This window comes from Homalodisca vitripennis, chromosome 2, assembly GCF_021130785.1.
Source record: "Homalodisca vitripennis isolate AUS2020 chromosome 2, UT_GWSS_2.1, whole genome shotgun sequence".
Lineage (NCBI taxonomy): Eukaryota > Metazoa > Arthropoda > Insecta > Hemiptera > Cicadellidae > Homalodisca > Homalodisca vitripennis.
Genome location: NC_060208.1, coordinates 25654107 through 25726195, shown reverse-complemented (window position 1 = coordinate 25726195; position 72089 = coordinate 25654107).

The following is a 72089-nucleotide window of genomic DNA, read 5'->3' as shown; positions in this document are numbered from 1 at the left end:
TACTTATACAATTACACTTGGCTCATGGCTCTTAGACTATAATAACTAATAGATAATTAGGTAGTTAAAGTATATTTATAGCGTACTACGCTGTATAATCAGCTTTTATTAAATTTAACGGTTTTATATGCACATATTTGAATTTTCTACCTAGTCGGAGGTCAACCAATGGAAATATGGAAACGCCAAGTACACATTCAGAGGGTTGAGGGTGGTGGATCAAAAAGTTATTGAATTGTATTTTTGTTTTTAATAAGTGCTGATTAAGCTAATAGAGTGGATTTAATTACAAATTCTGTGCGAGGTTTACGTGAGTATTGTGTAGCATTGTTTATTTCGTACAAATGTTTCCATCAATCTTTTCTAAACTAATGATACTATTATTAATTAGCGAATAGTTAATTTAATTAGTATTCTGTTCTGAAGGATCACTGTTGGAGTGAATGAGGCTCTCATAATGTAAATGAAATGGTTTTTAAGCCTAAATGCAAGGGAGTAATCAAGTTCCTCCGACCGCTTGAATTGGAAGAGGCCGGAAAAGGCCTAGCCTTCCTTTTCCTAAATTGCTCGACTGTACCCTTTATCTTTCCTTGGTGGATTTAATCACGGCGTTTACCACGATCTCAGCAATCCTGAATATCCTGTTTTTCCAGAAACAGTATAAACGGTCTTTTAGAACTAAGGCCACCGAGAGGTTTCTTGATTTCTTGTTTAAGTGGAAAACAACAGCAACTTTATGTATAGTTAGGTTATAATAGTTATTTTTAGCATACTAAATTGGCCATACCTACATTCGAATTCTATTTTATGGTTTGATACTACTGAAGGATTGTTCCAGCAAAGCAATGCAGAAACAGTAGGATTAACCTAAAAAGACTTTATAAAACTTTTCAGTAGTCAATTGTTACAATTGGGCAAGATAAAAGTAAACACGAATCTGTGACCAAACCGTATAGCCAACACAAATAGTGGTCATATATGATTAAACTGAGCTGCAGGTTCCTTACACATTCCAAAAATTTATATAACTCAAAACTTTCAACTTAAAAAAATAACTTTGATATATCTTAATGTTCGGGTTGATTTTGTTTCATCACTGAATATTCTAATGGCAGTTAAAAACCATCCAGAGATGTTTCCTTCTCGGTGAGAAAGTAAGTGATAAACGGTCTAAAACTTCATTTCAATCACACATAAAAATAACATGCCCAATTATGAGGAAACGAACTAACGATTATAAGTGAGGAATAAGTGCCAAAGTGTACGTCATAACATCGATTTAAATATATTACTACATTTATCGAAATTTATACTGTAACTCATTCATATTTTGCATTCGAAAATGAGTTTGTTTGTATGTTACGCTTTCACGAGTAGACTATTAAGTTAATCATCAAGACATTATTCCTGGACATTCTAAGCATGGTCTCATTCTAAGTTGCCTATTCGTATTTTGAAAATTCCTCCAGGCTATGCCATACTGATCTCTAAAATTGCAGATAATCTCATCTTAGTCTCCAAAAGTTGATTGACAGCAAACCAAATCTATTGATTAAAAGAGCTTGTTAATTATGATCATATATGATCAGAAATCAATGATAAAGTTAGTATGTAACTTTTAGACATAAATTTTAACACTGTTATATAACCAATCTTAGTTACATTTTGGCAGATGAAGTTTTCTCAGACCTGTGTATGTATATGTGTATTTTATTGATCCAAGAAACGAGGCACAAAACATAGTAAGGCCGGATTAAATTACAATGGCCATAAATATATACCACTTTTATATATTTTCTAACTGAACATTGACGTAGAACATATACCTGACTCTTCAGAAGTACTCATACACGTGCAAAACCCACCAAATTGCGTGCGAAGGTACGGGTAACAGCTAGTAAAATTAAAACTATTCACATTGTGTGCTTACGTTGCGACATCAATTACATTCTGATGTTATGCGTGACAATAAATTATATACCTATTTAAATACAAGAACAAAAACAACAGTTAAGAACACGACTAGAGACAAAGACAAGGTAAATTATATTATCTCGCATCTCTAGTAACAGTCTCTGACCTAAGGGTTGATTATATTACTTGCGTGATGACAATATTGAGTTAGACTGAGTTTTTTCATCACCTAATGGAACATAAATAGACCCCGCCATATCAAAGTGATAAATATAGTAGAGGTTGCTTGTACGGCCTCTGCTATCAAAGCACCATTCAGATCCAGTTAATACCACACCCTCTACTTATACTCGTACTTTGGTAACGATTGAATAGTTTGAACTGCATGCGTCTATGTGTAGTTTATATTTCTATACATATAGCCTCACATATATTAACTATTCATAAAGGGTTAGTGTACTTGTAAGATGTATATTGCTTAAGACAAGACTATGAAAAAGTACCCGTTAACTTAACATGAACTTAATTGGTCACATTGCTTGTTTCATATTATTTTAATATTTAATTAAAAAATATAGAATAATAAACCCTTAAACACTTTTTGATATATTTTTTTTATTTTATACAATGTACATTTCAAATTCAAAGAATTCATCATCAGGCAACTTACAAGTTCCTTAGAATTTGAAATGTACTTGTACAAAATAAACAATATATCAAAAAGTGTGTGTGTATATATATATATATATATATATATATATATATATATATATATATAAATATATAAACAGATTTATTATTCTATACTTGTATCAAACACTTTTCGAGGCTACATCTCTAATATTTAATTATTTTAAGTACAGAAAAATGCTCATCGCTTTATGTACCAATAGCATTGAAACGTATTTTTTCGAAAGCTGGACTATTATCCCAAGAATGTTTTATTATATATTTGTTTTGGTATGTAGTGTGTTGTATTGCTTTATTAAGATCTGCCTCTTGTAGATCCTCATATTAAACCTAATTTTGTAAATTATTATTAAAATATTGTAGACCATTTAGGATGTTATATGTCCAATATTTCGAAGTGAAATTCAGTTGCTTGTTGCCGTAAATCTAAATTGATAGAGATTTATAACTCTTAAGTAAATAACAAGTTGCAAGGTTGCAAGGCTTTTATGTTTTATAATGTTCAGTTTAATAAGATACCATCTTATTATAGATCTTATTGATAGATGTTAACGTTTTTGAGAGACAGTGTAACAGAAAAAACACGTGTTCATGCGAAACTACAGTGTTTCAGAATATAATAATGTCAGAGTAGTTAAAGTTTTTGTAAAATACATATTGATCACACACAATGTAACATAAATTAAAAACAGTGTTTAGAGACGTAGATAAATTTAAACGATATTTCACTGTGACAAATGCTAAATTATGCAATAATGTGCCAGTTAAAATTTTAATATGTTATTTAATTTTGTTTTGTTTCTAACTGAAATGTTTACAATAATTGAGGCAATTACAATACCATTTGTTCTAAAAAGTTTTGATTTCTTATATGATTGAAGATTATGGTCAAAAAATTTTTTAAGTTATAAATTATACTATTAAATAAAGTAAATTAGTGAACGAGGTGTTTATAAAGAGAAATAATAAATAATTAATACATTTAAAATACTGCCTACTACTGGTGTATTTGATAGGTACTTAACGAGTTCGTAGAAATTGTCTTTTTTTAAGTGTTAGTAATATAATAGTCGTTTATATATTAATTTTGTTAACTCTTTTACAGTCTTATTTAAAAATTTACAATATATCATTAAAAAATTGTACAACTTTAATAATTGGTACAACTCTAATAAAACATATTTACATAGTTGTACATCATGCTTTCTGTATGATCAAATGTAGAGAAAAAAAAGGTTTAAAACACCAAAATAATTTCAGAAACTATTTATATACTATGATTCATTTACTGTAACGTTTAAAAATGTTTAAAAGTAAAATATTAACAACCCTGTAATAAATATTTTTCCGAGAACAAGCTTTGTATAAAAATACCTTCAACCTATTATTGTCCAAGGTACAGTAGATTTTATATCAAGTGATTGTGATTTTGTAGTGAGTACATTGTCATATTTTCTTTTTCCGTAACATTCATCATAAATTTGGATTTTTGGTCTCTTTAAAACTCTAAAATATACTTTAGTTGAAATAGTTTTTTCCCAGTTTTCTTATTTTTATTAAACATGGAAGTAGGGCCCCACAACACAACTATGTTAAGCAATAGAGAAATTAAACAATTCAGGGTGGTCTTTGTAACCTGGTGGAAATTATATCGTATATATTAAATATTTCAGTACATTGCACACAACATGTGATTTTTTCTGAACCGGGCCTACACACATTACTGCCAGACGCACAGGCAGCTGACGTGACATTATGGCAACACCTATAAGATTACAAGTCGGGTCGCGTGCTCTGATACCATCAGGTACTACCCTAACTGTGGGGATAAACATTACACTTGGGCCTGCTCAGTCGCAGACGCGACAGTGGTCTCTCATTTTGAGACTTTTATTGGGGTCCAAGGGTTTCATAGTAATAACTTAGTAAAACGAGAAGCTGTAAACTTTTGTTATATACGTAACTTTTGTATAGTGACTAACGACGATGTAAAATCAGCATAGATAAAATAATTTCAATATCTACGGGTAGTGGCAAAATGTATATAGTGATAATAAAAATAGTTCTCTTTAAGTTCAATAAATTAAATTTATATGTGGAAAATAACTCATTCTCTGGTGGAGTTCTTCCTCAGATGTGAAAAAAAGTATTAGCCATCCTCCTTAAAAAGTTAGCCATCCGTAATTGCGTTAATAGGTTAAAACCATTCTCCATATTATTCGGTATATTCAAAGTTTTAGAAAAATAACAGCTCTTCAGCTAGTGGAATACATGAGTGATGAAAATATCCTGCCTAAACCCATTATAATTTAAAACAATAAGAGTACAAACAAAAAGTTATGTTGTAGTGCTAGACTATTAGTAGGGTTTCAACTCTATAAACTATTGTGTACTGCATGTAAACTGATGGAAGCTTTGAAATAATAGTAGAAATTTTAAATTTAATTGCATATAGTTTACACCTATATAGTAGTTGGGGAACTAAACGAGGTAGAAATATGCATTTAACTGTTGTAGTTCAAACTTAATAATTCCGTACATGTAAAAACAATAAAAATTACCACTAATCTCCCTTATATACATTATATGAATGTATTTAAAATTGTGTGATACATACGTATAGAGTAAATGTAAAAAATCCATAACTATGCAAAAATGTGAGTTTATTTATTTTACCATTATAAAGCTAGCAAGGCATTTCAATATGAAATTAACACTTTGCATATTTAGTTTAATGTTTTGTCCGTTGCTTTGAGGTAGGATATAATTAAAAAGAAACATGTTTAATTCATCTTGATCCAATTTCTTGTTTTCTAACCTTAAGTAATTTGGTTAATATCCCTTGTTTAAAGGCTTAAGGACAATCAGTGCCATACCTATCAGTTCGATATAAGATTTTAAAACATTTCCATATTACACCTAAATATATTTTATGTATTCAACTGATAACGATATAATATGTACTATTTATGGTTAAAAGACCTGATTCCAAATTTATATTGTTCATTACTGTAGTAATAGGTAATATTCTAGTTTACACTTCTTTCAGGTTTTTAGATGTTTAGATATATATATATATACATACATATATATATATATATATATATATATATATATATACATATATATATATATATATATATAAAAAAAACTACCGTACTATGTATATATATTCTATGTATAGTATATAATATAGGAATAATTCTGATTATATTCACCAATGAGGCTCAAGTAGACATTCAATAATTGTTTAACATTTATTGCAATAATTTATGCAATATTCATAAAATGTTTTTTCGTTTAAGGGTATTTTAAAGATCTAATCACAGTGACAGAATAATTTAGTTATTATAACACTTGTGTCCCAAAAACTTAATATCTGGTAATCAACGGAATAACCAATATTGGAAAGCGGTAAAAAACTGTACAGTTGAAAAGCAAAGCTTGTTTGTTCTTTGTGAGCGTGGAGGATCTATATTGAGTAAGCTTTGACATTTTGTTTTATTAGATGTAAAAACGTATTTTATACTTTATTAAATTTATTTTGTGGAATTACGTTAGCTTTGTTTTGAGCGTCTCTGACTGATGTAAAAACCGAAATCGAGAAATAAACACGTTACTATTTTAGATTCCATTAAAGATTGCTTATTTCCAGAACGGTTTGACTGAGTAATTTTAGTTTGCACGTGAAATTTAAGTAATAAATAAAACTAAAGACTGTAAAAGCGTAATTAGCCATTGAAATGATGTGAATCGGTAAAGATTTCGGCTAGACGGCTGGGTTTGACAGCCCTTGACATTGCGATTACCAAACAATCATCTCCTCCTTTATCTTCGAAGCAAGTCATATCTCTCTCACTACTATCTCTAACCCTTCCCCTCCTCACTCCTTTTCTCCCTCATATCACTACCCCTTTCTCTTTACCTCTCTAAAAATGAAATTTAAGTTTCAAACTTAATTTTATAGGGTATTAAAGTAGAGATATTAAAAGTGTAACATGTGTTTTTTAATTTTAAAATGGCCGCCTATAGAATGTGATATGTTCGTTATTGCGTTCGTTTCCGTAATTAATTTAGTTGTGAAGTAAAAAAAGTTTTACAATTTATATTTCATTAAAATGTTGGTTATTTTCTACAAATAAATTTTTCCCTCGCTGTCCATTCTCAATTTTCTGAACAAATATAAATTATGACATCTCAAAATTTTAAAATTCAATCAAAAAGTATATTACAGATAAATCTTTTTCGTTTTTACAAACCAATAAAACTGTACCATACAATATTTTTCTAGCTCTAATATTATTCAGAGTAGAATAAGAATTAGATTTTCAATACAAACATTTTGGAATTATAATTTTTATAAACGCATAAAGCGAATATACTATAGTAAAATAAGCCAAAAGTTTTGAAATCGACACATAATATTATGAAATTATTACAAGGTCAATCATATTATTTTAATAAACATTGGTTTGCTTAAGCATACTGTTATTATTAGACGGACTATTAACCTAATTAGTGATCTGTGTTAGGGAATAGCAATGATCTATATTAAATCAACTATTTATAAAACTGCAGCGATGAAGTTTATTCACCATTAATGAAAAAATGATGGATTAACTAACCGCAGCAGTTACAAGAACAGTTGGTAAATTAAAAAAGATTATTAAATTGCTATTTTTAGTCAGTAGTATAAATACAAATTAAGTCATTTTGTATTAACCGCAGCAGTTATAAGAACAGTTGGCTTAAATGAAATAGAATATTAATATTCATTAAGCAGAATATTACTGTTTATAAATCAGTGGTAAAAAACGAATTAGTTAACTTTATGTTTATTCATAAGAGTAAATCCTTAAAAACAAATTTATATTACGGTTATACATTTAACAGTATAAAATGTGACAATGACGTACTACAAAATTAGAAGAACAAGCTGCACAGCACACCATAATTTGCATAAACTAAACAGTTTGATAAAGTTTACCGTGGACACAACTCGATTGAATATTCACGGCAGTTGACCGAGAGAGCCCTGTTGTTGCGTTGTACTGCAAATTTCATGCGTTTAGTTGTAATAGTAAAGTGAAATACGTTTGAAATATATGTACTCCATCAATATTGAATTAATCAAGATTTTTGCGGGATTGCTCATATTATTAGAAATGGTTTTTTAATTATATACGTACGGGTTTCTAATTTAGTTCTTGGTATGGATGAAACGTAAAATATTTATCTCACCAAGAGTTCAAATACCTTTTATTATATCTTCACCTTGTCATCACTAGTTAATTTAAATATTATTAGAATTTGTAGAAGAAAACTACGCTATATCCTTGAAGTTTTGCAAGAAACCTCAGCCACATGCGACAAGCGGTTGAAAGTACTACTACCTTGTAATAATCGAGAAAGTAGTACAAAATTAGTAAGATATATTCAAGTGTAAACAAGAATCAGATTAAAATAAACCTTAACACCCTTAAAAATGTTCAATAAAAAAATTAATACTACATTAGTAAACGGTAATATATTACTACCAAAAAATCTATTTTAGAGTTTTTACTACGCTGAAACATTGACAAGACGCAAAGCCGTTGCCATATATTCAAGGACTATAACTATGAAAAGTTAGTATACTTGAATTTATCCTGTGGAGAGTCTCTATTATCGAAATGAGTAGTTTTAAAAAGCCAATGTCAAGGGGTTAATATTGTAAATAGGGTAGATTTATAAACGAGGATAACGTCTACATCGAGAATATTACGTAATAGGATGTAACCGATCTTTTTGAGTACACTAGCTGCGTTTTATTACTGTGTCTGATAGCGTTATAAAACCATTAGTTATACATTTACTGCCGTTCTGATGCTAACAACTAGACTCGCCGGTCTTGAAAAGATGCATTTGTGATTTTATCTTTGTATAATCGGAACAGAAATCTTCACAGAATCGTATAATGTGGGAAATATTGTTTAATGCCAAAAAACTTACCATAGGTGAAAAAATTGATCACACAGTTAAAAAGCAATTAGTTGATGTAATAAGTAACGCCTGTTTTAATGACATGATAATCATCTTCAAACATCTGTAGGAATATTAGAAGACAAAACTACACCCAAAAATGAAGTGCTCGAAATACATTTATTAAAATTCAGTTAAGAATATCCTAAAACAAGGTAGGATTACGTCAGACCAGAAGTCTCGAAAAAAGTGACGTGCAATATTTTTTTTAGCGTATTTCTAAAGTCCAATGTCACAGACCGTGCGGCCATCGGCTTATCTTAGTGCCGCGAGAGTTGCCAATGTGTCAACATACATACAATGTTATTATACTTCATAACAATTTTGTAACTCTTTTAAGTAGTGTGTGCATTGTCCAGAGTTTATTATCTAAAGAAAACTGAGTCCTTGTAGCATTTAATCTAGTTGTACACCGGAAGATATACCATTTAACGATATTTATTTCTAAATAGATGTTAAATGCTGCTGAAAGAAAACCGATTTCTAATAATTGGAACATTATTCACACATCATGAGTTCTTTCATGTACAATTTGTTCGATTAATGTTTCTGTTGTCTATTCTGCCGTAGTAACATGAGTTAAGTAATTGGGTTGGATGTAAGAGTACGAGAAAGGTCGAGGAGCTGCAGCGGAGAGTAATTGGGGTTGGTTATCCTTGACACTAACAAGGTTTGGCCTCAGCCAGTATCAACATTGCAGCATTGACGCTTGTAATCAGGGATTTCCTTGTTCATTACCAATTGCCAATCGTTAAATACATAGGTATAACATCTTATTTTAATGCACTTATGTAACTTAATCCATAATCAAATAAAACCGTGTAAATAGTTACATAAAAATCCAATGAACGTTGAACGAGGAGGGGTGTTTACATAAAGCTGGATGTTTAAATTCTTATAACTGCATTTGTTTTAGGTTTTAAGGTAGACAAGCAGTAGTTTTGGTGATATCAGAATAATGTCCTGCCCTAACACATACAATGTTGGGAGTGCTGATGGCTGAGGGAAAAAGATTTCAGATTTTTCATCTGAGTTATATTACAGATAGCGGACGTTCAAATTCTGTCTGTGACCGACGCACTTTTTATCAGTACCATTGACCTCGCACTGTATCAAATCTCCCCACTCACACCGGCCATGGGGTCATGACGGGTAGACTGAGGCTTAAAAGGGGATCGGCCTCTTTTAAACAAACGTATAGTTTACACAAGCAATAATCGTGTTTACACAAATACCAAATGAGATATTTGGTATTTTCAACGTCTTAGATTTTAACCTTCAGCCCTTATAAAACGCCAGGTTTGAAATACATTTCTAGTACTTTTAGGCACAGACAACTGTGTCTGTGTTCGCTTACTTTCTGAAATTTACGTTGCACCACTAAAATCGTAACGGAATTATACATTAAAAAAAAAAATACTATCCCTTTCAACTTGCAATATAATGTTATACATATAATATATGTAAAAACTCTATATAATTGATTTCAGGGCTTTAGTACACTAGGCCTCCAGTAAATTGGGATTTAATTTAAGAACATAAAACTCAAAATTATCCGCTTTGTACATTTTGAAAAATTTACTTTGGAACCCAAATAATTAAAACCGTAAATATTTAATGATCACTTACCAAAATGTGTATTAACGAATATGAATTATAATTTACCCATCTTAAGGGACGCCGTGTTGAGTGGTTTATTGTGAAAGTCGTAGAACAATGTACCAGCAGCCCAGGACAAGAGCTAAGTCGGTTTACAGACAGCTCAAGAAGCTCTGGTCCAGGAGACCTTAAGTAGACTTTAATAGGGCTTGTTAAAACATGCCCTCTTCTCGTAAACCGTCCACAGAGATCGGATTGTAGATCGTTATCTCGAGATTCTTCGCCATTGCTGAAAGGGATCATTTTCTGAATTGATTCAAATTTTCTGCTATGTAGAGAACAGCCACACGATTGAAAAACATACACCATTATGGAACTCAATATAGTTTATATAGAAAAGAAGGTAAGTCCAAAAGTTGGAAACCTTTATTCAGAACAAACGAGGCTATGTTTACGAAACGAATAAATGAATTGAATTGAATTGAAATCTACGGAGGCCAAAATCGAAAAAAAGATACATAAACGACAACCGAATCAACAAGACAATTAATCTAATGGTTTAAAAGTCATACAAAAGGCACGATCAAGTATGCCGGTCGGATTTATTTAGAAACTGACCCATATATTAGTAGATCAATTACTGAAAGAAAGTGCTACGAGTTGGGAAATAATGTAAATAAAATGTAAATATTTACTTCCAGCAGACAATATTTCATATATATATATATAAATAAAATATATTGAAATTAAATTAAGGCTATTGCCATTTATACAATTTAACGTAAATAAAAGTCATTTGACAGGTATTTGGTCTTCCGATCATATGTTAGTTTGCTTAATTTAAACGCATATGTGACAGATACGGCCAAATACAAAATAATTGAATCAGGAAAGTAAGCGCTCTGTGGTGTAATGGTAGCACATTCACCCGGCAAGTGAGAGATCCGGGTTCGACTCCCGGCGGAGCAAGTACTTTTTATGATTCAATGTTTATTGGAATTAAAATAAGGCTATTGCCATTTACACAATTTAACGTAAATAAAAGTCATATGACATGTATTTGGTCTTCAGATCATATGTTAGTTTGCTTAATTAAACGCATATGTGACAGATACGGCCAAATACAAAATAATTGAATCAGGAAAAGTAAGCGCTCTGTGGTGTAATGGTAGCACATTCACCCGGCAAGTGAGAGATCCGGGTTCGACTCCCGGCGGAGCAAGTACTTTTTCAACAAGTATGTGATTCAATGTTTTATTGCAATTAAAATAAGGCTATTGCTATTTATACAATTTAACATATATTATATATATATATATTTACATATATATAATTATATATATTTAATTTTATATATATATATATATATATATATATATAGTATAATCATATATAATCATATTTTATACATATCACAATCGCAATAGACGTCCAATGTCTTAAAATGTACCCTTGAATAAATTATTAAGCGATAAACACAAGAGAATACACAATTAGAATTGGCAGAACATTGGTACTCGCCACAACACTGAAGAGACGGTTTGCCAATAATTCTTAACGGGTAATTGGTTTCGCTTTGTTGTACATTGTTGATTATCACAGCTTTGTTGTTGCTACAATACATCGTAGCCTAACGGTAAATTGTTTCTGCTACAATGGTCAATTTACATTATTTATGATTACAATGGATACTGAATGGTGCAAGTTGTGTAATTATGTTTCTCACGCAGGAATGTAATTTTATATGGAATGTTATTTAACTACTGTACATTCTCTTTCTTCCATGACTAAATCAAGCTGCATATAAGTGACTTGCAATTTTTGTGCAAATTTAAATTACGACATGATTGAAATAATTATTCAATCTTATGTATTTCTTAAATAATTAAAAATTGTTAAAATTAAAATTAAAAGTTGTGTATATTTTGTTCGATTATTGAGTTAAACCTTATAAAAAAAAAAAAAAAAAAAAAAAAACAATCCTGTTACTACAAGATTGTGAAACTGCTGCAAAATAGCAGTGGTTTTATTTTATAACGCATAAATACAGTCAGAACAATAAGAAAGTTGATAGAGAATGGTTTATCTAGATATTACCTTCAGGAAACGTTCAGATCTTAAGATCATTGTCTTTAAGCTGTCCACGGTCTTCACGATATATCGAGAAGGAAATGGCATATAGACTTGGTATGAAGCTTTATTTCTATATAGGGAACATTGATATCGACGATTTCGTACACGCCACTCTGTGAAGTTAGGATTATCTCTCTACGATTTCGTCATGACATATTCCAGATAAAGATATAATATTACGCTTGGTAGGGATGACCGAGAAAAGAATTTATCCATATCATTAATTTATATAGGTTATTAAAAACAAACAGTTATGTATTTTTAAACAATAGTTAGTTGTAGGTTTGATAAAAATAAACTTAACGTTAAAGATAGTTTGTTTGTCGTCCTGCCCGAAAAATGGAGAGTAAACATTTCTTAATGCTACTTGAAACTCACTCATAATATCATTCTCACACGTAGAACTACAGGAATAGTTACATCTTTTATTAGTTATTTACATTAAAATAAAAACTACTAATGAAATAGCCAGAAAACAAATTTCACAGATTCAAGTATAAAATAATGACTCCTGATTTTCTTATAGACACAAATATTTTATTACAAAAATAGAACAAAATATGTGCTAATAAAATAAGTAACTGAAAACAATAATACAAACAAAAAAAACCTAGATCACTTTTGAAAACTTTTAAAAAGCTTGCATGCAATTTTATCGACTAATTGTGTGTATAGAAATGTTTTGGAGTTACCGACATATGCTTCATAATGTATTACTACTACACGTACATAAAATAAATATTTTCTGCCCCTTGCGTGATCGGATTCAATAAATATTAAGTAATTTACATATTAAAATATTTAGTATATAATACTATAATAAAACTACCTTATATAGTCCACGTTATTAAAAAAAAACAAGAGTTACATAAATTTCCTCAGATAATATTTGTTCTAGCTTGAAACTGACAATCAGAAATCCAAGGCCTTTATATGGTATTTTTCCCAGATATTAATTATCTATGTGTTTAAAATAAACACGTCCTTTGCTTTGACAATTCCACTTGGCTCCCAGACAATAATCATTAATATACGATATAAGGTATTTAAAGAATATTTATAGCTTATTCGGATGTATGAACAGCTTTAATACATTTAATGGTTCTATTTAGACAGCTTTGTATTGTCTATCTTGTCAAAGGTCAACCAATGGAATCATGGAAAAGCCAAATAAACACATAGGGGGTGGAGTGTGGCTGGTAACAAAGTGTTTGAATTGTGGTTTCTGTAAAAACACTGATTAAGCTGATAGAGGGGATTTTATTACACCAATTATTATGTTCGAGGTTTACTTGATTCCCGTGCAGCATTAGTTTATTCCGTACAAATGTTTCCATCAATCTTTTCTAAACTAATGATACTATTATTAATTAGCGAATAGTTAATTTAATTAGTATTCTGTTTTGAAGGATCACTGTTGGAGTGGATGAGGCTTTCATAATGTTAAAGGTTTTTAAGTCTAAATATAATGGAGTAATCAAGTTCCTCCGACCGCTTGAATTGGAAGAGGCCGGAAAAGGCCTAGCCTTCCTTTTCCTAAATTGATCGACTGTACCCTTTATCTTTCCTTGGTGGATTTAATCACAGCGTTTACCACAATCTGAGCCATACTGAATATCCTGTCATTCCATAAACAGCATAAGCGTTCTTTTTACGTGCACTGACAGGTTTCTTGATTTCTTGTTTTAAGTGAAAAACAACAGTTATGTATAGTTAGGTTATAATAGTTATTTTTAGTATATTAACTAGGCCACACCTAAATTCAAACCCTATTTTATAGTCTGATACTATGGAAGGATTGCAGAAACAGCAGGATTAACCTAAAAATACTCAGTAGTCAACTGTTACAATTGCGCGAGATAAACGTAAACATGAATCTGTGACCAAACCGTATAGCCAACACAAATAGTGGTCATATATCATTTGACTTTGACTATTGAAGGATTTTTTCAGCAAAGCAATGCAGAAACAGTAGGATTAACCTAGAAATAATTAAAAAAAAAAATTTTAGTAGTCAACTGTTACAACTAGGCAAGATAAAAGTAAACACGAATCTGTGACCGAACCGTATAGCCAACACAAATAGTGGTCATATATGATTAAACTGAGCTGTAGGTTCCTTACACATTCCAATAATTTACATATCTCGAAACTTTCAACTTAAAAAAATAACTCTGATACATCTTAATGTTCCGGTTGAATTTGTTCACCCACTGAATATTCTAATGGCAGGTAAAAACCATCCAGAGATGATTCCATCTCGGTGAAAAATTAAGTTGTAAACGGTCTAAACTTCAGTTCAAATACAAACACAAAAATAAAATGCCCAAGTACGGTTATAAGTGAGGAATATGTTCCAAAGTGTACGTCATAACATCGATCTACATATTTTACTACATTTATCAGAATTTATACTGTACCTCACTAATATTTTGTATTCGAAAATGAGTTTGTTTGTTTGTTAGGCTTTCACGAGTAGACTAGTAAACTATTCATCAAGATTATATTTTTGGATATTCTAAACATAGTCTCTGGGTATTTTTCCTATTAGTATTTTGAAAATCCCTCCAGGCTAAGCACCCACTGGTCTATAAAGTTGCGGTCAATCTCATCTTAGTCTCCAAAGTTGAATGACAGCAAACAAAACCTACTGATTAAAAGAGCTTGTTAATTATGATAAGATGTTCTGTGCAAAATTTATTTTATATCAGTACAACCATGTTTAATTATTATTACGAATATGTTACCTTTATACTATTGAAAGCATAGAGTACGCTTGATAGGGACAATACTTCTTATGTGAACCTTTTATGCAATCGAATTTGAGCACAGAGTAAGAAAGTATTTAGATAAGAAAAAAATTTTTCGTTTTAGCAAATATTTAGTATGCAGTGTCTGATCATTACTACAATGCAGAAATCAAAGAAGAAGTTAGTATCTAGCTTTAAGCATAAATGCTAATATTATTATATAATCCATCTTAGTTATATTTGGACGGATATAGTTGTCTTAGACCTGTGCATGTATATACGTATTTCTTGATCCAAAAACGAGACAAAAAACATACCAAGGCCGGCGAAAAATGCAGGGGCCATAAATATACACTTTTTACACATTGGCGTAGAAAATATACATTACTCACCAGAAGTACGAATACACGTGCAAAACCCACCAAATTGCGTACGAAAGTACAGGCTAGTAAGATTGAAACTATTCACATTGTGTGCTTAAGTTGCGACATAAATTACATTCTGATGTTATGCGTGACAATAAATTATATACCTATTTACATACAAGAACAAAAACAACAGTTAAGAACACGACTAGAGACAAAGACAAGGTAAATTATATTATCTCGCATCTCTAGTAACAGTCTCTGACCTAAGGGTTGATTATATTACTTGCGTGCTGACAATATTGAGTTAGGCTGAGTTTTTCATCACCTAATGGAACATAAATAGACCCCGCCATATCAAAGTGATAAATATAGTAGAGGTTGCTTGTACGGCCTCTGCTATCAAAGCACCATTAAGATCTAGTTGATACCAAACACCCTATAGGTATACTTTGGTAACGATTGTATAGTTTGTAGTGCATGCGTCAATGTTTAGTTTTGTATTTATATACAAATATATTAATATTTATGAACGATTCATACAGGGTTAATTTATGTAATTAAGGGTTATTTTCTGTAACTTGTAAGACATTGCTTTAAGACGACGCTATACAAAAGTATTCGTCAGCTTAACACGAACTTCATGAGTCTCACGGTTTGAATCATATTAATTTTATATTTAATTATTTTAACTAAAGAAAAATGCTTATCGCTCTAAGCACCGATAGCATTAAAAAGTATCTTTTTCCGAGAGCTACAATATTATCCCAAGAATTTTTTATTATATATTTGTTTATTTCTTACATTAAAATATGCCTCTTGCAGACCTTCATAGTAAAACTAATTAATTGATTAAATAATAATTAAAACATTACTAGATGATTTTAGATGTTATCTGTCCAACGTTTTGAATCGGAATAATTGAAAATCAGTTAGTTGGTACCGTAAATCAAAATTGATTGGAGTTTATAATCCATAAGTAAATAACAAGTAATGGCGTTACAAGGCTTTCATGTTTGAATGCTCAGTTTAACAAGATGATATCTGTTAACAGCTTTGAGAAACATAAAATGTAACAGAAAAACAAGAGTACATACGAAACTACAGTGATTTAGATCACAAAAATGCCAGAGTAATTGAAGTTTGTGTAAAATACCACACAATGGTACATAAAGGTAAATCAGTGTTTAGAGAATTAGGTAAATTTAAACGCTATTCCACTGTGAGAAATGGTTTAACTACGCAATATGGTGCCATTTAAAATTTATTTAAATTTTTAACCTCTGCTGTTTCTAACTACTATAGAGAACATCTGAAATTATTAAAATTATTTAGCCAATTACAATACCTTTTTTTCTAATAAGTTTTGAATTCTCATGTGGTTGCAGATTATGGTGGAACAAATATTGTAAAGATATAAATCATACTGTTCAAAACAAAAGTACTATTCACTATTTATAAAGATAAATAATGAATAAATAATAAATTTAAAAACGTCTAGAACAGATGTATTTGCTAGGTAGTAACGAGTTCTTAGACAATATCTTTTGTATGTGTCATCTATATGATGGTCGTTTATATATCAATTTTGTATAGTCTTTTCCATTCTTATTTAAACATTTCAAATATATCATTAAACAATTTTATAACTATAATAATTGGTTCACTCTAATAAAACATATTTCATAGTTGTACATCATGTTTTCTGTATGATAAAATGCAGATAAAAATTTTTCAAAAACACCAAAATAATTTCAGAAACTATTATATACTACGATACCCTGTTACCTTTTAAAATGTTAAAAAAATAAAATATTAACCAGCTTAGCTTGGTATTAAATAATTTTTTCCGAGAACTAACATTGCATAAAAGATCTTCAACCTATTATTGACGAAGGTACAGTTGATTTTGTATCAAGTGATTGTGATTTTGTGGTAAGTATACTGTCAATATTTTGTATTTGCCTTCATATTTATCATAAATTTGGATTTTTGTTCTCTTAACAAATCTGAAATATACTGTGGTTTGAATACTTCCCCTTTCCAATTACGAAAAACTATTTATTTGTATTAAACATGGAAGTAAGGCCCCACAACACAACTATCTTAAGCAACAGAGAAATAAATAACACAATTCCAGGTGGTCTTTGTTACCTGGTGGTGGAAATTTTATCATATACATTCAGTGATATTGAACACAATAGGTGATCTTTCTGAACCGGGCCTACACATTACTGCCAGACGCACGAGCAGCTGACGTGACATTATGGCAACACCTATAAGTTTACAAGTCGGGTCGCGTGCTCTGATACCATCAGGTACTACCCTAACTGTGGGGATAAACATTACACTGGGGCCTGCTCACCGCCGACGCATGACATTGGTCTTTCATTTTCAGACTTTATTGGGGTCCAAGGGTTTCATAGTAATAACTTACTAAAACGAGAAGCTGTAAACTATGTACGTTAATTGATTTTAACTTTACTATAGAGAGTCGATAATACTCGTACAGGCATACTTGATGTAACTTGGTCTAATAGAGTAGAAAGAGAGCTTAATAGTGACAAATGACGATGCAAAATCATCGTAAATGAAATAACTTCATCATCTACGGATAGTGGCGAAATGTATATAGTGATGATTAAAATATTCTCTTTAAGATCTATAAATTAAATTTTGTATATGAAAAATAAGTCATTCTCTGGTGGAGTGCCTCCTCAGAGATGAAACAAGTATTGACCATTCCGCAAAAGTTAGCTATTCCTATTAGCGTTAATAAGCTAAGACCAATCTCGATATTCTATGGAACATTCAAAGTCTAAGAAAAATATGAGCTCTTCAGCGTGGTAAAATACTTGAGTGACGAAAATATCCTGCCAAAAACTCAATATAGCCATTTAAAAACAATAAAGTTATTTTTACTAACCTGCGCATCCTTTTTTGTAACTTATTTGATGTAAAAGATAACTAAAATAATATTGTAATGCTAGACTATTAGTGGGCTTTCAACTCTATCAACTATTTTGTGCTGTTGGTAAACTGATGTAAGCTTTAAAAGAATGGTAGAAAGTTTTAAATTGAAGTGCATACAATTGACAGTTAGATAATAAAACTGGGGAACTAAATAGGGTATAAACATGCTTTGTAACTGTTATAGTTCAAACTGAATAATTCCGTAGAGATGAAAACAATGAAAAATTACCATATTTAACATTAAATTAATACTAATCTCCCTTATATATATTAATAAATATATATAAAAAGAGATATATATTATATATATATATTTGGTTAGGTTAGGTTAGGTTTCTATATATATATATATAATATATAAATATATATATATAATATATATATATATATATATCTTCTGTAATGCGAATCGTCTTCAATACTCTGCTAAGTACTTTAAAGTTTACACAAAAAACAGAGACACAAATTCAGTGCTCATGTTTAATTTTTCGAGTTCACACAGAACCCTTCATCAGAACTACACTGAATTAAAACATATAAACAGAACTCAAACCAAGAACAAAAGACATAACCAAAAATGTTAACAAATAAATAACCATAAACAACAAGATCCAATCAGCTGTGTGTAGATATATATATATATATATATATATATATATATATATTATATATATATATATATATATATATATATATATTATATATATATATATATTTCAATAATTTATTTCAATCATATGTTAGTTTGGTTATTTAAACACATATGTGAAAGAAAACGCCCAAATACAAAATAATTGAATCGTAAAAAGTGAGGGCTCCGTGGTGTAATGGTAGCACATTCACCCGGCAAGTGAGAGATCCGGTTTCGAGTCCCGGCGGAGCAAGTACTTTTTGCGATTCAATGTTTATTGAAATAAATTAAATTCGGCTATTGCCATTTAAACAAAATTTTAATGAATGTAAATAAAAGTCATTCGACAGGTATTTGGTCTTCCGATCATATGTTAGTTTGGTTATTTTAAACACATATGTGAAAGAAACGCCCAAATACAAAATAATTGAATCGTAAAAAGTGAGGGCTCTGTGGTGTAATGGTAGCACATTCACCCGGCAAGTGAGAGATCCGGGTTCGAGTCCCGGCGGAGCAAGTACTTTTTGCGATTTCAATGTTTATTGAAATAAATTAAATTCGGCTATTGCCATTTATACAAATTTTAATGAATGTAAATAAAAGTCATTCGACAGGTATTTGGTCTTCCGATCATATGTTAGTTTGGTTATTTAAACACATATGTGAAAGAAAACGCCCAAATACAAAATAATTGAATCGTAAAAAGTGAGGGGCTCTGTGGTGTAATGGTAGCACATTCACGCCGGCAAGTGAGAGATCCGGGTTCGAGTCCCGGCGGAGCAAGTACTTTTTGCGATTCAATGTTTATTGAAATAAATTAAATTCGGCTATTGCCATTTATACAAATTTAATGAATGTAAATAAAAGTCATTCGACAGGTATTTGGTCTTCCGATCATATGTTAGTTTGGTTATTTAAACACATAGTGAAAGAAACGCCCAAATACAAAATAATTGAATCGTAAAAAGTGAGGGCTCTGTGGTGTAATGGTAGCACATTCACCCCGGCAAGTGAGAGATCCGGGTTCGAGTCCCGGCGGAGCAAGTACTTTTTGCGATTCAATGTTTATTGAAATAAATTAAATTCGGCTATTGCCATTTATACAAATTTAATGAATGTAAATAAAAGTCATTCGACAGGTATTTGGTCTTCCGATCATATGTTAGTTTGGTTATTTAAACACATATGTGAAAGAAACGCCCAAATACAAAAATAATTGAATCGTAAAAAGTGAGGGCTCTGTGGTGTAATGGTAGCACATTCCACCCGGCAAGTGAGAGATCCGGGTTCGAGTCCCGGCGGAGCAAGTACTTTTTGCGATTCAATGTTTTATTGAAATAAATTAAATTCGGCTATTGCCATTTATACAAATTTAATGAATGTAAATAAAAGTCATTCGACAGGTATTTGGTCTTCCGATCATATGTTAGTTTTGGTTATTTAAACACATATGTGAAAGAAACGCCCAAATACTAAATAATTGAATCGTAAAAAGTGAGGGCTCTGTGGTGTAATGGTAGCACATTCACCCGGCAAGTGAGAGATCCGGGTTCGAGTCCCGGCGGAGCAAGTACTTTTTGCGATTCAATGTTTATTGAAATAAATTTAAATTCGGCTATTGCCATTTATACAAATTTAATGAATGTAAATAAAAGTCATTCGACAGGTATTTGGTCTTCCGATCATATGTTAGTTTTGGTTATTTAAACACATATGTGAAAGAAACGCCCAAATACAAAATAATTGAATCGTAAAAAGTGAGGGCTCTGTGGTGTAATGGTTAGCACATTCACCCGGCAAGTGAGAGATCCGGGTTCGAGTCCCGGCGGAGCAAGTACTTTTTGCGATTCAATGTTTATTGAAATAAATTAAATTTCGGCTATTGCCATTTATACAAATTTAATGAATGTAAATAAAAGTCATTCGACAGGTATTTGGTCTTCCGATCATATGTTAGTTTGGTTATTTAAACACATATGTGAAAGAAACGCCCAAATACAAAATAATTGAATCGTAAAAAGTGAGGGCTCTGTGGTGTAATGGTAGCACATTCACCCGGCAAGTGAGAGATCCGGGTTCGAGTCCCGGCGGAGCAAGTACTTTTTGCGATTCAATGTTTATTGAAATAAATTAAATTCGGCTATTGCCATTTATACAAATTTAATGAATGTAAATAAAAGTCATTCGACAGGTATTTGGTCTTCCGATCATATGTTAGTTTGGTTATTTAAACACATATGTGAAAGAAACGCCCAAATACAAAATAATTGAATCGTAAAAAGTGAGGGGCTCTGTGGTGTAATGGTAGCACATTCACCCGGCAAGTGAGAGATCCGGGTTCGAGTCCCGGCGGAGCAAGTAACTTTTTGCGATTCAATGTTTATTGAAATAAATTAAATTCGGCTATTGCCATTTATACAAATTTAATGAATGTATATATATATATATATATATATATATATATATATATATATATACAATCTCAGTTGTATATCATTGCGACAGTTTATCTACCGCAAACCAGACTTCGTAAGTGATTAATAAATTATTACTCAAAGTTGTTTGAGACATAAGTATAGAAAACATGTTAAAAATCAATCATTATGCAAAATTGTGTGGTTATTTATTTTACGATTATAAAGCTAGCAAGGCATTGCAAGATTAAATTAACATTTTGTATATTTAGTTTGATGTTTTGCCCGTTGTTTTGAGGTAGCATATAATTTTTAAAATGATTCCTTGTTTAAATCATCTTGATGCAATGTCATATTTCTGGATACAAGGTTTTTGCTTAACATCACTTGTTTCAAGGCTTAAGAACAATCAGAGAAAAAAAATTCCAAAAGAATTTAATATTACATATGAGATAAATATTTTTTACGTATTCTACTGATACAAATATTTTACATACAATTTATAGTAAAAAGCAATGATATAAAGTTTTTATTATTCATCATTTGAAATAAATGGTAATGATCCCAAATTTGTATTGTTCATAATTTTACATAATCGGTAATACTCAAGTTTACAACGCTTCCGATTTATTAGAAGTTCGCAAATAGATATTGAAATAGGAATAATTATTTATATCCACCAATGAGGCTCATGTAGGCACTCAATCATAATTTTAAAGTTTGTTGGAATCATTAGAATTGATGCAATATTCATAATATGTTTGCTAGTTTTATGATATCTTAAAGAATTAATCCCAGTGATTGAATAATTTAGTTATTATAGAACTTGTATCCCAAACACTCAAAATTTGGTAATCTAACGAATCCCTAATATTGGAAAGCGGAAAACATTCCATTTGAAAAGCAAAGCTTGTTTGTTCTTTGTGAGCGTGGAGGATCTATATTGAGTTACCTTTGACATTTTCTTTTATTAGATTTAAAATTGTATTTTTTAGTTTATGAAATTTGTTTCATAGGATCACGTTAGCTTTGTTGTGAGCGTCTTTGTCTGATATAAAAACTGAAATTGAGAAATAAACACATTTTTATTTTGGATTCCTTTAATGATTGTTTATTTACAGGGCGGGATGACTGAGTAACTTTGGTTTGCACGTGAAATTAAAATGACAAATGAAACGAAAGACTCTAAAAGCGTAACTAGGAATTGAAATGATGGAAAATGACAAAACATTTCGGCTCGACGGCTGGGTTTGACAGTCCTTGACATGGCGATTACCAAACAATCATCTCCTCCTTTATCTTCGGAACAAGTCATATCTCTTACTCCTATTTCCATCCCTTTCTCTCCTCACTCCATTTCTCCCTCGTACCACTACCCCTTCCTCTTTCTCTCTTTAAAAATGAAATGCAAGTATCACACGTAATTTGACAGGGTTTTGTTAGACGGATAGAAAAAAATGTAACATATTATTTAAAAATTTATGATAAAACAATGTGAAATGTTCGTTATTGCGTACTTTTATGTAATAAATTTAGTTGAAAATAAAAAAGTTTACAATTTATTAAAAAAAATTGGTTATTTTCTATTTGGTCATAATTTTATTCTCGCAGTTCATGTTCAATTTTTGGAACGGTTTGTAAACTATCACACTTCAACATTTGAAAATCCGAACACAAAGCATATTAACTTTGATCGTTTTTACAAACAAATAAAAGAGTACCATCCAATAGTTTTCTAGCTCAAATATTATTCAAAGTGGAATAAGATATAGTTCAATATGACCTTATCAGCATTTTAATGTTTATAAACGCAAAAACGGAACAAAATGTAGTAAATTAAGACAAAATGTTTCAAATCATAAAATAATATTAAAATTTTACAATTTTAACTTTATTTTTTTAATACAAATTGGTTTGTTTAGACATACCGCTATTAATAGACAGCCTATTACCTTAATCAGTTATATGTGTTATGAATAGCAATTATCAATTTTAAACCAAATATTCATAAAACTGCAGCAATGAAGTTTATTCACTAGTAATGAAGAAATGATGGATTAACCGCAGCAGTTATCAGAGCAGTTGGCTTAAATGAAAAAGATTATTAATATTCATGAAGCAGAATATTGCTGTTTATAAATCAGTGGTAAAAACGAATTAGTTAACTCTCTGTTTATTCATTGCTGTAAATCCATAAACCAAAATTTGTATTGCGATCATACAATAAATAGTGTAAAATGTGACAATGATGAACTACAAAATTAGAAAAGCAAGCTATACAACACGCCATAATTTGCATGAACTAAACAGTTTGATAAAGTTTACCGTGGACACAACTCGATTGAATATTCACGGCAGTTGACCGAGAGAACCCTGTTGTTGCGTTGAACTACAAATTGCATGCGTTTAATTCTAATAGTAAAGTGAAATACGTTTTAAATAAAGGTACTGCACCAATAGTGAAATAATTTAGTTTAGTCACTGGATTGATCATATTATTAGAAATTGTTTTTTTTTTATTAGATTAGTGAGAGTTTCTAATTTCGTTCTTGGGACGGATGAAACGTAAAAATATTATTTCGCTCACATTTCAAATAAATTTTACTTTTCTGTTCTCCTCGTCATCACTATAACACCAATATTAATTACGATTCAAATGGACAATAGAACTTTCTGTTGAAACATGAAAGGAGCCCGTATCTCCTTCATAGTATCGATTATATAGAGTACTCGAGATATTTTATAATGCTATTATAGTAGTGCTAAATTATGTTCTTGTTTGTAAAAGGCACAATTATTTTTTTCAATAACAAAACCACATGATAAAATATTGACAGGAAAATGTCGGAGTGGAGTTAATGTTATCCGAAAAGCACATATTCAAGAGGTACTATTAAATATTTGACGAAATAACTAGAATGAAAACAAAAACTGTATTACATGTAGGAGTATATTAGTTAGCTTCTTAATGATATACGTCGTATTAAAGTGTTATATTATTGGTTTACTTCTGGTTGGTTTTTATCTTCCAATTGAATGTACACAGGGTACAGCAAAACCGTTGTGTCACTTAAACCTGGGAAACCCCAAGGATATCCGAGAGCGGCACATCACTAACCGCAAATATCAAGATATTGGGGTGCCGTTGCAGATCGATAATTCTAGTCCTACTGCGGGGATGACCGTCGGAGTTAGAGTAGAGCACTCCTACTTCGTAATAATTGAGAAAGAAGTACTAATAAGAAATTGATATACTCCTATTCTAGAATAGTTTGTCTAAATACAAACCGGATTGAAAGAATCACATACTGTTCAATAAAATAGTTTATGTTTAGTTAATAGTTCAGCAATATTAATCTATTTGTTTCTTCGAATTATTTGTTATTATTTTTTCGAATTATTAATATATGAATGATAGTATTAAATAATATATACAACATTACTACCAGGAATTCTATTGTACACACCTTAAATGTTGAAAAATAATGCCATTATCATATACTCAAGAGGTAATTATGAAAATCTCCTCTATTTGCAATTACTTTCTAAAGGATCTTTATTCTTAACATAAGCAGTTTTTCTAAGGCTATTCCTAGCGTCAAGACATAATGATGAAAATAAAACATGAAAAATCAATTAGAATATATATTGAGAATAATCCTTACAGGGATGTAACCGACGTTTTTGCTTAAATTAACTGGGTTATAAAGCCATGTCTGATAGCGTTATACAAACCCTAGTAAAAAAATTATTGCCGTTCGAATGCCAGCGACTAACCTCGCCGCTCTTATGAAGATACATTTGTGATTTTATCTTTGTACAATTGGAACATAAATTTTCACAGAATAATAATGGTAAATTGTGGAAAAAATGTTTTAGTGCATAAAAAATATTATACTTGAACAAATTTCCCACAAATCTACAAAATTTGTTTGCCTTAGATAACGCCTGTTTAAATTATATCCTAGGTAATATTCAGACATGCGTAGGTTATTGTAAGACACTACTACTGTACATCCCAAAAAGAAAAGTGCTCGAATTACTTTTGTTACACTCCCTTTATGCACTATAACCCAACTATATCTTGTCTGTATACGAAAAAACCCGTACAACATATTACTGGAACTCCGAAGAAACGTTATAAAAGTCTTTCCGACCTATCCGGCAAAGTTACTTCATTACATGAGTTTCTTTGTCACTCTTTGACAGGTAAAATGACTCAAGTTTGTTTACAAATGATTTTTTCAACGATTTTAGCATTGCCATATGTTTAACAATACGAACAATGTAAAACATTTTGCCAAGCTCAGCCAAATCCCATGGAGTGACTGACAAGAAAAGTTGTCGAAAACGTTGTCACCAATCTATTAATAACGCTTCATGCACTTAAGTCCTTAGGTAAGTTCGTTCTTGCGATGACGTGCAGATAGACATAAAAACAGACAAATATACTTTGACTTTCATATATTTATATATAACACCATGATATAATATATGAATATAGTTTAGTATACGTATATGGTTGCTTGGTTACTTCCCATACGAGCAACTCTAGCATTACTTTTTCGATTAAAGAAATCATATTATTCGTAATATTAAGAAAATTTGTGATGTATTTATGACAAATCTAAATTTTAGTAAAGTACCTTTTGATGTTACAGTCCAGTCTAGTGCAGTTTGTAGAAATATGTTGCAGAATTTGTTGAAGTAGAGCGTATGGAGAATGTATATTGTGAACGACTTTACTCCCGTGGTATGTTTAGAAAGGCGGACATTAGTACCGGTTAGATCGAAGAAAAGCGATTTTCTTGTTCCCACTATTTTGATGAGTCATCTCTCCTTGCCCCATCTAAAAATTCCTCACTTACCATTTGTAAGATCCAGTCCCGGCGAGAATACACGAATATAATACAATATGGTAGTAAAATGTATTATTAATGAACGCCATTAGGGAGAGAACTTGCTAAATTTTCTCCCGCTTTGCCTCATCGTAACGCCTGGCTTGACATACAACTTTCACAACTATATGGATGGTTGACCTTTTCTCGAAGTTAACGGGCTGTGTAGACGTACCCAATATACTAATTACATTAATATTATATTATCTTATGAGTAGAATAATATTATTACAGTTTCTATTTACTGACACAGTGGGTCATACCTTTTATAAACACAATACCACATACACGAATTTTAAATTTTGAAAAGTATTTCGTTTTCTAGTTTAAAGTGCCATGGAGATTTTTTTTATATTTAGTTGTGAGTACTGACTTGTTCATTAAACGTTTGTCCAGATTAATGTTGTGATCTTGAATAATTCCTAGACCACGCTCCTCTTTAAGGATGTTCTTAACTTTCAGGGACATAAATTTTCAGTTTAGAGTATCGGATTTTGATATTTATGTTAAGTTAGATTGACTAATTTTTTAGGGGCAGAGTGCATAATTCGTACCAGTTTATTATAATAAACATTAACATATAATATCATATGTTATTATATTATTATATGTTATTATTATATTATATTCATATAATATAATAAACGATATTAACAAACGATGTCGCTTAATACAGCTATCGATGTACAGGTGGAGCGCGGTAACTTGCTTTTTTGCACTGCAGACTGTTGCGGCACTGTTGGTTGACGAGAAGGGAGAGTGGGCGTGGCTTATAGTGGCTGACGGGAGATTTGTATTCCTCCGCGTTCCATTTGCCATCATGCAGTGGACAAGAGAGGAGAGGTCGTTTTGTGTTGAAGCGCATTTTTCAAATGCCCACTCGATCATTGCAGTGCAGCGTGCTTTTCGTTTACGATACGCTGTTCCCCACGCGGACTTGTTCCTGGTCGGCAATCAATTTTAAATTGGGTAACTGCATTCAGAACAGCAGGGAATGTGTCATGTGTACGAAGGGGACCTCAGAGAAGGATTACAACGCCGGAAAACATCGATAGTGTTAGAGCAGCAGTACTGCAATCTCCAAAACGCTCTGCTCGGAAGCAATCACTTGCTCTTGGCATTTCAAGATGTTCTCTCCACCGGATTCTTCATGATGAACTGAGATTTCACCAATATAAAATGTGCGTGGTCCATCAATTGTCAGCACGGGACTATTTGACACGGAGTACTTCTTGTGTTTTTCAGGATAACCGTCGTGCCATAACTGTGAACTCCAAACGGTACTTGACTATGATACAGGATTTTTTAAGCCGGCTCTTGAGCGAATGAAATTAGAGGATACATGATTCCAACAGGATGGTGCCACTGCACACACAGCGAGGGTTACCATGAATTGTTTGAGGCAAATGTTTCCTGGACGGCTTATCTCTTTGAGGGGTGATGTGAACTGGCCGGCACGCAGTGTGTGGATGCCGAAGGTCGACATTTGCCAGATACATTATTTAAAACCATGTAATTTAAAAATTCCCTTACTGTTCAATATAATTAAAATAAAAAATAATTTTTTCTAAGGTTCATAATTTTTTTATTTCATTTCCAAATCAGCAAATTATCGCGCTCCACCCTGTATAATCAAAATATAGGTACTCAATAACAATTAGTTTCAAATATTTTATTTAGTTAAATAATGTTTATAAACTTTAAAGTTTACACTTATTTAAGTTCGTAAACGTAGGTCTATAGTTAATTTAAAAGTCACTTCATCCAAATAACTTTAGAAAACTAAGCGAAATATGTATATCCTAATTGATTGTTGTTTCCTAATGGTTTATCTAATAATTCAATAAAACACATACACACATTTAGATACATATATACATATAAGAGAGGAGCAGTATATGTATCTTTGTATATAAGAATATCGTGTCACGTTGTTCATTTACGCTTCTTAACCGATTTCAATGAAATTTTGTAGATACATTTTGCTTGGTCCAATTTAAAAGATAGATATACTACACACACACACACACACACACACACACACACACACACACACACACACACACACACACACACACACACACACACACACACACACACACACACACACACACACACACACACACACACACACACACACACACACACACACACACACACACACACACACACACACACACACACACACACACACACACACACACACACACACACACACACACACACATCACACATACATATATATATATATATATAACGAAAATACACAAATGAATAGTTCAGTGTGCCCAATAACTGACGGACAAGAGATTTGCAATTTTGGGCAGAAACAAATGGAATCGCTTAGAAAGCTTCCAGTCCGATGCGAAACCCATTTCCGGTGCCGATAAGTGAAACCTGAGGTTTGAGAATAACTTTTGGCTTTTTAATGCACGCAAAAAGAACTTCTACTACATTAAACAAGTTTCTACCTCAATCTTCGATTACTTCTGACAAAACAAGTTATAAAAATACTTGTTATAAATTATATCATTTTGATCGATCCTATAGTCTACACTGTTAGAAATCAAGGAAAAATAACCGCTGTTACGTTGAAACCGCCATTCTGCTTGACGGAATTTAGGTTATTTTGGAGTAAAGTATAAGGCAATTATGTTCTGTAAGTTATGATAATTTCGAACGTAACATTGATCAATGCTACGGACACATTTGTAGAAAAGTGTTTGGTATGCTGTAACTTCTTCTCTCTTTCAAATAACTGATCTAGCAGTATTCGACTCCTTTCGTAATTCTTATTTTATAAACCTAGGCGTATTACCACAAGCGTACTGTGGTGCAGGCAGTAATAGCTTTGATCTTCACTGCGTCTTGCTCTGTTTAAAGATATCATATTTGATTTGTCTCAATAGTGTGTCAATTCATTTCTGCCATGAGCCAGTAAGTCAATATGTACGAAATTTCTGATAGAATTCCAAACCAAACTCTGTTGTTCTTGCTCTGATTAAAGATATATCTGGAGTGCCGATGGCCGAGCGGTCTAAGACCTTGGACTTTGAGTCTGAGTTAGAGATAGCGCAGGTTCGAATCCTGTCTGTGACCGTTGCACTTTATATCAGCACCATCGACCTTGTACTGTATCGACTCTCCCCCTTATTCACGTTTGATAAGATCCTCGCAGAGGCCAGTGGCCCATGAGAACGGGCATAATAAGGCTTAAAAGGAGATCGGCTTCTTCTTAAAAAAAAATCTTGTATCTCAGTGGTCAGTGAATGTATGCATACCGTGAAGCAATAAGTCAACAAGTACGATAGTTCCTGCTTAAATCCAAGGCTAACTCGGTTCTCACTTGTATAAACAGTTTGCACTTCATGATATACCGATCATTAGGAGATTTTCGTAATACAAACTGCTATAGTTTACCTTGCACACACATTGGATTCAATATTCACGCCGTTTGGTAAAGGTAGCCATGTTAAAGAGGTGGTTTGTATTAGAATTTGTATATATTTATTCAAAATATATGTAAAATTTTAAGAATACACATAAATTAAATTAATTAGTCAATAGGGGTATGCAATAAATAGTTTTATGACTTATATGGTATTGATGTAAATACTTTTCACTATTATCAATTAGATTAGATATTTAGGTTTTCTCAAAAATAATTCTTTGGATGAATGAAAACAAAAATGTATAACCAATTTACATGTTTTCATATCACACACGTTTTCAATCACTGATTACCTCCTATGTACGGCACAAGCTAATATAATAAACATTAAGATTATGATTTTCTCGGAGAAAGAATGAAATAATTGGATGATTAACACTTTATTTTAATAATAAATTACCTCCCAGTGTTCAGTCACATTCTTAAGAGGAGCCTAAAATGTGGGAGTACTGATCTTGTAGAATTGTCACGTTAATTGCTTAGTGATATTGTAGTGCTCTCAACTAAAGTAATCAACTATAAAAGAGTGTTGATTGCTTTCATAGACAGAAAACGTACTAAAATAGTATATTGTAATAAGTTATTCATCCGTTAATAATTTTGACGAATACCTGTGTTGTTACGAATGTGTTGTTTCTTAACGACATTTATAATCTTAATAAGCTATTCTATGCTGTTTGTTGCCATATGAAACTAATAAACTTTCCACCACTAGGGAATATAGTTTATTCACTAGTTGAATGTGCACTGAAATGAAAATAAAGTGAATTACAATTCTAGGAGTTGACTTAAAATGTATGTCCAGAACATCGGATTACGATGATAATTATTAAATTGCATTTTTAGCAACGTTTGCGCTGAAGATAGATTCTGATAGTAACCCAACGACTATGAAGATTATATATCGATTGTTGTTTCGTTGAGAGATTTAAACCGGACTCTACATCAAATACTGGGAATCCCAAGGCAACGTTCTGAAAATTCTCAACGTTTTAATGTTGATTTTGAAAGAAAACTTTTAAATACTGAAAGCGCAACCCTTCCGAGGAACATTATTGCTTGGTCCTTCATAGGCTTGGATATCGTAATTTATTTAATTCGCATATACTCTTTGATGAAGAAAACCTAAACGGTGTTATAAAGGCTCTTTAGGTTTGGACAGTCGAAATTGTCTTGGTCTGAATAAGTTATAAAGATGAAATAAGGATGAATTTGGAGAGGAACCAGTCCTCCTTAATTCCTTAAAACGCTTTTTTCATACACAGCCGAGCATTCAGATTAATTTATCCCTGAATACAAGCTCGGCAAGACACGGCATGGTCTTCTACTTGACATAAGGGTTAGGTTCACGGTACCAACCTCGCTAAATGCGACGTGCATATAAACAAATTTAAGTTTAAAAATCGCAGGTTACGCCAATTATGCAATGCACTAGTTTATAATAATAGAGCAATAAAAATTATATTTGGCCCCCCCCATAATGCAACGAAAGAGTTTTCGCTCAAGCAGACGAACGGGCCAGCCTTTGATATTTTAGATTCCAAAATCAACTCCTTCCTTCCTTGGCCCAATAGAAAAAATTTACTCCACGTTAAAAGTCTTTAGGATCGTTCTATTAAGTTTTCTCGTACACGCGGACTGATATACAGACAGACGGGCATTTCTTTGATATTTTGACTCTTAAATCCAAAAATACCAAGACCAAGATAAACCTATGTACCAAATACTATGTACTTTTTTGGATTTTTATCGCATAGACGGACAGACAACAAAAACTGTTGCTTACAACTAAAAACTAATTGATCCTTTGTTTAAAAATGTTGTTGATGATGGACTTTTGGAAAGGTTAATATGCCTAAAGTACATTTGCCGTCGTTACGTTTAAAAAATTATAGCATTATGTTGGGACTATGTTTAACTCCAGTTCAGTTGTAAAAATGAGAAAATTGATGGCAGTTCCTTGCCATACTTTTTGGGTTTTTAAGTCTTTAGTGCATGTTGGTCTTATGATACCAGGAACAGAGGGTAGATTTCAATCCTCGAAACTTAGTGCTATACTTTTTGTAACATATAACTATGGAAAATGTCCGAAATACTATTATTCTTAGAACTGCTTGATCGGTCGTAAAAGGTAGTCGATAGTGTACATCATGACTCTTGGTAATCATCTTCCACTAAAAGCTATGTCCTAGCGGTAGCAAGTAGTATTATTATTTTATAGTCAAGTATTACACCTTACACCAACCTTACACTTATTTAAACATTTTCTGTTCTCAATTTAATAATGATATCAGCAGTTGCTTTGAGCATGTCTCCATCATCAAGGGTCAAGATTGAATAAAGCCGTATAGAATTAATCATCCACTTTATTGCCAATATCCAGGGTAACGATGCAAGGGTATAATTAATTATTGTTTTAGCATACAATAACCTGGATTTATATCCATGTTTGGCTGCGCAACTTTATAAACCGTTTCATTTCCCTACCTTGCCTGTCCTATAATTATAATACTATGATGGATTGGTAAAAGTGTAGCGGAAGGTCTAATAAGATCGCCCATAAATTGTTGCAAAACTTTTAATTCTTCCACAGCTCGCGAACGACAAATCGCAAAAATAGGTAGTTTAATTCAACTTATGGAATACTGCTGTCCGTCACTGGCACGTCACTATCGCAAATTGTCTCAAAAGCTCCTGTTCTAAATTAAATTTTGAGCTATATTCAAATTTGATATGATCACGGAAGGATAGTGCTAACTCCAGACCCACTTTCGAACCAATTTAAGTCAAGCTCAAGGTATTACTCCTCAATGAAAATTATACCTTCCAGGTGAACCTTTTCTGGGTACATTAAAATGTTGACTGGTTGGAGTTAAAAGTTGATCAAAAGCTCTAGGTCACTGCGGAGACTATTACTGTTTAAAAAGATTTCCTATTCAAGATGACATTCTGAGCAATCTTCAAATTTGAATTGGTCTTTGAAGGATCCGCAAACTTGGTAACCACTTCTGCATCAATGTGATTCTGCTATCCGTTATCTTGGAATCTCAAAGGAGGTGGTTTATAACATTCTTTTTAGGCCCGGAGGATTTTTCAGCGTCTTTTCCCAGGTGAAAAAACATGTTCAAGACAGCTTAAGGACAATGGATCAGTGTCCTAAAACAGGAATCCATGGAAAGTTTCATTAGCGTTTAAAAAATTACTAAGAACTCACTTAAGTCCAGTGGCGTGGAGTACTTAGGCCGAAGACAGCACGCGTATGCATAAACATTTCAATTTATTTGATTTGTTATTGCAAGATATGTTATTCTACCACAGCAGTAGAATCTTACCAGAATTGGACTAATCAGTGGAAAAATAGTAAAATAGTCCCGTATTTGAAATGTTCAAAAATACTTAGCAACCATTACTGAGTAGACTACTAGAGTATCAGTTATTTTCTTTAAGTTCAGAAATTTAAAGTGTATAACTTTGAATACGAGTTGTTACGGATACAGGTTGTCATATTTTAAATAAACCGTGAAATCCTTGTCTACAGATAAAGGAGAGGCTTAAGGGTATTTGCTGCATCACCGATATCATCCTCAACGTTACGTCAAATAAAACTTTACCAGCAATATTCTACATATTGTGTTATGGCTTCGCCTATATCTCACTGCTGAATGGACAAAGTGAGGGATCATATCTAAATGTTTCATAACTTACAGTTAAATCTACACCATTACAGCAAAAACCGATGTGTCACTTACATCTGGGTAACACTGTGTATAGCCAGGAGTGGCACATCACTAACAGCAATTGTCGATATATTGTGGTAAAAAGGTTCATCGATAGGTACGCTTGCGATGGAGAACTGTTGACGTGTGCCGAGCTTAAGAAGTGTTAAAGGCTGTTAGCTTAAAAATGTTAGCCTAAAAATGAGGTAGTGCTGTGCCTCTTGCCCACTTCGACCAGAGGAGGCTGGAACATAGAAAGCATCCTCTTCTTCTTATCCATACAAATTCATATATGCACCATCCGAGTATATGGCATTGTTTATAGGGTGGGCAGAACATCTTTTTTTACGTTTTTTATTTACAAAGTGCCTGTAAGCAGCGTACAACACAACAGAGTCCATGACACTACAATAATATTATTGTGGTAGCACTGCTACCCCCACCATCAATCTTTTGCATATGCACAACAGAAAATTCAAGACGCACGATATAAAACTGAAACGCACGTTACAGAATTTACGGTCCGTTTCGTCCTTACGAAAACGCATGCATAAAAGGGCTCTTAGAGTGGGCCTTTTAAAAATTATTGTAGCGTCATGGACCCTGTTGTGTTGTACGCTGCTTACAGGCACTTTGTAAATAAAAAAACGTAAAAGAAGATGGTCTTTCCACCCTATAAACAATGCCAGATACTCGGATGGTGCATATAGGAATTTGTATGGACTACTACGTGAACACGATGATAAATTCTTTAACTACTTGAGAATGTAGATCAGTTTCATTTGACGAACTAGTTGTCAAGTCTCCGAAGAAGAATTCCAAATCGCTTCTCTCTTCTTAACTTCATCAATTAATAACTCCGTATTAATTCCCTCCATTATACACTAAACTACGCGCAACATAAGACAACGTGGTCAGACAAGACAAAGTGACAGCCTGGCAGAACTACCACAAAGCAGACAACACGAGTGCAGGCGGTTGGCTGCACTGCGGCTTGGAGTGGGGAACGCGCGTTTGACGTGCGTCTGCATAAATGCGGCCATATACTACCGTGTACTTTGAGCAAACGTCCGTCCCTGCGTTTGACGTCCGTTTCTAAAACACTGCGACATGTTTTAGAAACGGACGTCGAACGCAAGAGCTGTAAAAACGGACGACAGTGCATAAAGTCGCTCATATGGTCCAATGTATTTAAAAACGTGCGTTTTTTTATCGTCCGTACAAAAACGCATGCATAAAAGGGCTCTTACACTCACGGACTGTCAACAGGAAGCGGAGCGGCGTGTACCCCCAACTTGCCTATTCTGTATATCCTGTCCCAAATATCCTTTCATGGCTATGTGTGGTCAGGGGTTTCCTAGGTCCTTGTCCTAGGTGAACAACAGCTGACTTAAAGCAAGGATGTAGGGAAACTCCTGCTGAATTAAGTATTGAAACTCAATCTAAAATGTTTTCGTTTTAGAAAGTTTATGTCAATGTTGGATTTTAAATCGATGTTAACTATAAGGCGTAGAAAGATAAAGTCAAGCAAAGACTTAAGCGTTCGATGAATTATGTTGGTCGACAAGTCTAAGCCTGTTTTTAATTTTTAGTAGAATATCAACTTATTAAAAATACCAAAGCACCAAATGTGTGATCCACAAATAACAATATCAAATTTGAAAGTAAAATTCCTATGGAATCAGGCAAGAAACATCATAATTCCCTGTATACAAAATTTGAGAATTGAAAAATTGGTAAAAAGTTCATGAAAAGTTAATCTACCCTAGATTAAATCAAGTAGTTTATGTGTCCTTCTAAAAATGTATTTTTAATCTTTTTTGTTGGTAAATGCAATTAAGAAGCGAAAGACGGAGATATACGTAAAATTTAACGTTAACGTAATGTTTTGCTTAAGTACAATTTACCAGTATATAATTTTAAGTAAAATATTTATTTTTGTATTTTGAAACCTAACACAAAAAATACAAAGCATAAACATTGCACTAGTATAGCTGTTCATTAAGTCTGTAGTAAGTAGTATAAACCTCATTAAAAGAGGTCATTATCTTTAAAGAGGTCTTAATTTATGTAAATTAGTTTTTCAAATGTTCACATAGTTTTACTTGACTGAAGAAAAATGTTATTATTAAATTAGTGTTAATTGTAAGATGGAGCCATTTGGCCCTAAATTCTCGAGTTTATACAATACGTTACAATTAAATTATGTCATTTTTCATTGTCATAGTCTAGAAACAGACCACTGAAAGGAACAGGGCATAAAGTATCTTTATGACGCAGTATCGCAGTTTTTGAATATTTAAAGAGGTATAGCAGAACGTTTGGAGTTGCTTGGATGACTAACACAAATATCAAGAAATTAAAATACGTTTCGACGTGTACTAATTAAACCTCTAAAACATGACGTCTCATATTATTTTAGAACTAAAAGTAAATTTATAGAAGTGGTTGCAAATAAATATTGTTATATGAAGTTAGTTTAGTGACATCACGCCATATGTAATAGAAAATATGTTAATTGTTAATATACGACAACGACAAAGCCGATGTTAATGAAGGCAATAAACGGCTAGTACCACTGCAGGTGTTCTAATGGCTTCTCATTATAGCTCGCTTTGGATAGTTTGCGATCACCTTAACTACGGTCTTGTCTTCGTGGTCAATACCGGAACTGTTTTCGGTATGAATGCTAAAAATTCATAGACTGAATAATACTCAACGCATCTTTTCTACCAACAACTGTGTTTTTGCATGACATTTCCGAATTATACACTATAACAGCAATAAATAACTTATGACACATAAGAGTATGTATGGTAAAGTAATACATGTCAACCGAGCTGGAAAGAGAAATTTCCATACTATTCATGTTATCCTTTATATTTATTTATAAATTATATGAATGTACTAACTTGTACCTGTGTAGTACAAATCTGTTGTGGAATTTATAAATAATCAAATACAAAATATAAAATTTTTATTTTTGTAATTTAATATGTATTTTTTATTTTTCAAAATGTTGTGTAGACAACAATAGATCTAAATTTTTGTTATTATATTTTAATGTTTATGAGAATTTAGAATAATGAGGGTTTAAAAGTGTTTATAAAAGTTTATTATTACAAAAGTTATAAAATAGTTATTTTTGCGAGATTTTTTAAAAACTTACAAACACTTGACTTGTATGAATGAGTATATGAAAGTTATTAGTTATTAGCAATGTCCATAGAGGTTGCTAGTGTTAAGTGGGCACTTTGTGTAGTGTAGCAAAAAATATGATCACTGTATCAAATAAGTATTCCAGAATTTTTATTGCTGTCTGCCAGCACGAATAATAGATATAAACGTATTTTAAAAAATCTGTTATTAGAATATGTAAAACACTAAAATTGCAATTTTGTGTTTTTAGAAGGAGTTACATATACTTGCATATTGTATAATCATACTCTCTGTGACCTTCAAAAATTAGCCAAACCATTTGTTATGTCAAAGGCGTCGCTGAGGTTGCATGCAAAGTTTTAAGGATATATCTCATTCACTCTTGAGATATCCTGCAGACAGATACATAGGCACAATCATACAGAAAATAAATGAAATTAAAACAAAATTTTGTAATCTTTTTGAGTGATAGACTTCAATGACTTTAATGCAAAATATATAGTCAAAATATGACATGCTTCTTCAGATATCCTGCCAAATAGTACATTTCCATTTTTAATCAGTGAGTTTGTTTTCACAACAGTGTTTTAGATAATAAAAGTTCAGGTTGATAATGAGGGTAATACAAAGCAAGAGTGTGCTTAAATAAAATCTTACAAATTTCCAAAGCTGAAATTATACTTTATAACTTTTTTTACACTCTAAGTCAAGAAAAGATAATGTAATACTCGTATGTGTTGGGGAAGTTAGACTACATGCGTTAATATATGCCATATGTTAATGTCTCATACGGTGGAAATTTGTTTACAAATTTATTTATTGTGCTGTGTCTCGTTGATTCATGGCTACCCATGAGAGTAATGTAAAAAATATCATTATCATCAAAGTCAGTTTTCCTATATAAAAAAATTAACGTTCTTTGTTAGAATTTACAGTCAATAAGTCAGTTAATTTTTAAGATATCTTATAGACAAAGATACGAAAATTAATATTTCTACTTTCAAACCTCTTGAGTAAAAGGCTTCGGTAACGTTAAACTTAGGATAAGATTGTTAATTGTTAGGGCGTTAATTGTTGAAATCTACAATACAAAATAGTTGCAAACGAAAATATTTTAGGCTGATGCTCAGATTACACATACTCAGATTGTACGCATACTCATACATGTCAAAGGAGTATGGTCCATGGGAGAATACTGAGACGGGGTCAGCATATCAGCTTATGACAGTGACTGGCGGCAAGGGGTTTGAACTTCCGATACAGATGGTCTTGTGTCAACAGTTCTAATCAACTCTGGGATGGCAGTGTATTTCCCTTTGTCCTGATCAATACGTCTATACTTTACTTGTTACTCTGCTTATAAGATACGACTTGCGATATTAAATTTCAATTATTATAAGTACATCTATCGTAAAAAATTGATCAAATGCTATTGGAATTAAATAAGCGTCTATGCAGCATTACGATAAAAAGCAGTTTTTAATTACCAATAAGAATTATTTCCTATAGCTAAGTTATTATTACAAACGATACTCTTGTAACAATAAACTCTGAAGGCGGTCTTTAATATTTAGACATTTTGGTTTGGAGTCTAGTATAGTCGAGGTATACTCGTAATCCATGTACCAGTATCAGAAACTGAACGTGCTCTAACAGAAATATTTTTTCTTCTATAGATGGACTACGATATATGAAAGTAAAACTATTGTATTTGAATGTATTAACTGTATTATTAAGTTATAATATTATCTGTTTGGACACTAAAGGTAGTTGGAGATATATATTAGATACTTTAGATATTAGATACAAATATGGAGCATAATTAAATATTTTGCTGATGTGCAGTATACAGTTAGAGTTCGAGTAACAAAAATTTTCGCTTCCCTCGTTTTTCTTCTGTTCTCATAATATATATATATATATATATATATATATATATATATATATATATATATATATATATATAAGAAATGACGTATAGACTGGAGATTTTGCATGAAGCATGAAATTTTTCATATACTATTTTTATACATGTAAAATCAACGTAGAGAATTCTGAATGTTATCAACCATCCATAGGATATGGTTGGGCGTATGTGACACTCATATATAGTAAGGCCAGACCGGTAAGATGGTCTCAAATCAGCCAATTTTTGTAAGTATTAAGTTACCAATAATACATCTCCAACAAAAGTAACATTTTGTCAATTATTTAATTGAGCTTATCGGAAAATTTAGATAAATTCGTATATAATGCAGCATAAGAAAGAATTTTCAAGAAAACAGAGATGCAGAGAAATTTGTGTCATCCATCGGAAACATTTTGATATACACTTATACTATACAATATAAGAATGAGTTTATAAAAACACACAGATGCACAGGTGTTACTTTTGTTTCAAGTAAAGTGGTAAGTAGTTTAATGACCTCACCTCGTAAAACATTCAATACCTCATTTTCGCACTCGTCGAGCATTTGGCTCTTTTCCCAGCTCTCTCTTATATAATACAGTGTGTAATAATTGCTTGCTATAAAAGGTTACTGACCCTTGAAATGACTGATCATCTTTGATTTTATTGTGGAATTGGTGACAAACAAACGATAGTATGAAATAAGTACTGTGTTTTAAGGTATGTAAATATCAAGGTCTTTTTGTTTATGATACGCCTTACACAGCCGTGTTGATTCAAAAGACGCGAATTTTAGTATCCAAATCAACGATAAATGGGAGATTATACAATATTAAAATTCCTTATCCAGTAAGATTAGTATTCTATAAAATTCAAATTACAAACTAAACTTTGAAAGTTCCACTAACCTCATATATTGTAGGAATTTTGAAAACAAATGATGTTACATATTCACTGAATACGAATATTTGAGTATTTATTGCTTATTATAACGCCTGTTAAAGTGAGTTTAACTAAGTTAAACTACCACCTAGTTGGTGTACAAAATCTCAGTGTAAACTTATTCAGTTTTTAAATTAAACTTATTATGTTATCCAGATGAATATAATCGTAGATTAATCAAAAAGGAAATATAAAATATGGAACATGGAAAAACCTTGAAACACCGTTCAAGGGATATATCGACAACCGGATTCTGAACTGTTTACCAGGGACATGTAAGTGTTTGAATAACGAAACTGAAATATTAAAATTGTTGTATCCACGTACAAAGATGTGGAATGCTACACCAGACACAGCCACGTTGAGTACAACCAGGCATTCAGAGGTTGGGTTTAAGAAAATACAGCGTCAATATACGGTTTACATCGCTTTGATGTTCGTCGAGCTCGGGAACAACAAACACAAACACTCAGAAATAACTGTTTGCATCACCTGCAGGAATCATATGTTTGAGGTATAAAACATAAACTACTGGTATTGAAGCTATTAAATTACAGTTTTATATTATAAATAACGGTAAAAACTAATTACTTAAAATGATTGCTATTAATATATTACGTTATTTTTTAGAGTTCTTTTGTACTATATTGAGTGAAGAGGTTTAATTAAGGACGAAGAAGTACTCACTGGCGAAACTCTACCATAGCTAAGAAGCTGCAATATTGTTTGCTAAATTTCTTGTTTCGTCTTCAACAATTTCTTGATATTGCTAATAATAAATTATTCATTCTTCCTGGAATTTATTTAATTTCATAATGCAACTTGTATCTAGCCCTGCGGTAAGAAGTTTAAATTCCAAAGTCCTGTTTCATCAGTATATATTTCACATTATTTTCATGATTGCAAGGAGTTCTATTTGAATCTTTTTTCTACTCTGAACGTACAGCCTGTAGACATTGCAGAAGCCAACGAAAGGAATAGGAGGAGCATTCTAATAAGAGACACATTATATAAGTGGAAGGACGCTCACTTCTCGGCTAAACCAATGACTAATACGGGCGCTCAGTGTTAATTCGCCGTTTTCATCAACACTACTGTGAAACTACAGTTGTTGTAATAATTTGCTTAAAGTGTGTTATTGAAATATGAGAGACAGTATCCCATTTAAACCTGTTCTTGTGTTATTTCTCTTGAATTCCCATGGATGCGTGACTTGCATCCTGTCCAGTTGTAATGCCTGTGTTCATTTCCTCCTAACTAGAACCTTAGGCTACTCGACCCATTTTTTCTCTTCTTTTATATCTATTTTCTTTCTTTTGTAATGTACTATTTCCTCACCTGATGGAGAGGATAGCTTTCAAACCTCGAAAAGTTGTGTTATGTATTTTTTAACATTAATAATGACAATTGTCGCAAATCTTATCCTTTCACGTGTAATAATTGTAGTTACATTTTAAGAAGTATTTAGACATTTTTTACTTCTACACAAAACTATATTTTGTGTTATAATAAGAATTTTAGAAAGTATTAGATGATCTTTAATCAGAATATATCTTTAAAGTTTAGTAACTAAATTCTTTCCTAAACACATACAAGTTTTTCTGTGAGAAAGTTTTGTGTATGTGGTACGCGATTATTGCTGCAGCGATAAAGTTGTTACAGAAGACCTGTGTTACAAACTCGGTACTGAGGTAAATGTATTGACTGCACACTTTACAGTGCTCGATAAACTGTTTAGGGACCGCGGACTGTGTGTTATCTGCCGGATCTCCATCAGCCACAGTGTCCAGGGAAACCAGAATATCTGACTGTATGTACATATCACTTCAGACCTGCTATTGAAACTTTATAATATATAACTCAATTTAGTTGAATTAGTTGAATTGTTTATAAAACTTCTGTATGTATTGAAATTTTCAGAAACCAAAAATTTATGTCACGTTTACTGAAGTACACATTTTAATAATGCGTTTTAAAAATTAAAATTAGAATTCACTTCCTTCGTGTAGTCTTCACACTGAAAATTATGTTACAGAACAAATTGGAGGAATATTACCGAATATCTGGGTATGATCTAGTGAGGCAGGGCAGGATACAGGTACGATGAATTTTGATGATAACTTTTACTTTTACCAGGACCTGCATTTTTATGGACATTTAAACATCCATTGAAGAGTGAGTGTCAAAAGCTCCCTGTAACTAAACCAAATTGGGGAAGATGGAAGAGTAATCCTAAATATATTTGAAGTCTGTACATTATACCTCTTTATTGAAAGAATTGCAATGAATCCATTGAATGGGAATGCCTCCGGAGATGAACTATCTCCCAACGATATATGACGTGAGATGTGTCTGGGATGTCATATTACATAAAATGGTTATTATTTTTTTGGTATGCTGATTGTAAATTCGTTAATCTTTTTTGTTACAACTAATATAAAGTATATATAATACAGGGTGTTTAGTAAAAGTATTCCTATACCTTGGGATTTGGTTCTAAACATATAAATGAGTAAAAAGATTCACATGAAGGTATTTTCTAAAACCGTTAGTTGTATGTCTATCTGTCTGCATATGTTTTTTATTAAAAAATTACATCTTTAGAACCAAGTTAATTATGTTATGAAACTTGAGAATTGTATTACTCTTTGGTAGAACGTTTTGAAAATAAAATATTAACAAAATCCTTTTACAAGTTTCAAAATAGCGTCTGTTTAAATGTTTTAAAGCCAAATAAAAAACCGGTATAGTTACAAAAACATAAGATACCAACTAATTATTCATTTTTATACCAATTCAAACGGTAACCGTTTCAAAGAAATCCAAAAACGCGAAAGCGAGCACGACTACTTAACAAATACGTTTGCACAAGCCGTGAATAACAAACAGTTGATACCTCCCACAACACACACTGATACTGGGACATGTTTGGTTTGAGCACAATTAATATTCTAAAGTTCTAAACAATAGCACGTGAATAAAGTATTCAGGGGTAAATTAGTAAGAAAATTCGTAAATTAAAATAAATATATTTTTAAAGTCAATAAATGAGCACACAAAACGATATATATATATATATATATATATATATATATATATATATATATATATATATATAGAGAGAGAGAGAGAGAGAGAGAGAGAGAGAGGAGAGAGAGAGAGAGAGAGAGAGAAGGAAAAAATTACGATGACTTGTCGACTAAATAACATTATTGTTGTTACGAGATCATAATTAATCTCACTTCAATGAGCACATTATCGCTTAATCACTACCACACCGGCTGCAACTTCTCACGCCTACATTCATTACGAGTATATTGATTTTACCATATTCAGAGTACCAGTTGTTGTTTTAGTGATTATTTGTAAAATGCTTGTTGAAATGGAATCCTTACATTTCAGAAGAAAAATTAAACTTATCAGTGAATAAAAATAAAAAATACTACTATATGTGACTGAGTTTAACAAAAAGCTTTATTTTATAACATAGAATGTTTTGAAAAGTTTAGGTGCTCATAGAGATTTTGTGATTTACATAATTATTGTAGTGTGGTAGCTATGGCAACAAGAGTTGAATTAAAGCGAATAATCTAGCATATTCTACTGAAATAAGTGTTATTTTTGTATCATGAGCCTTACTATAGAGTGCATCATTATTAGCGCGAATATTTTGCCGATTTTTTGGGATCTCTTTAGATATACGTGGAATCTAGATTCCAGAAGTCAATTCTGTAACAGTATCAGATTTCAGACATTGCGCAAAGCTAAAGTTGAGATGCAGCAAAATGCAAAATTAGCGTCACATAATTATTTTATGAAGGAAACAGGATTTTTTCCGGACATTTGCCATCGTTCAGTGAAACAAGAAATCAGTAACACTACGTTTCGAGATCTGCAATCTGATCCCTTCTTCAGGTAATAACTAACCTAATACATAATTACAAGAAGAGATCAGATTGCAGATCTCGAAACGTAGTGTTACTGATTTATTGTTTCACTGAACTATGACAAATGTACGGAAAAATCCTGTTTCCTTCACAATCATTCCATCATCAAAAATAACCTTCAAACAAAGAATTATTTTATATTGTATAGTATGGAAAATAATAAATTCATTAATAACTATAAAACCCACACAAACACGTATTGGCTAATCAAAATTATACTACCGAGTTAAAAAATGTATTACAGTATAAAATTGCACACTCAGGATTCTAATTCAATACATTCCTTGCAAAACCGAATAAATCCAAGGTCAAATTGATTTTTACTATTCTATTCTGTTCCTAAAATAGTTATGACAAAGTAGTTATGCTTTGAGATATTTTACTATGCAAATAACCTTACACGCATTTACACTTCAAACCAACAACAAAAGACGCACACATTTGTCATACAACTAGTTTTACAAAGGGTTTATATCTCATATTATCCCTGCTTTTACTGCCTCTTATCAAACTCAGTTTCTATTCATAGAAACACACAGTCGTGTTCACTCATCAATAATCCAGGCATGTTCTCAGTTTGTATGACAGCACAAACAGCTTTCACCACAGCACAATAACAAAAGATGTAATTCACCACCATAAAGGTATACGCCATTATGGAACAGTACTATATTCCTGTTGTATTGTCAGTCTGGTTTTGTTTATCAACTCTGTTTTGTTTATCATAGTAACATTTTCTTTTGTTTTGGGTATTGGATGCTAATTGGGTTGAATGAGATGTTGACGATGGAAAGGGGTCAAAGTCGATTATTTTGATGAATACGACTTTTAATAAAGTGACTTGACCGATTGCTTCAACGGCTAATTTAAACTTCTTAAAAATAAAACCACTTATACTTTGAAATAAAGTAATTGAAAAACGCTGGTTATTGGAAGATTCTTTATTGATATATTTACAAAATTAATTTAACACACAATGTTTTCTTGTTTTAAATGTTAGCCATGATAACGTGAATATTATGTTTAGTTTACATTCTTTTTATTTCCAGTGATGTAAACGTAAATAATCCTTAGGTTTATTAATTTTGTAGTAATCAATATTCAAATTATCATTCACTTGTACTACTTTGATGTGTTACAAATAATATTGAACACTACATTACAAGAATTGAAATCTAACTTCTTCTTCAGTTGCTAAGAAACACTTTGAAGCAGAAGAACATTAAATATTTCGAATCTTTCTTTAAGAGCTAAATATATTTGATAGGTAAAGATTTAAATGAAAATTTATCAATGAACACTTTAAACATATATAAATTAATTAAGAACATAATTTATCTTTGAATAAGAAGTTTTATTAGAACAACACAACACAAGCAAAACTTAGAGAAGTATTCAAGCGAGTCTTCTCAAGTGCCACTGCATTGCAGGGATTCGAGTTAAGTAGCGAACATACTTTGTTGTCTATAGTTCAACAAGTATCTACTTCTTATGGCAGTGATGTGTTTAAACTAAACTGCTTGTGCTCCTCATCATCAGATGTGTGAAAGTTGTGAGAGTATGTTGTAGTTCTCAAAGTTAGGACCAATAAGCTCTACAAACTATAGTACAACTGTGATATAATTTATTGTACTCTAAATATATTTAACACCCATTTGTGGATATGACTTTAATTAACGTAAGATAAACCCTAAACTCTGAACGTTATTTTTTCTGATTTATAATGCTAAAAGCAATACATAATAATTATATACATTACAATCTGATAATCGTAAGATTTTCAGCAATGTACAATCAATCAATCTAACAATATATATTTTATTTTTGTGAGGGCTTCATCGGTAACTAAAATAATAAGATATTAATAATAATATAAGCACGTTTATATCAATTTAAGCGCCAACAACGGCAAGGCTACCCTACACTTTAGAGATGTTGTGGATTATATCTATATCTTGAGGCTAGAGAAATTAGTAAAATGGTGTTATGTTAGTTTAGACGTTTTGTAGTAGATAGGAATGGCAAGTAAGTATATTAAATAATGAAAGCTCTTTAAAAATGTTACCCTATCTACTGTATTCTTTTTACACTGTGAATGATTTACTGGAGCTTAGGATATAGTGAAAGTGAATGCTTTTGCCGATGAGGTAGTAATTTTGTACTCACAATGTAGTCATTAGCTTAATTAATACTAATCTAAATATACTTGGGCAATTAATCAATCAATATCATTTCCTGTTACGTCAACAGCACCTTGGAAACAAAACGAAAATCAATCAAAACAAAACAATTCGATTACTTTGATTGTTTTGCTTTCAAAGTACCATTTTATTCTTTTTGTTGATTTGATGCTTGTTATTTTATAGCATATCACTGTCGACCTTTAGCCATAGTAAAATAGTTTTATTATTTTGGGTTTCAATTTCATGAAAACTTTTATTTGTAGGTTGTATATAAAATGTACCTAATCCATTGTGAATTTTCTTTTTTTAACGAATACCATAGTTTTTAAAGTACTTTATCGCTTTATTTCGGTTTGATGAAATCTAGATAATAACATAATTTGATTTGTTGGGGAGGGATGCGTGAACACTCTACATGCAAAATAGAAACAATGCATAACCACCTTATAAATTTTACGTTGAATAACAACGAATAGCGAAAGATCTTTTCCCCTTAACAAACCATTGTATACAAAGTATATGTTCTCTAAACTTCAACTTTCTAGGAGTCTACTTTAAAATTAGTGGTATGGAAAGTAAAAATGTAAAATTTAAAATAGTAAATTCAAGTACGCTCTAAAAATTTGTAAAAAATTGTTTTATTCTAATAGAAATATTTATCCGAACGATCATAATATCAAATTTTGTTACTTAAAAATCAAATTTCAACAAATGTTGAACACTTGTTGCCAAAAATCTTGTTGAAAAATACTTTTAATTAATTTAAACTTGTATAATGATGTATTTTAATTAATAAATAAATACGTCATTAATATTCACTACACACAGTGAACTGATAGCTGTACATGGTAATATGTGGTCAGCAGTCAAAGCTTTGTGTCGTGATTCAACTATGCCGACAGTACCCAATAACCTGACACGGGTGGTGGGCCAGAGGAGCTGTTATAGCTTGAGACAAATTTGAGTCAATCGTTATGTTTAGACTATCAAGAGGACTCAGTGAGTATATTACATTAAGCCTTATCTATGCAGATTAAAAGAGTCACTAAAAACTATACCAAAACTTTGACGACTTTACACATCTATAAAATACATAGTAACTCCAGTAGTATTACTTATATAGGATAACAGGAATTTGGAAATTTGCCATCGTTATAGGTTTTAAAATGTATAACACATAAACTAAAAAATAGAAATAAACTACATATACACCACTGTGTGTGTTTAAAAATTATCGAACCAGATTTATAACTTTTGGACAAAAATATAAAATTAAGATCTAGTAAAAGAGTTTTACAACGTTTATCCCTACTTTTTTGTTGTACAATGTGATTTTTCAAACATAGACACAGTGACCCGTAAGAGATACGATAGAAAGTCCTATATGTTATAGGACGTTATCTAAACCATATTCTATTCAAAAGCTGTAAGATTAATCTCAAAAGGAAAAACATTTCATCTGTTCTATGTAAAGAATACATGGTATTATACATTTTAAATATCCCATATATATAGAGATAGTACATACAGTTTTATATTACAACACTTTATCATATGCTTAATTTATGAACAAACACTCCAATAATTGAGAAATTTAAAATAAAATAAAACAAAAACAAGTAAAATGGTAAAATGTAACACTTTATCAATAGACAATTTATTTAATACATGCCATTTAAAAATTGCTCCATTAAGTCGTTTGTTTAAGTATCATTGGTCTAAAATAGATTCTGTCTAAGAGTGACTCCTCTATATTTTTGTAAGTAGCTCAATCTTTCCTTTCTGAAATTATATTTTTATTTAAACATGTAATTTAATTAAACAAAACTGTGGGTATGGCTGGAATTGAAATCTTTTCAATTTTCTTTTTGATAACAAATTACTTAGCTGAAAAGTTAAATGAAAATTCTATCTAAAATTTCTTCCAGAATATTAAAACTTAAAACGAAATGTGTTTTTTGACCATAAACCCAGATTAAAAAGAGCTGTTATCTGTTATATTAGTGAACCATTAAAATAATAAATGAGATTCGTTCAAGACCTGCTGTTGAACAGTTCAACAAATTTGTTGACATCATATTGCTTATTACTTATACGTTCATTATTTATATTCAGTCACATGTGTGCTGATCCGAAAAACGTGTTCAAAATGAAAATGTGAATATTTGGTAAAAATATAGCAGTTTTATTATTAAATAACTGTTTTTGAACGAAGGTTAAAAAAATATTTCTGTGAAGAATAATATGAACAATAAAAGGTCTGCCCTTTAAATCTTTTTCAACGTTCCAGTTGTATTTGAATTTTCATGAGTACATTTTTTACACTTGTGTGCTTATTTAAATAAATAAATTTAATCAGAACATAAGTGAGAGGTCTTTGTATTTGTAGACAATGGCTTGGTTGTTATAGTAATAAATTTAGTTTAAAGTTATAAGTATAAAAACGTTCAAAAAGATTATAAGACTCTTACATTAATTAAATTAATAATTTTATGCAAGGCTTTGTGAACATAATTTTACTAGTTTAACCTCACAAACACAATTGGAAATCTCTGTCCAGTCTATATACCTGAAACACCAAGCATAACTATCTGACACTGCCATTTAATTTTAAAATTTAAAATGTTATATTTATTGGTAGTAAAATACTAATACATATGCCCACGTTCCTAGCGAAAATGCACCCATACAAATAGCATAATAAATATAATAGTTATGATCAGCGTCTCTGCCTCGGCCGCCGGACCGGTAAGCAACAGTCCTAACCATAGTTTTCATATCACCACAGTCTGCCACTTTATCACCTCAATCGGAAGATTTACAAAATGGATATCTAATATATGGAAGGGTGCAATAAATCTGAATAGTAGTTTATTCCAGAGATTATATATTCCAAATCGTATCCTATTATCCATTTACCAAAGATGATTATTAATCCAATTTTACATATTGAAAAAATTTTCATCCATGTAATGGATTATTACAATTAAAAATAAAGTCTGCATTAGATAATCACCGAAGGCATAAAGTATACTTGTTTACTTCAGTATCTGTTTTTCGATACACTCCGGAACAGATTATTTTGAAATAGCAATTAAATTTAATATTATGTCCATTAAAAAGTGTAAAAACCATCAGCCATAACTCGTGCTCAACCAGAACTTATGTCATTAGCCAACATACATCAAAGTCAGAACCAAACACTGAATGTGCAACTCTGAACTATTCCATTACTCGAGTTGCAGAGTTGTTTCTGACACGATGCGTGTTGTGCTGTACTCTACGCGTGGTAACCTACTTCTGACGTGATTGCAAAAGTTGTGGCCAATTCTCACTCAAACTTTGACCCTAAAACAACATAATTTGAATGGGAATACAATATTGTGATATTGGCTGTCAGTTATATTTTTCTGTACGTTATATCTCGAGAATTAACTGATCTGTAAAATCATAACTTACGAAGGAATGTTCTGATGATGGTGAACGTGATCTATAGCATTTGACTCAGCGTTAGTGAACTGCGTTACGGTTTTCTTATTGGTAACTATACCAATTACATGGTATACTTTAAATAAAAATAAAAATTTAATAAATAAAATTTTATTTTAGAATTGTAAATGGATAGGGAATAAAAAAGTAAATTTATATTGTAATCCAGCGGCAGGCACAACGCGCTTGGAATCTGGTCTAGACCTGACTTGATGGCAGTGAATGCTAAAACAATAGTCTACAGTGGACTCAATCTTTTGTTAGGCGGCGAACCTGCGTTGAGAGTGATTCAAACAGGCCTGCAGGAACAGGAGCGTAGTCGGTGCAGGCCAAGAAAAACACGCTCTGCATTCATTCCGAGTTGAGAAGCGATAGAGTAAAGTCTTTAGTGCGAGTTTAAAAGTAGTGTCGGGCGTAGGATCCGTTGGTATAGATTATTTTAATACCGAACTCCAAGACCTTCACGACCAAAGAGCTAAGTACTTTTGACTGAATTATTAAATATTTCTAAATTTGAAATTTGAAAATTTAAGAAGTGAATTAATTTGAAATTGGAATTGAAATTTGAAATTAACGATCAAATTCTGTTGACTGTGGACTAATATATATCTAAATTGTAAAGGAGTTATTTATTTAAAGTCAAACGTAAAAATTTAATTGAAATTATAGGGATTCTAGTTAAAATTAAGAGCTGCAGGTGCTGCACCATATCCTGTAGGAACTTGTGAAAAATTCCTGTTGAGAACTGTTTAGATTTGTTTGAGAATTTTATTTTAAAGAAGTTTATAATTTTTATTTTATTAGTTTTGAGAAGAAGCCTATTTATTTTATTTCATACAAATTATTCAAGATTATTATTTATTTTATATTTTATACACACGTATTTGGAGGACAGTGAGTCCATGTTAAATCGAAAGTGCCTTGCCTAAGGAAGTAGTAATTTTAAACTATTGTGCAAAACATTTCATTGGTGGAATACAAGGTTAATAATTGAAATTTGGATTGATTTAATAAACCTGAATATTTCTAAAAAGGTGCAGTTTTAATTTCCACCAGTATCTACTTAAATCTTATGAGTTCGAGAATATTTTATGGTCATCATAATAAAAACAAAAAATTTTGTATATTAACATTTAGTATAGTAACCATGATTATAACACGAAAATCTTAAGATAAATATATTTTTAAATAAACTGAGTAATGTTAATATGACATTGTAACATGTGACATACTAAAACATGGATCTTTAAATTTTAATTTTCCACAGAAACTCAGCAAAGACTTTTCGTAGTAAACACTGTCCCTATGGTTTCTACAAATCTTTACTTCGTAAATTGTTATTTAAAAGCTTAAGAAATACTACTAGGTTGTTTGGAACTAACGTGTCAGAATCTTGATTGAAAGTAATAAAAAATAAGATATAAGTGAAAATAATTAAAATAGTATGAACCACACTAAAGAAGGATTTTGGATTAAGTTGTCACAAATACACCAAACAAAGAACTCAGTTATTGTTGTTGTTGTGTTGTTGTTTAGTTGTTGGTTGATTTGGTTGTTATGCATTTACGGACCTGAAAATCTTGATAGTCACCTAACTTTATATACTGGACAAAATCTTAAAATGGATAATGATCAATCTTCCAAGAAAGTATGACCTTCATAACCAATCAACCTATAACTTATAACCTTAAAACTAGACACACCAACATTTCCGTTACTATTTAGTAGAAGCTGCTTTGAAAAGAAACCAACATATGGAATGAAAACTTTTAATGCACTGCCACCAGAAATGAATATCTACAATGTATGTTATAAGAAAATAAAGACAACACAGGCTGATGCAGAGGTAAAAAGGAAGAATTTTGTTCCTAACAGACCACCCAGATGTGTCGACTTAACCTCTATTAGAGGTTTTATAATAGAAGATTTAGCATGATAGATGACACAATTCGCAATCTTAAAGATTGTGACTAAGCAATTCTGATTTCTGATACACACATTACATTTAATATAATTTATCTGATTTACAACAAATGATACATAAACAAACTTAGTCCCATTAAATATTGTATACTATAACGAAATATTGAAACACATAGCACAATTTAAGTTACAATTTCAACAATTTTTTCGTTTCAAATTCAAATTTTCTTTGGTTTACGTTTGGTGTTAAGTAAATAAATTAAAAATGGGTACATTTTTTCCTATCCCGGCAATATTATGTGCCTTTTTCAGAAACCATGACAGATATCTGAGTTATTTTGTATTACATTTTTGTATTGAATTATTAACTTTTATTCCAAAATAAAAATACAATATAAATAACATAATATGAATAAACCTTTAACACTTTTAAACTTTTATTTTTCTTACGATGTACATTTCGAAATCAGTGATTTCATCTTCAGGTACAAAATAAGGTTAAGTTAATTATAAAAATAAATTATTCATAATATATTATTAAATGACAAAGATTTTCTAACAAAAAAAATTATTATTCGATAGACTTTTAAACAATATACATTGATCTCACATAAAATTAAATACAACAAATTTAGCCACCAAGGTAGTAAAAAACACATGACAAATTGGTTTTAATTATTTATTTTTATAATTAACTTAACCTTATTTTGTACCTCAAGATGAAATCACTGATTTCGAAATGTACATCGTAAGAAAAATAAAAGTTTAAAAGTGTTAAAGGTTTATTCATATTATGTTATTTATATTTATAAAACACTTTTCGAGGCTACATCTCTAAAAATACAATTTTTAGGCAATTTTTAGATTATTGTACAGCATTAAAAGTAAAATGATTTTATTGTTCATAAATTTTATATTGTTTAATAAAAACTCCTATTTATGTTGTATACATACTTTTTCAATTATAGAAAACAAAATAATTTTGATGATAATACCTTTCTTGAGGATAACGTACAAATATGTAGCAAAATTAAATTTTCAGTATACAACAGATAAATAAAAAATTGTTTAAATAGTCCATATAAATCTATTATTTTACACATCCCGAAGGAGTTGATACTCAAACAAAAAATATAATTTTAAAGAGGAAATTCTTAGCTGCAATATAGTACAAAGAACAGACAATCGTTGTTTTTCTAAATATTTTGAAAGTAACTCCCAATGTAGTTTAGTGTTTAAAACAGCCTAGACACATGCGAAAAAATGAAGAAAAATGTACGGTTTGGTGTTTTAAGCTTGGATTACATTTACCTCATGACATTACATTGTTAATTTGTTAGTAACATGTCACTGTGCAACATTCGCTGATGTGGCTTGTATTATAAAAAGCCACGTGTTGGAGTACAGCAAACTACTAAATCATTGCAATTGGAATTGATGGTAACAGTTGTTTACATATGCACTTGTGTCATATTGTATGTAATTATAGGTATAACTTACTTTTATAAGTGATTAATTATATACAATTTACAAGCAACATTGTAGTGTTACAGATGTAGGTTGTAATAACTCCATAAAATGATCTTTCTACACAAAAAGTTTTTTCACAGTACCCTAATCATACCACCATGCTTTTCAGCTTTACTCTCCGATATCTTTAAATTTCTCATCGATATTGTATTATTTGAGACAGTTAAAGTAGTATAAAATATATATCCTTATAACGCCACACATCATATGGTTGGGAATGGAACAATTCAGTGGTGGGCATCCCCCACAGTGCTACTAGAATATATTCTATATTAATCCCTGAAACAAGATGGAGCCTCAGGAAATTAAGAGACTGATCCATCTTTTAGGATATTCACTACCCTTAGACAGAACTCAGGAGAACCCCCCCCCCCCCCAGAGCTTAGCTTATCTGGTACGCATCCTTGGGTATGTGAGGATCTTATCAAACAGAATAAGGTGGGGAGTCGATAGAGTACAAGGTTGATGAGGCTGATAAAAAGTGCAAAGATCACAGACAGGATCTGATTCTGTGCTATCTGTAACTCTGATTCAAAGTCCGACGTCTTATATCGCTTGGCCATCGGCATTCCCTGAAAACTTGCGCTTCAACGTTTCATAAATTATTTTATTGTACTAAAAATATTACCGTTATAAAAAAAAAACAAGTAATAACATGCTCTGTGGTTATTTTTGTTCAATTAGTCTGATTTTTAATTTAATCACTCGATTGTCTTTGTAATTGTTTATTTTATTTAAAAAAATATACACTCTTCTTTTGAATTAATTAATTTTTTAATTCAAAATACCTGTATAAAAAGAGGTTTTTTTATTTCTAGTAAGGTAACTAAACTGTATGACCTGCGGTGAATTAGTACTTATGTAAAATGATGGATTTAATTTGTGCTAAATAGACATCAAGACTCTATATGCATTCCAAAAAAGTTTGAAATAAATTTTATCTGTAATACGTACTTACTATAAGCATTTTAAAATTACTCACAGATGTTAGTATTATTACTTTTAGTTTTAAACATTGCCTAAGTATTAGTCAATTGTACATGTTAGCCACTTCTACTATTTCAATACAAATATCCATTGCCAAAGAATATCAGTTTTACTAATTCATAATGTAGATACTGAACATTTACACTAATACAAGTAAAAAAAAAGTAAAAGTAAAGAATGTCTTATTTTACCAGGCGAAGTTAGGGCTAAGAAGCCCTCTCTAACTCTTAACCTGGGAAAGATCAGACCGTTTCTAGGTTGATTGTTGAGGAAATTGCGGGATCGAAGGGGAATAGTCTCTCCGGAACTTCCTGCACCTGTTTTCTAGTAAATGTCCGGCAGTTTGCTACATCTCCCTCTTTAGTTTTAATCAAAAGTTCAACTGAAACAGTAAAGCAACAGTAAGGCGACCCATTGTAATTAATAGTTAATATTTGGATTATATTTCCTTATGGACTTTTATATTATATTGTATTGTATTATAAAGTATTTAATATGATTTCTTTAATATAAATATTTTATTATTTGTTACCAATCTTCCTTCCGTGCTTTCTTATATGTAGAGAGGAGGAGCAGATACTTTTTTCGATTCAATGTTTATTGAAAAATTATACGTATACATACATTAATTTGTAATAGTTCTACAAGAAAACAATATCAATGTTAATGTAACTATAAAATTTTTATTTGGACAGATGTTTTGATGACAGGAGAATTTGGAACTAAGTAACCTTAGAATTATTTCATTTTTGATATTGTGTTTTATGGCTTTAATGCTCTGAATAACACATCTAACTCACAGCCGTTTCATATTACTTCCCTAAAGATAGAATAGTAGAAGCATTTTATTATCTCCTCATGAGAAAGTACACAATTTATTACAGAAAATTAGGGCCAAGCTCTAATTAAGTTCACATAAAAATGGCTGGAAACAAACATGTTAACAATTATAGTAAGTATATGTTTTATAGCTTTAGGAGTAACACTTTTTCAATTTATTTTATAAAAATTTCTGAATTTACTTAAAGAGAATATTTTAAATAAAAAATAGTTTAAAGAATAATAATCCATATTACTCACGCCAGTTTTATATATATATACGTGTTACAAAAATTTCAAATTCTCATCCTCAACAGTTTCCTTAGAGTCTAATTATGAGATGCTCCTATATACTAATCTAAATGACTCTAATTTCTTGTGATATAACGAAAAACATTTCTTCTATTTTTCCTGTCATGAGGGGCTGTGTCTTTAAAAATTTTAAAAACCTGAAAATACTCAATTCGGTTGCATTAAGCTTAGAAACAGGTATGTCTGCGATATCTGGGCTTGGCCTTCAATGTCCCAAAGTAACTAATGAAATTCTACATCACAAATGAACTAAAAAAAGTATGGACTTTGAATAGATGTTTCCTAAACTCACTGGCGTTTAAGAAATATTAAATAATTTAGTAGTTGTTGCGAAAATGAGGGAATCTTCTTAATATCATACAATCGAGCTAATAAAATAATGCAAAGAAATTTGTGTCGTTTATCGGATATATTTTTATATAAACATATACTACATAACATAAGAATGAGTTTAGGAAAGCACATAGATGCAGGTCCCTTACTTTGGTTTCAAGTGAAGTGGTAAGTAGTTTAATGACCTCACCTCGTAAAACATTCAATACCTCATTTTCGCACTCGTCGAGCATTTGGCTCTTTTCCCAGCGCCCTCTTGTATAATACAGTGTGCTTGATGTGCTTTTTATAAAAGATTACTGACCCTTGAAAAGAGTGAATAGCTTTTATTTTATTGTGGAATTGGTGACAGACGAAAATTAGTATTATATTTAAATTAAGGCATCCAGGTATTTTTTTATTCCTAAAAAAGATAGGAATAAAAAGGCCTATGCTATTAAAAAGTAGGCTGTGTTGGAAATTTGGTATCCAAGTCGTTAATATATGGGTGAAATTTTGTGTTTTCTAAATGTTATCCCACAAACCAAAACTGCTTTGTGAGAGTTACGCTAACGTATAGACCTCACCTTAACAAACATATTCTCCTAATACAAATTATTACTTTTTATAACGCCTCTGCATGGAAATGTAACTAAGTTGCATTACCAACTATCAATTAAATTAAATTTGTTATGTTATGCAGATAAATATGACCGTATAGTAATCAAATAAGAAACATTTAGCGTATAAAATATGAAAAAACCTAGAAAAACAGTCCTGAGGAAAAAATTTAAAAATTTGTTAACCCGGACGTCTAGATATTTCAATAAGAAATCTGAAATATTAAAATTGTTTTATGCGCATAAAAGATGTGGAATGCTACACCAGACACAGCCAGGTTGAGTACATGCAGACATTCAGAGGTTGGGTTTAAGAAAATACAGCATCAATATACGGTTTACAACGCTTTGATGTTCGTCGAGCTCGAGAACATCAAATACAAACACTCAGAAATAACTGTTTACATCACCTGCAGGAAACATGCTATCATACGTTTGAGCCATAAAACATAAACTACTAGTATTTACGCAATTAACTTACAGTTTTATGTCATCATGAACGGTGGAGACTTATTAATTAAATCTGATTGCTATTAATTTACTACGTTATTTAGTTCTTGTGTATTGTATTAAGTGAACAATTAATTAAGGACAAAGTGGCACTTAGTAGTGGAAACTCTACCATGGGTAAATATGTTTTGCTACATTTATTGGTACATCTTCAATTAGATCTAGATTCGTGAAACTAAGCGATCTGCGCATGACGACTTGTATCTAGTCCTGTGGTATGAAGTTCAAATGACGGTCTGTTTCATCAGTTATATTTCATACCATGTTCATGATTGCATGGATTTTAATTCGATTTTAGTTAACAGGTGCTCATTTTCTCCACTGTACGTCCAGCCTCTAGAACATGCAAGGCCAAAGAAAAATAGTCGGAGCATTTTACTATCAATGCCGTTGAAGCTGAAACACGCCCTATTGTTGTTTAAACTACTGGAATGATACTGGAACTCAGTATTAATTTGCCGTTTTTCTTGAACAGTACCGTAAACTATGGTTATTTTGTAATACTTTGTTTAAAGTTTGTGACTGACGTACGAGAGACAGTATCCCTCTTTCTCCTGATATGGTGTGACGTGTTGTACTGATCTTGAATTCTCGTATTCGTGAACTATGGTTATTTTGTAATACTTTGTTTAAAGTTTGTGACTGACGTACGAGAGACAGTATCCCTCTTTCTCCTGATATGGTGTGACGTGTTGTACTGATCTTGAATTCTCGTATTCGTACCTTACGTGTACAGTGACAACTCCTGGGTTCATATTCTCCGACTGAACTGCAAGAAGGTATGGGGTATTTGTGAACCATTTCCTTTTTCTTCCTTGATGTATTTCCTTTTATCTGTTGTAATGTAATAACTATTTCCTTACTTGATAAAGAGATTTAAATCCTCAAAACGATGTGTTATGCATTTTGTAACGTAGAACGATTGCAAATGTCCAAACTCGTATTATCCTTTCGTTTGTAACAAAATTCAGAAATATTTTACTTGTGTACAAAACTATATTTTGATGATAATAAGAATTTTCGAAAGCATTATGTGTTTTTAATCGGATTGAACCTTAAACTTTGGTAACGAAACTTTTATTAAACAAAATAGGTAAAGGTTTTTATTTTATACAGTTTTTGTGTATGTGGTACGCGATTATTGTTGCAGCGAAAGAGTTGCTGCGGAAGACCTGTGTTAAAAGCTTGGTACTGAGGCAAATGTATTGACTGCACACTGCACTCGATAAACTGTTTAGGGACCGAGGACTGTGTATTATCTGCCGGATCTCCATCAGCCACAGTGCCCAGGGAAACCAAAACTGTACCTGTCTGTTATTTTATACGTACTCTGTGTACATATCACTTCAGGCAGTTTACTGTAACGTTTTGAAAAATAACTCAATTTAGTTTTGTTTTATTTAAAATATTTGAATGTATTGAATTATTCAGAAAACCAAATTGATGTAACATGTTAACGGAAATATTTCAATATTTTTTGAAATAGTAAAATTATAATTCACCTCCTTCAAGCAGTCTTCTCACTAAAAATGGTGTTTAGAGTTTGTTTAAGGAACGGTTTCTATGATGTATCTTTTACAGCGTACGAGTGTGTGAGCTTGGTGTAGAGAGACAGGATAGATACAGGTATAATGAATTCTATAAATCACTGTTACTCGCTGCAGGACCTTTGTGATATTTGAACATCCATTGAAGATTGAGTGCCACAAGATCTCTCTTACAAAGCCAAAATTGTCGTAGATATACGAAATTTGCAAAATATATTTGAAGTGAGTATATAATAATGTATCTCTTTATTGCAAAAGATTACCTGGAGACAGAGCTATATCCCAACTATATATTGCATCATAATTGCTCGTTATTTAATTTTAAAAAGAAGATGGTTATTATTTCCTTGCTTCCTGTAAGGTTTGTAAAGTTGGTTTAGATTAAGGTTGTGAAATGTATAATATATTATGAGCAAGGGCTGCTGTGAGAGGATATAATAATAGGTTAAATTGGCAATTCAACACCCTCAAATGAACCAACACATATTTTATTTTTGACAACATCTCATTAAATTGATTAAAAATTTTAATTAACAATTGATAACGTCAACCGACATATTAAGCACAAATTTTAATACCTTAATAAAAAGACATGTTTAATATTAAATTATTCATTACAATTTATTTTAATTTCATTCACTATAACGTTTACTAGTAATTTTGTAGTGTTGCAATAAATATGAATTCATGGTCTAACGTGAGAAACTTTTTTTAAAATATCTAAGCATTTACATTTTACATTTTCGAAATTGTGAAAATTTAAATAAAATATATGAAATAAGAAAATATGAATTTCAATATTAAACTATTCATTTGATTTGTTTTACACATTTTAATTTTTGCTTTCCATTAATTTAGGTACAGGTACCTTGGAATTGTAAATGATTAATGAACCCTGATATATATATATATATATATATATATATATATATATATATATTACTAAGTTCCTAAAATTACTTACATTTTATTGCACTTGACATTTATTACGCCTAAAGATATTTTTCCCGCACACGAACGCAAGCACTGGCACTCCCGAACGTCGCTTTTCGAATTCCCATCCTCCACTTCCTTCTCTCCCTCGTTGTGGTGGTTTTTGATTTTGTTGCCCCCGCCAGCTCTCCAATGACCACGCCTATGCCTAATCTCTCCATAATAATTGGTGGGTACCATTTTTTCATATCAGCATGGCTGTCCCTTACATCGTCGCACGGTTTTTTTTATAAATAAGCATTTCCGCTGCTTGAACAAGCATTTCCTGTTTGTTCATCATCGGTGTGTCGGCGGATGTGCGTATCCACTTACATCCGGAGGATGTTTGTATCGAATTGTAATACAAGACTTCCTTTCCAGCAACTATCTATACATTGATTCTATGGATTTTATTTTACTAATAATTACGTATGTCTTACATTCCTTAAAAGTAAACTCCTTTTTTTAACAGCTAGTATAAGTAAAAATACGTTATAGCTAAGTTTACTTTGGAAATGAAACAGGCATATAACTAAAATGAGAGTAGTATGTGCAAAACTAAGGTTTTCAACATAAACTGCTAAATTATAAAGTTTTAAATAATAGCACGTGAACAAAGCAGTCTGTCGTAACATAATACCTAAATCTGAATATATATGTATTGTTAGAACCAATGAATAACCACTGCAAAGCGATATTTTGAAATATTTATGATGATATGTTGACTCAATAACAATATTGTTGTTTCCACATCATCATTAATCTGACCTCAATAAGCACATTATCGTTTAATCATTACCACACCGGCTGCAACTTCTCACGCCTAGATTCATTACGAGTAAATTCATTTTACTGTATTTAGTTGTTTCAGTTTTATACATTATTTTTGAAGTGATGGTTGAAATGAAAGCGTTACTTTCAAAAATAAAAATTAAACTTAACTGTGAATAAAGCTCACCATAGCTACGTTATGTAAGTGAATAAAGAGATTATAAAGTAAAAACAAGCTTTATTTAAAAACAACATTGTGCTCATAGAGTATTGGTGATTTTATATAACTCTAGTGATATGGTAGCTATCTTGAAGAGGGTTGAATCAAAGTGAATCTTAATCTTACTCTTTGCATCTTATCGACACCACAAACGAAAAAAGGGAGGTCAAGAAACCATTGCAATATAAGTAAAGAAGTTTCTTATTATCCCATCAGGTACACTATTGAGTGTTAATCCTGAGTGCAAAGGTTTCGCTTTAAACTTTGTCGCTGTTTTTTCATCTGTTTTGACGGGCGTGGAATCTAGATGTTGCAGTAGTCAAGTCTGTAACAATGTCAGATTTCAAATTCTGTGCCAAGTGGGAGGAGAAATTAATAAGGAGGATATAATTTCAATATCAGCATTGTATAATTATGTTATATTACATATAATATGAAAAATACTTATACAAAAAATCACACACAAAGAAGTATTGGATGTTTGAATTATACGATGGTCAAAACTAAATGGTATAATTAAAAAATATATTACAATTTAATCCTTCAGAAATATAATAAAATAACTTAGTTGCAAAACTGAATAAAATCCAAAGTCAATTTTTTTCTATTCTATTCTGTTCTTAAAATAGCAATGACAAAGTAGTTATGGTTTGAGATATTTTACTATGAACCAACAACAAAAGTCACACACATTTGTCAGACAAATAGTTTACAAAGGTTTCGTGTCTAAAAATCATTCCTGCGTTTGCTTTATCTCGTCAAACTCAGTTTATATTCATGGAAACACACAATGATGTGCACTCATCAATAATCCAGGTATGTCCTCAGTTTGTATGGCAGCACAAACAGCACCACAGCACAACAACAAAAGATGTAATTCACCATCATAGAGGTAGACACCATTATGGAACAGTACCATATGACTGCTCTATTGTCAGTCTGGTTTTGTTTATCAATTCTCTTTTGTTTAGCATAGTATAATTTTTGTCTTTTTAGGTATTGGATGTATTGGAATTACCTTGAATGGGATGATGAGGATGGGAAAGGAGTTTTATTTCTATGAACATGACTTTCACTAGAGTGCCTTAGCCGATTGCTTCAATGGCTGTTGTAATCTTTTTACTAGAGGATGCATACTTGTTTTTGAAATAAGGTACTTTAATAAATACAGTGTTTTCAAGGAAAACAAATGTTTTCTTGTTTTCAGTGTTAGCCATGATAACACTGAAAATATATTAATTATGTATATTTTACAATGTTGAGATTACCAAATAGCTGATAACAAACTTTATGAGTTTTATTTCCAGTGATATAAACGTAAACAGTCCTTAGATTTGTTAATCTAGTACTAATCAATATTTAAATTATCAATCACTTGTACTACCTCGATGTGTTACAGATATTGAGCACTACGTTTCAATAATTGAAATCTACCCTCTACTTCAGGTGTTAAAAAAAATGTTAAGGAAAAGAACATTAAATACTTTATCACGATTAATTAACCAAATTCAAGATTGATAACGAGTTCGTTTAAGAAAGCACATATACTAAAAGATAAAATAAGTAAACAAAGTCTTATTTTACCAGGCGAAGTTAGGGCTAAGAAGCCCTCTCTAACACTTAACCTGGGGACCAACGGCTTAAAGGTGACTTCCGAACCACCACCAATGGCCGGGCAGGCGGGCTGTTTGCAAGGACAGGATCGCTTAGCGGTCACCCATCCAAGCAGCAGCCACGCTCGACGTTGCTTGATCAACGATAGTTTAAGATAGTTAAGATAGTTTATTTATAACGAACACATTTTAAATACAAAGTTTACTGTTGCCTTATACCGTGGATTTTGATAGTTAATTGCCATGAAGTAATTAATTTAAAAATTTTGTGTATGCCTAACCCTTAATTTTTTGTTTTTAAACTGAAGGAGATGGCATATTTAAATCAGCGTTATGTGGTGTTCTATTTTTGTAACACTAGGCGGAAAAGAATTACCCTTTTCATTCTTCCATAATTATTTAATTAACTTTAAAAAACATTTGGATAATGTGCATTGTGATAATGAAAATTGAGTCTAACACGATAAATCATGTGTTACATTTTAATTAAGCTTTCTCCTATTTTGGTATTCTCCTTCCCCACACACCGAAGTGTATTGTACACTGGTGTCATTAGCTAAGTGCAGCTTGACAGGTGAAAGTTGGACCTTTGTTCCGAGGCTGATATTTATGTGGGCCGTATATATTATTGGCTAAAAAGCCTTTTCTACGTTTTAAAATGAGGTTTATATTGAAATTTAACTAAAATATTATTTACTTTGAAGAAGGTGTAGAAAATATTTAAGCCTAAGAAAGTGATATTTAAAATGACCGTAGCCTGTAACAATTGCATATTAAGCATACAATGAGATCTTTAATGAATATCATAATGATTAACCCTTTAACGAGTATGGACGTCATATGACGTCTTTTTTTGATAGGCTCAAATGAGTAATGGATGAAATCGAGAAAAAGTTACCAAAAGGAGTAAAGAATTGAAATCTTTAAAATCTCTTAAAAATTTTTATTTACATTTTTAAGCTTAATAAAAAAGGACTACGTGTTCTACAAGTCAATATTTCAGTACTTGAAATGTCTTCCTCACGAAGGCAGACTCAATCAATATTGTTTGCCATTTGGACAACAGTAACAAACTAAATGGTTGGTCAACAAATATGTCACTATCACAAGATAAATGTGGCCACAGTATGGAGTATAGAAGGAATAACTAGTATAATGTGGCGGCATATTCTAACAGCAAAGCGATGCGCGCGCGACGCGACCTAGAGTCAGTGGCTTCTACGAGGTGGCTACTGCGATCTGGTGGTAAAATCAGATTACAAGTGAATCCGAGCACAAAAATGGAATATGTTGCCAATATATGGACTTTACAGACAAATATACTTAAAGGCAATCAGTAATAGCAATGCACTTACGATAATACAAAAATATAGAGGCTAAACGTCATATGATGTCCGTACTCCTTTTGGCCATTATAAGAATATACGTCATTTGACGTCCTTACTCATTATGTTGAGTTTACACGCACTTCTTAAAGGGAGTTATAATGTAATGATTAGAATCTCAACACACAAGCGCCCTTTACTGTATAGTAAAGGTAAGGCTGCCTGTCTCTGACACAGCGGTCTCGTGTTCGAGTGCCGGGATGTCAATAAATATGTTTTAGTGGGTTTAGACTATTTTCCCCTAAACATTTTTAGTGTCCTCAATTGTAATGCCATTGGCGTAGAAAGAACCGCCTTAAAAAACTAAGTGAAATATTAGGTAGTCAACTAGGGGGTTAATTTAAATATAATTTCATTACATTTTATGTATAGGTATCATTGTGCAAAACTAAAAATCCCATCTCCCATTCTAAAGACTTTAAGATGTAGATTTGTCTCAGTATATGCTCGACATAACATTTCAGCTTGTTAGCAAACAGAAACAATTACTCACAAACTTCTTTTTACGATACTCCCGCAGTTCACAGACAATATTAGATTTTTTCTTGGAATTGAAGATAAAACGTTTGCAAACAATACACTCAGTTGAAAATTTTAGTAATGAAACCATAATTATGAAAAAGCAACCAAGCACTACTTGCAATAAATTTGTGAATAGTTGTTACACGTAGATAGTTGTTTTTTGTATGATCATTATAAAATATTCAATTCAAACATTACAGTAGTAGCAATGATAACAGTCCTGTTTAAAGCAGTCTTTAAAAAAAAATAAAACAAATTATTTTTCTTCATTTCTGAAGACAAAATATCAATATTACTTATCGTTTCTAAATAAAAATTGACTAGTCAGGTTAAAAAAATTGGTGAAAAAATAAATTTTTAATTTTTTACTAAAATATACAGGCCAATGAAAATGCATATGCCAATCCAAAGAACTTTTGTTGCTTTGATAGATATTACACAAAGTAATTATTCACTTTTAATTAATTATGCACTCTTCGTGTAAGTAATCTAATTTTGATTTTTCACGATTTTACTTTTATTTAAAGTATATTAGTCCATATTTTATGAATTGTTCTCAATCATTCGCAATTAGTAGCCAAGTCGTTAAAAAATTAAATAACTTGTTATACTCATAAATAAATAAAAGTTTCGACATATCACACAAAATACCAGATAAATTGAATTTTTATTTATTATTGAAGTATATTTTGTGCATTATAAGTTTTAAATGGTTTATTTTCTACGCGAATATACAGCTCTTCTGATGATAATACACTCTGAAACATGTACATAAGAAAACCATATGGAAGCTATATGCAATGGAATTTAAACGTTTCCATGTATATATGGCCTATATCAAGGAAATATGTGGTTTGATATAATTCAACTATTATACTTGAATATTTATCATTGGACTTATTAAAAACTGAAAATGTATATTTTAACATTGTATTCATTTGTAGAAACAATAAAATTTTTCTGTATGCATTGAGAAGTATTTTATTGGCTGGTACCAGATAAATGTACTTTTATTACTTTATTACTACTTTTTTTACTATACACTTTATAATAAAAAATTGTTTTATAACTATAACTGCTGTATATAATTGCATATAATATATTAAAGAGATAGGGTAAAAAGCAGGTGAACAAATTAATTAAAAAAAAATCAATAGTATAGAGATAAATATAAACCATGTGCCAATACAATTTTTGGCGTTTTGATAGATATTATAAAGAGTATTCCAATTCATGTGTAAATAAACTAAATTTAGTTTTGGCAAATTTTCCTTTATTCAAGGTATATTAGACCATATTTTATGAACTGTTCTCAATCATTAACAATTAGTTTCAATGTAAAAGATTAGTTTTTTTAGTAAAAGATTAAACTAATCTTGATATTCCTAAACTCATAATTAGGCAAACGCTGCCAGATAGCACACAAAATGCCATATAAACTTGAAATTGTATTTATTATTTAAGTACATTTTATCCAGTTAAACTTTTCAATGATTAATTTTCTACGCTAATATAATGTGCTCTGAAACATGTTCACGAACATTATTTTCGAAAAATATGAAAAGTTTCCATGAAATTTACAGCTATTTAAGAAAATATGTGGTTTGATTTAATTCAACTTTTACACTTGAATATTTCTAATTATACTAGCTGAAAACTGAAAGTATGTATTTTAAGTATGTGTATTCATAACATGTACTGAACTTTTACTGATGGTGAGAGAAAAGAAGAGACCAGGAATCTGGCCTATCTGAAAATTGCAGGCGCTACTACTAGTATGTTGCCGCGCCTTGTTTCGTAATTCCATTATTGTTTCACTGTTTTGATTGATTTGCGGCCTAATTGTTATGTTTTATAAGATAATTTAAATGACGTTACTGTTTTGATCAATTAAAATTGAGCAAAATTAATGTTTGTAATAAATTTTAATAATTAGGCTCTACAGTGGTTGTAAACAAACAATAATTAAAGGAATGAATTGCTGAAATTGAAGGTTTTGTATTGTTAAGATAACAATTACTAATGCTCATATATGTATAATGTAAATGTAGTGCTTTTATGTATATAAAAATTAACATTAATACCTTACTGACTAACACAATATACAGTAAACAAAAATCTCTTACGCAAAAAATATTAACATTTGTAATTAGATAAAAAAAAATTGCTTCAACAGCTTTACAAATACCACGTCAAAAGAAAATAATGTCTAAGATGAGTCACACTTTGCAGGAATGCCACATTACTGAAAACAAATAACTCCATTGCTAGGATAAAACAATTCGCAGGGTTGGCTGTGGGGCGAAGCGCCTGAAATTACCGCGCGGCAACACACTAGTACACAGCTGTGCGCCGGCACGGGCCAGGTCTCTTCTTTTCTCTCGCCACCAGTAGTATGAATCGTGAAAGATTTCATTTACCCAGGTATCAGCCATTTATACACTTTATAATTAAAACTTTGTGTATAATTAAAGTTCCTCTACATAATTTGATATAGTCGGTATTATAACTTCTATAAAAGCTAAATATAATTGGTAAGTTAAAATATAAAAGCGTATTAACCGATGAAAACTATTAAACATAAATAAAGTAATTAAGATCAGAATCGGCTTTTCATAATAAAGTTTACTCAGAACAACAAAACACAGAGCAAAACTTGGTGAAGTATTTAGTCGTGAATTCTTAAGTGCCTCTGCATTGCAGCTCTTCAGGTTAAGTAGGAAACACACACTGTTGTCAAGAGTTCAACAAGTATCTACTTCTTATGACATTGATGTGTTTTAATTCCTTGTGCTCCTCGTCACAAGATCTGTGAAAACTGTAAGAATTTGTTGTAGTTCTTTGATTTTGGATGCACAACATTGAAGATCTACAAATAACAGTAAAAATTTAATGGTGTAAATTAATACCTCAAATACACTACTATTTTGGACTTGCCTTTAACCAACGTAAGGTTAACTCTAATATGTATTTTTTTTTTATCTCGAGCTTCTAATGCTAAAAGGAATATTTAATATCTCATGACGATTTGATAATTATAAGATTTCCACTAATGTACAATCAGTCAATCTAATAATACAGATTTTATTTCTGTGAGGCCTTTATCTTTTCAGGAGAGCAAACACAATAAGACCCACGTGACCGCATAGAAAGTTACTTTATACCTGTTCTTTGTCTTCACAAATTAGAGCCTTACGTTGGTGTACTTGTAAAAGAAAGGCCTCAAAAAATAAAATCAACATTAATGGATCGTTGTACTTTGAACAAATTAAAATTCTATCAAATGAGGAACATTATAACTACAATTTTTTTATAAGTCGGTTATAGTAATTCTAAGAAATAAAATAACCTCCAAGTTAGATAAAGTACAAATTAGTTACTAGTTAGCGTATTTTCTAAATTAATTGTGAAATTGATGGTTACACGATAATATATGTAAACTAAGTATCCAAACAATAATAATGTTATCAGAAATAATCGACAGCTAAAGATAGTCTAATAACAACATATAATACAGCTAGAGATGTTTAAGCAATTTAGTCATTAGCCTAATTTATAGTTTGTAATATAATTAAATAGCCTAATCTAAATATAATTTACAATTACTCAATCCAGATTTTTTCGTGCTAAGTCAACGGCACCTTGGAAACCAAGTGGAAGTTAATGTAACAAAACAAAATTCGATGACTTTGATTGTTTTGCCTTCAAAGTACAGTTTTATTTTACGAATCGATCTGTAGCTTGTTATTTTATACCATATTATTTGCAATTGTCAACCTTCAGACGTAGTAAAAACTTCAATACTTTTGGGTTTTATTTAATGAAAAGTATTTTTTTTAACAACAAATTAGTAGGTTGTATATATATATATAATTTATGTCATCCATAAGGGATTTTAATTTTTAAATAAATATTGTAGTATTTATTTTATTTTATCACTTTATTTTGGTTTGATTAATTATACAGAATAGATTATAAAATTATTAAAATTAATGGAGCGGGATTCCTAAGCACTTGCCTGCTAATTATGATCAGTGCATAACCAATTTATAAATATGATGTTGAATAAAACTAAAAGGGACATTTCTTTTCTCCTTTACAAATAATTGTATACACAGTAAAAGTATGCTAAACTTTGTTACAGGGGTCTAGTTTTGATAAGTGGTCAGGCAAGGGATACTAGAAAGTTTGGAATTGTTAATGCAATCACATCCTAAAATTGTTAATAAAGCAACAGTTATATACTAATAGAAATATTAATCGAACGATCATTATAGCAGATTTCGTTATTTAGCAGAAGAATATTAAATTTAGGCGATTTTAAACTGTTTGAAGTTTGTTTATCCTTAACATGTATTAAAACTTGTAAAATGATGCATGTTAATGAATTCTGTCAGTAATTTGTACCACACACAGTGTACTGTCTGTTGTACATGGTAATATGTGGTCAGCAGTCAAAGCTTTGTCTCATGATTCAACTATGCTGACAGTACCCAATAACCTGACACGGGAGGTGTGCCAGAGGAGGGGGTGTGAGATGTAGTGTATACAATTTAAAACTACAACGCTTAATTAACAAACGACTGGTTTAATAAATGCTATTATAAATTGTTCTATTAAGTTATTTGTCTAAGTATCATTGTCTGTAAAACCGATGCTGTCTTGGAGCGACTTCCAACTTTCATTCATAAGTAGCTCAAACTTTCCTTTATGAATTATTTTAGATAACCATGTAATTCAATAGACTGAAACGGTGGCTAAAGTTGGGATTTTATTTTTTTAACTTTTCCACTTGAGGAATTATTAATTTATCTGAAAAGATAAATGAAAAGTATATCTAAAAATTTCTCCAGAATATTAAGATTTAATTTTTAAAAGGGTTAATGAGAAACGTGACCTGTTACCACGAAGTCCAGATTGAACATAAGTTGTTATCTGTATATTTGTGAACCATTAAATATTAAAATAACACATTAGATTCGTTGAAGAGCTGTTATTGCTTAACAGTTCAACAAATCTTGTGATACAATAGTTCTTATACATACAGTATTTATATTCAATCATATTTGTCCTTATCCGAAAAACACATTTTTATTTCCAACGTCTGCTTTGAAAAGTATATTTTCAATATAAAAATGTGAATATGTATGAAAAATAACAGTTTTATAGTTAAATAATTGTTTGAGAGCAATAGTTAATAATTCTTTGTATGAAGAACAATATGAAAAAGAAAATGTTTGGCCTATAAATTTGAATTACTTACATAAATGTATTTTAATTTCTATTTGCAGTTTGTTTTAAATTTACATGCTTGTTTAACTAATTACATTTAATTAGAATAATATAATCAAATAAGGAGCAAACAACTTTTCTAGGTCAATAGTCTTTCTTTTGTTAATCAAATACAACTTTTATGTCAATCCAATCACTCTTTTGCATTAAATTTAATATAATTATTTTTATTTCGTTTCGAATTATAAGCAGATAAAAATTCAACAAGATTATAAACATGTCTAAATTAGTATATTTAATTAATAATTTTATGCGAGGTTTTGAGAACATAATTTTATTAGTTTTACTTACAAACTCTATTGGAAATCTCTGTCCAGATCACATACCTGAAACACACAAAGCATTGGTTATTTCAGTTAATAAATTCTACACTTCTGTTAATAGGACACATAAAAAAAAAGAAATATTTAGTTTTATTGGTTCTGATCAATAAGAAAACGAGATAATGGATAAAAAACTAAAGTGGAAACTATGTTGGTAAAGCCAAGTAATTTTATATCGCAGACGAAAGTATCTTAAAAATACGATATATTTACGTACAAGTATTATACTGAAAAAGTTTTAATGATGATTGTATTCTAATCACTTATACTGTTTTATGAGCATTTTATAAACTATGTTTAAATACTTTTATGTACAAGTTTTCCTATTCGTGGATCCATAATATTCGTTTTTTGAATTATATACAAAATGTTAATCCTAGTTATTTCTACCATATCTTTTTTATGACTATAATATGTGTTTATATATTTTAAATACATTGGTAACTTGTAATTTCATTACAAATGGAAAATGAATACTTTCTACCGTGGTAATTTACCATGAGAGAGTATATGATAAGATCTCATATACATCATTACATGCATAATATACAAATACATATAATTAAGTACATTTACATATTTTTATATAAAGGGCATTCTAAATTATTTGCTATTACAATGCAATTTTTTTAATGTTATAAACAATCCAATCTTATTCATAATTTTTTATTCAGAATAAAAAATAATTTATTTTAGATATCAGTTGATTACAGTGTTTTTTTTTAGTTTTACATTCTTAATGTAATACCATACAAACACATTGTCACATACGCAATTACAATGCGCATAACAACAGCATTATAAGTAATTGGAGCTAAAATATTCTAAAATTGTTCTGTGGAAAGCATGAGAGAGTGAATCAATTAGGTAAATAACGTAGTTAAAATCAGTGTCTCCGCCGCTGCCGCTGGACCTGTAAGCAACTAAAACCCTTACTGCAGTGCCTGTACCGCCAGATTGCCACTGAGTCCTAATCGCCTCACGACGAAAATTTACATATACCTATTCAACTATATGTTAGGATTCAATAAACCTGCATTGCAGAGTATTCCAAGGATAATGCATTCCAAATCGTGTCCTACATCTGATTTCCCAAATCTCATTATTTATAGAATTTTTTAAATATTTTAATTAAAAAGGTTTTTATCCGTATGATTGATTATTAAAGTTTTAGAAACATCTGCATTAGGTTTTCGTTGAGGGCATAAAATTACTTAAATACTTCAATTTCTGTTGTTTCATTTACTTCGTCATTACGAAGTAACACGCTTTAAAATAGAAGTTGAATTTAATGTTATGTCCATTAAAAATTGTAACCATCAGACATGACTCGTGCTCAACCACAACTTATGTCATTAGCCAACATTTATCAAAGTCAGAACCAAACACTGAATGTGCAACTCTGAACTATTCCATTACTCGAGTTGCAGAGTTGTTTCTGACATGATGCGTGTTGTGCTGTACTCTACGCGTGGTGACCTACTTCTGACGTGATTGCAAAAGTTGTGGCCAATTCTCACTCAAACTTTGACCCTAAAACGTTCTGATTCAACACGATTTGGATGTGAAATCAATTTTGTTGTACTGATTGACTGTTAGCAAAGCCTATTGGCTGGCAAAACTTAAATTATTTCCTTCTTTCTATTTGTCTGTCATTACCATGTCTCGAGAATTAACTGACCTGTAAGGCAATTTTCGATATGGGCAGAGTAATGGTGCACGTCACTTTGTGGGATTTGAGCGTTAGTGAACTGTTTTCCATTGGTATTACGGATACAAAAAAAGATTACAACGAAAAAATATTAAAATAAATAAATTTTCAAACAAACTGAGTGATTTTCATGTGACATTGTACCATACTATTACATTCAGGTTTATTCTTTTACTTTTCCCACAAACTCAGCAAAGCCTCAACGTAGTACACACTGTCCCTTTGGTTTAGGCAAACCTTTAATTCATAAAATAATTATTTAATAGATCAATAAATAATACTGACTTGATTGTAATTAGCGAGTAATTGTAATTAGGTTTAAATTTAAAGTAATAAAAGATACGATATTACTAAAAACAACTAAGATTTCAATTTTAAGTTCCCACAACCCATAAAACGTCTATAACAATAGTAGAAGCTCCACTGAAGAAGTGTTTTGGATTAGGTTTTTAAATATAGAGATGCCCTTAAGTCCCTAAATATCTTGACAGTCACCTCAGTTTATATACTGGGCAAAATATTAAAATGTATGGTGATGAATCTTCCAAGGAACTATTATCTTCATAACCACCAAACTACACACACAAAAGTTTCGGTTACTACTTCATAGAATCTGCCTTAGAAAATAAAGTACCAATTTGGAATGAAAATGTTTAATGCACTGCAATCAGAAATCAAGATCCACTTTGTTGTTATAAGAAAATAGGAAAATCACAGAAACTGGCTCATGTAGAAGAAAAAAGGAAGAATTTTGTTCCTAAGTGACCATATTCATCTGTAAACTTTATTTCTATGAACGTGTTACAAATAACTTAGTATTATAGATGAAAATATTTGAAATCTTAATAATTGTGACTAAAAAATTTTGATTTCTTGTCCATAACTGCACCATTTAACTTGAACTGTTACATTTAACCTAATTTATCTGATTTACAGCATATGCTACATAAATAAACTTAGTCTCATTAAATCATACTGTTATGATATAGATTCTTTAATATATTTTAGCACCATATCACGGCATAGCGGAATATTTAAATTCGTAAAAACACATGGTACAGACTAAAATACAATTCCAAAATCTTTACCGCAGTATTACAACCAATTATTGACATATCCCGGAAATGTTAACTTAAGTGCCTTTATCTCATAAACCATGAAGTATATCTACATTTGTCTTCAATTTGTGTACTGAATTTTTACTATTTATTACAAAAGAAATGTACAATGTGTAGATAATTTTTAGATTTCTTAGACAGATTTGAAGGTAACAATATTTTATTATTCGAAAAATTTTAAATAAAAATGAAAACCCTTCTTATTTGATATACATATTTTTTCAGTTTACTTAAAACCAAAAAAATAAAAGTGTGATAGGATTTCTTCTCCTGACCAAAGGTACGTATATGAGTAACAAAATTAAATTTTCAGTAAACAGCACATTTTAAAGGATTTCAAACTAGTTTAAACAAATATATTTTTCCACATTTCACGTAGGCGTTGAATAAATCTAATCATATATTATTGTAAACAGGT